At 51.9% G+C, this 60,948-nt stretch overlaps 1 protein-coding gene across 4 annotated transcripts; it reads left to right on the top strand.

The window, feature by feature from the left end:
- The first annotated feature begins 18,746 nt into the window (after positions 1 to 18,746).
- Positions 18,747 to 35,316, top strand: Rhbg (Rh family B glycoprotein). Of its 4 annotated transcripts, none has more exons than XM_027920796.2 (14): positions 18,747 to 18,821; positions 19,296 to 19,373; positions 19,455 to 19,605; positions 20,500 to 20,677; positions 20,843 to 21,409; positions 27,617 to 27,803; positions 28,211 to 28,361; positions 28,475 to 28,622; positions 31,837 to 32,003; positions 32,268 to 32,405; positions 32,526 to 32,659; positions 33,563 to 33,684; positions 34,631 to 34,704; positions 34,869 to 35,316. In XM_027920796.2, the coding sequence occupies exons 5-14, from the start codon at positions 21,031 to 21,033 to the stop codon at positions 34,935 to 34,937; spliced, it is 1,569 nt and encodes a 522-aa protein (XP_027776597.2). In that variant the 5' UTR covers positions 18,747 to 18,821; positions 19,296 to 19,373; positions 19,455 to 19,605; positions 20,500 to 20,677; positions 20,843 to 21,030; the 3' UTR covers positions 34,938 to 35,316. The 4 variants fall into 4 exon arrangements, with proteins under 4 accessions (XP_027776597.2, XP_027776596.2, XP_027776600.2 ...); XM_027920795.2 differs by having other exon boundaries at positions 20,497 to 20,677; XM_071618335.1 differs by lacking the exon at positions 19,296 to 19,373 and adding an exon at positions 18,931 to 19,117 and having other exon boundaries at positions 18,774 to 18,821; positions 20,497 to 20,677.
- Positions 35,317 to 60,948: the final 25,632 nt, after the last annotated feature.

The following is a 60,948-nucleotide window of genomic DNA, read 5'->3' as shown; positions in this document are numbered from 1 at the left end:
AGTTGTATCAAAAGAATAATCTAGGGGTTGGGGCTGTAGCTCAATGGTAGAGTGCTTACCTGGCACTAGGTTTGTTCCTCAGCACCACATAAAAATAAAGTAAAGGTTTAAAAAATAATAATCTAATTTGTACTTTATTATTATTATTATTATTATTATTATTATTATTATTATTATTATTATTATTTTGGCACTGGGGATTGAACCCAGGGATACTTAACTACTAAGCACATCCCTAACCCTTTCTATTTTTATTTTGTGACAGGGTCTTGATAAGTTGCTTAAGGCCTTACTGAGTTGCTGAGGCTGCCCTCAAATTTGAAATCCTCCTGCCTCAGCACCCAAGTTGCTGGGATTACAGGCAATGTGCCACCACACCCAGCTGATGGTTCTGTATTCTGATATATGGTATATGGGTTTTGGCACACAAGTATGCACTTACCAAAATTCATCAAATGGTACACTTAAAATTTGTGCATCTCATTAGATGTAATTTTTCTCTTAAATTATAAACAACTGTTGAACTCTAGTTAATGATGTGCATAAAGAAAGGCTTAGCCGTGAAGTATGCTGATTCTACAACTCTGAAATGCATCAAAAATTAAAAGTAGTGAATAGATTAGTGAATAGATGGACAGATGGACAGATGATTATGTGAGAAAACAAATAGAAAATGCTATTATAGAATTTAGGGAAGGGGCTGGGGATATAGGGTAGAGTGCTTGCCTTGCATGCACAAGGTTCTGGGTTCAATCCCCAGCCCCCCCCCCAAAAAAAGAAAGAAAGAAAGAAAGAATTTAGGGAATGGGCTCACAATCCCCATTATCAAAAAAACAAACAGTGGTTGGGGCTGGGGCTCAGTGGTGGAGCACTTGCCTGGCATGTATGAGGCACTGGGTTTGATCCTCATCACCACATAAAAATGAATAAGACAAAAGTATTGTATCTATCTACAACTAAAAAATAGTAAACAAACAAACAAACAAAAAATCCTATGTCTTCTCCCCAAAGAAAACCATTGTTTACCATTTCCTGTGTATTCTAGAAATCAATGTCTATATAGCTCAGCATGTAGAATAGATTTGAACTGAATATATTTTATATATTTTTTTTATTCTTTTTCTAATGTATTCAATGGTAGTATATTAGTTTCCTGTCACTGCTGTAATAAATTACTTCAAACCTAGTAGCACAACATAAATTTATCTTACAATTCTGTAGATTATAGATCAGAAATCAGAACAGAGGGCTGGGGTTGTGGCTCAGCGGAAGAGGGTTCACCTAGCATGTGCGAGGCCCTGGGTTTGATCCTCAGCACCACATAAAAATAAATAAAATAAAGGTATTGTGTTCATCTACAACCAAAAAAAATAAATATTAAAAAAAGAAGAAAGAAATTTGAATAGATGTCATTGGTCTAAAATCAAAGTGTCCCTTTTGGAGGTTTAGCGAGAACCTGTTTCCTGGTGGGTTCCAGTTTCCTGGGGTCCTCCTTCCTCCATCTTCAAAGCCAACAACATTGCATCTCTGTCCACTCTCTATTTTTCACCCCTTATCCATTCTCCTAAAGTCATATCTCCTCCTGGCCCGCCTGCCTCCCTCTCCCACTCTTGTGGTTGTTTTGGTAGTGGGAATTGAGCCCAGGGGCACTTTACCACTGAGACACATCTCCAGTCCATTTATTTTTTTATTTAGAGACAGGGGCTCACTGAATTACTTACTGCCTCGCTTTTGCTGAGGTTGGCCTTGAACTCTCAATCCTCCTGCCTCAGCCTTCTGAGCCACTGGGATCATAGGTGTGCATCACCCCGCTTGGCTAATGACTAATATTTTTAATACTGCGCTAAATATCCTTAATTTGTAGGAAGAGGTATTTGTGACTCTAAGCTAAACTCAGCAACATAACTGTTTATTTTGAAAACCAGCTAGAGGCATCACAGTACCTGATCTCAAAAAGCCCTACAGGTAGTACAATCCACAATAGCTAAGCTACAGATCCAGCCTAGATGTCCATCAACAGATGAATGAATAGAAAATTGTGGTACATATACACATGGAATATTACTCAGTCATAAAGAAGAATGACTTTATGACATTTGCCAGTAAATGGATGGATTTGAAGATTCTCACACTAAGTGAAATAAGCCAGTTTGAAAAACCCAAAGGTTTTTGTTTTTGCTGATATGTAAAAGCTAAGCCACAATAAAGGGGAAGAGTGAGAAGAGAAGTAGGTTAAGCAGATTAGACAAAGGGGAATGAAAGGAAGGGAGGAGTATAGGAATAGGAAAGACAGTAGAATATAGCTAACATAATTTTCCAATGTATACACTCACTTAGATAAAGTGAATCCCACTATCATGCCCATCCACAAGAGTGGGGTCCTAAGTAGAATAAGATATATTCCATGCTTGTAATTTTATCAAAATGGATTCTACTGGCATGTATAACTAAGAAGAATCAATAAAAAATAAATACGAACTAAAAAATAAAAAGTCCTACAAGGCTATAGTAACCCAAACAGCATAGTATTGGTATAAAAGCCAACACAGACCAAATGAACAGAATAGAGATCTGTCCATGCATCTATAGTCAACTGATCATTGACAAAGACCCCCAAATCAGATTTTGGAAAAAAGAATATTCTCTTCAATAAGCATTGTTAGTAAAACTAGATGTTCATGGAAAAATGAAAGCAGAGCCCTATCTCTTACCACACACAAAAATAAACTCAAAAAGTGAGACCTGAACTATGAAACTATAGAAGAAAACATGGGAAACACTTCAGGACCTCACTACAGACAATGATGTTTGAGGAAGATCCTGGAAGCACAAGTAATAAAGCAAAAACAGACAAATGGGATAACAGCAAACCAAGAAAGTTCTCCACAGCAATGAGTGATAAGACAACCCGCAAAAGGAGAGAAATAATCTCAATCTATGCAGCTGACAAGGTATTAATATCCAGAACACGGAGTGTAAAAAAATAACAACAACAACAAAATGATCCAATTAAACCAGGCAAATGATCTGATTGGACATTTCTCAAAAGAAAACATAAAAATGGCCAAAAAGTATATGAAGACACGCTCAACATCATCTGGGAAATGCAAGTCAAGACCACAATGTATTTTCTCTAAAAACAATAGCCATTCTGCCTGGGGTGAGAGAGCCACCAGGTAGAAGGGCCATTATGAAAAGGAGAAAAGAGCCCATGCTGGCAGGATGCAGAGACGGGAGGACACTGTGCAGGGGTCACGGGGACGGGAATCAGTGCAGCTGTTTTGGAAAACAGTACAAAGTTTCCTCCAAAAATTAAGAACAGAACTACCATATGATCCAGTTATCTCACTACTGGTTGTATATCCCAAGGGAATGAAATAGTTGAATCAGAAAGATACTGGCACTCCATGGTTATTGCAGTGCTCTTCCTGTGAGGTCCTTGCTTAGCATCTGGACGGCCATCTTTAAGTGACAGTCGCCATCTTAAGAAAAAGTTTAGCGTCACCCCCCAAGGGCCTGTCTGAGAGAGGCTCACCACCCTCACACCAACCCCACCCTTACCTGCCCACACTAGGACCCACCCGGCTCCAATCCCTGAGCCTCCTCCATAAAAGCCTGGAACCCCAAGCCTGTGTTGCCCCTGTCTCCTGGAGAGAGGTGGCCTTTATTTGTCAGCACTGACAAACTCTCGCGTGTCTCTCCTCCTGGTCTCCAGCTCTCATTTCTTGCTCGCCCATCTCCCAGTTCCTCACTTTCCTTTCAATTCCCAACAGCCAAAATCCAGAGTCCACTGAGGTGACTGATGATTTTTATAAAACGACAGAGACATTATTTGCTTTCATTCTCATTGTGCATTTGGTAGAGTTTCCAGGCTACATGGCATATGATATCACAAGGGATTGGAAGCAGATGAGAAAATCCAGTATTTTCTAATAAACCAGACATTAAAAAGATTTGTAAAATTGTGTTCTTACAAATTGCATTTAGTTTTTGATAATAGAGTTATTTTTATTAAAAATATTTTGCATTAACATGTCATGGGTTTATTATTATTATTATTATTATTTTAAATTTGTTTTAGTTGTAGATGGACACAATACCTTTATTTTATTTATTTTTATCTGGTGCTGAGGTTCGAACCCAGGGCCTCAGATGTACTAGGCAAGCGCTCTACCACTGAGCTACACCCCAGCCCTATTATTATTATTATTATTATATATTTATTTTTTAGTTATAGGTGGACACAATATCTTTATTTTTATGTGGTGCTGAGGATCAAACCCAGTGCCTCAGGCATGCTAGGTGAGTGCTCTACCTCTGAGCCAAAATCTCAGCTCCCATGGATTTATTATTTTAAAAATGTTTTATTTTATATTATTGCTTTAGATTAATATATAAATATATTATTTATAGTAATATAAATATGTTTATTATTTAAGTTCAATAGAAATAACAAAATGTAATAATATATAAACATAACAAAATAAAAATGTTAAATAAAGCATAATTCAATGATATAAAATTATTATATGTAATATAGAATAATTTTAAATATTTTTTAGTTGTCATTGGATCTTTATTTTATTTATTTATAGGTGGTGTTGAGAATCAAACTCAGTGCCCCACACATGCTAGGCAAGGGCTCCACCACTGAGCCACAGCCACAGCCCAGAATAATGTATTTTAATACTATGTATTATTCAATATGATTATATTAATATGCTTATTATTTATATTCAATATAAATTCATTTAATGTTCCAATCTCTAACAAGGCATGTGTTGATCAATATAATCCACATAGACAAGAGCTCTTTGGGATCTTCCATGATGTTTAAAATCGTGAAGAGACCAAAATCTCGAAGTGTTGGTGAGCGTAGTGAGAGGAGGGGAGAGATTGTGGGAGGAGGGAAGCCTTACTGATAGGGTGACATTTGGGCAGAGACCTGAAAGAAGACGAGGAATAAGTCAGATAAATTTCTGGGCGTAGAGCATCTCGGCCAAGGGAAGAACGGGTACAAAAGCCAGGAGGTAGAAAAGTGCTAGAATTCTGCAAGAAAAAGAGGTCAATAGGGTTGCAAAGATGTGAGTGTGAGAAGGAGAACGAGGTAAGATCAGCGAGGTGGAGAGGACGGGAGATCCTGTGTAGGGTATTCAGGAACTTTGGCTTTTACTGAGTGAAGTAGGAGGATACTGGAATGTTGGGAGATTAGAAGGAAGAGTGCTGTTATCAGAAAAAAAAAACTTTTTATTAATATGATTCTAGCTGCCATGCTGCGAATAGATTACACATAGGCAAAGAAGGAGGAAGAAACTAGTGGGCTGAGTTTTTTTGTTTTGCTTTTTTGTCCTGGGACTTGAACTCAGGGATGCTTTACCACTCAGCTGCATTTTATTGTTCATCTTGACACAGGGTCTCACTAAGTTTCTGAGGGTGGCCTCCAACTTGTGATCCTCCTGCCTCAGCCTCCCAAGTCACTGGGATTACAGGTGTGCACCACTGACTGTGGGGTGGCTATTTCATTCATCTAGGCAAAAGATGATGGTGGCTTGGAACATCTGGTAGCTTCAGAGTAGCACAAAATATTTGATTTATATTTAGAAGTTATAGCTCTGAAGATTCAGTGATGGATGGATATAATACATGAGAGAAGAAGAAGTGAATGAGGGGCTGGGGTTGTGGCTCAGCAGTGGAGCGCTTGCCTTGCACGTGCGAGGCACTGGGTTTGATCCTCAGCACTACAGAAAAATAAATAAATAAAATAAAGGTATTGTGTCCATCTACAACAAACTAAAGTTAAAAAAAAAAAAGAAGACAGAACACCTGGAATATTGGAGGTTTCACTTACTACTAAGTGGAGGGTCTTGTAGTAAATACCAGAAGATGGCCAGTAAAGATGCCACATACAGGACAAATCATATTGTCATATTCTGTGCATATATGTATATATAACAACAAGTCCCACCATTGTGACCACTGTGTGCAATTGTAGTGCACCTTAAAAAATGTGGGAAAAAAGATGTCAGATTTATTATGGCAGCTGTTACTGTGACTACCGTGTGGTTAAAGTTGTGATAATCCGTTGTTGTCTACTACAATAACGTGGTTTCTGTTCGGTCAGACAAGTGCACTTGATAGTATACCAGCCATCACATCTCCATCACTGAGTCCCAACAAACCCGCCATCCCCGGGTTTGACGGTGGTGCTAATCTCTGCAATTTTACCAGGACAAGTGCTGGTTTGGTAGATTAGGACTGCAGCCTCTTGGCCCTTCTACCACAATGGCTCTTTATACTCACTAAGTGTATATTTTCCAAGTAAGCCCTCAGCAGTGGGTGTAAAACCACAGGGTGGATCCGTGAGCCCAGGGGACCCACTGTGACACAGACTTGGGTTGGAATCGCACTTTCCTTACCACCTGGAATCCCTGTGCCCCACTGGACTCAGACAACCAGAGGCTATCTCACGTCCCATGGTATCATGTTCGCTCAGACTTGGCATGTGATAAATCTCAAAAGGTCTGGGCATCTCCTCCTTTCCAGTTATCCTAATAAATGAATAAAGGTCCCTTTGGGAAGGATCAAGGAAAACTTGTCAGAAATACTTGTGTGATGGCTAGGTGCAGTGGTGCGTGTCTATAATCTCTTGGGAGGCTGAGGCAAGAGGATGCCAAATTCAAGGCCAGCCTCAGCAATTTAGTAGGACTCTGTCTCTAAATGAAAGACAAAATGATTGGGGATGGAGTCGGATGCGTGGCACATGCCTGTAATCCCTGCAGCTCTGGAAGCTGAGGTAGGAGGATCACGAGTTGAAACTAGCCTCAGCGACTTAGCTTGCAAAACCCTGTCTCTAAATAAAATATATATTTAATAAAAAGGCTGAGGATGTTGCTCAGTGGTTAAGCACTCCGGATTCAATCCCTGGTTACCACCCCCCAAAAAAATAAAAAGAAAGAAAAATGCTTATGAAGGTATTGCAGGGTTTTTCCTCAGGGAACTTTGTCTTCCCGTAAATTGATGGACTTAATCTATAAAGTGACTTAGATATAGAGACAAGGTGAGGGATCATGATTTTCCATCCTAGAGACTTCTGCTTACAGTTTGTGATTTAAAAAATTTTTTTTAGTTGTTGATAGACCTTTATTTATTTATACTTGGTGCTGAGTATCGAAGCCAGTGCCTCACACATGCCAGGCAAGTGGTAACTGAGCCCCAGCCCCAGCCCAGTTTGTGATTTTTTTTTAAATCTACAAGTGACATCTTGATATATGAAGGCTGAAATACACGTTTATTGATCTTGTCCCTTTAAACTTTCTTACCTATGAGCCTTCATCACAGATCCCTGTACTAAGGCACCCTGTTTGTTATTCTGGCTTAGTTGTCCATTATGATAATTCTGTTTATTTTGCTTCTGATGATTAAGGGGCCTGCCTGGATTCTGACTTTCTGAAATTTCAGCATCCCAATTGACACTGAGAACCCCAGTTTCATGGAAGTATATCCTACTGTCGATCCTAGATTATGGATGACAGCAATCACTGAATTTCTCAGAAACACTGGTGTCCTCTTTACTAGTACATTTATTTATTTTTCTAATACATTTATTTATTTTTTTAAAGAGAGAGAGAATTTTTAATATTTATTTTTTAGTTATCAGCGGACACAGCATCTTTGTTTGTATGTGGTGCTGAGGATCGAACCCGGGCCGCACGCATGCCAGGCAAGCGCGCTACCGCTTGAGCCACATCCCCAGCCCCTTTACTAGTACATTTCTTATTGCATTAGCAAAGGCACACTGGGCCCTTAGGAGAACAGTCAGGTGGTAGATCCTCTGGGTCTCACATCATAAATCCATTCTAAAATCCACAAACCTTTTGTCTTTCAATATCATGTCAAGACAATTTGGGCATTTCTGCCTTACCACCTGAAGTCTATTATTGAGTCAAGCTTCAAAGATCCATCTTCTGGATTAGTACTAGTTCCAAATATCCTTGCCAGGACATCGAGCCCCAAAACATAGATGAGTACTTCCAATCAATAAAGTCTCCTCTAGCTGGGCAAGTTGGCACATACCTGTAATCCCAGTGGCTTGGGAGGCTCAGGTAGGAAGATTGCAAGTTCAAAGCCAGCCTTGGAAACTTAGAGAGGCACTAAGCAACTCAGTGAGACCCTGTCTCTAAACAAAATACAAAAAAGGGCTGGGGATGTGGCTCAGTGGGTAAGTACGCCTGAGTTCAATCGTTGGTACTAAATAAATAAATAGATAGATAAACAACAAATAATAAAGTCTCCTCTATCCATCCTCGTGTTCCACAGCTTCCTGCTATTCCAGATTCACTCCATGTGTTCTCCCAGCTCCAACTGGCTCATATTAGCCAGGGCATGCAATTCTCTTGATACATACCTATTTCTTCCTGTAGTGGGAACTGCTTATCTGTACTTGAATTTATGGAAGACTAACCCTGGAGAAAAAAGGGGTGGCAGGGTGGTATTTGATAAAGACAAGTAACATTTTCTTAGACATCTTTCTCATCTGAGATCTTTGCAGGGCCTCTATGCAAGGGCAGGCTGCTTTTCTCTAGCAAAGAAAGGGTTATTTTTGCTGACCTGGAGTGTTAAGAAGAAGGTAAAATTTCAAGATTGGGTTCATGCACAAAACATCCCATTCCGGGTCTTGCTCTTCCTGACAAGGTCTTAACGTTGATAAAGGAAAACTGTTGAACTGTTCATTCAGTTTCTTTTGCAGGTCTGCCATCCATTAATCAGATCCCATCTTTACTATTCAATGAGTCTTCTTTATTTTTTGGTACTAGGGATTGAACTCAGGCCCCCACTTTTTTTTTTTTTTTTTTTTTTTTTGATACAGGATCTCACTAAGTTGCTGAGGGTCTTGCTAAGTTGCTGAGACTGATCTTGAACTTGCGATCCTCTTGCCTCAGCCTCCAGAGTTGCTGGGATTATACTTATGCACCACGGTGCCTGGAGAGAAGCTTCTTAAACATTGCATTAGAGACTCTTTGGCTTTCACAGCATCCGTTGAGTTTACAGGTGGCTGACCTGATCTTATAATTTTTTTTTCAAGGCTTTCAAAGCAATTAACAAAAGTTAGTCAACCCCTGTTATTGCCTCCATATTATTTAAAGGTCATAGCTATTATATATCTCTATACTTCACCTTCACTGGAATTCCAATTCACCACAGGTGAGTTATTTGATGCTATCATATACCAAGAATTATTAAAATCCCCATTCCCCTTCTTTGGCATCAAACTAAAGAGTGAGTCAGGGGGCCACCAGGATTGTGGCTCAGTGGCAGAGCACTTGCCTAGCATGTGTGAGGTGCTGGGTTCAATTCCTGGCACCACATAAAAATAAACAAATACAATAAAGGCATTGTGTCCATCTGCAACTAAAAAAAATTAAGGAAAAAAAAAAAAGAGTGAGTTAGTTCCAAATCCCCTCCTGAGTCTACATTGTAGTTTGGAATTAATTGTTTTAGCCAGATTCTTCCAAAAGCAAAAACTGAATCAAAGGCTTACATATAGAGGTTTATTTAGGAACGTGATCCATAAAACATATATACAGAAGAAGGGTTGGTGGGGGGTGCAGGGAATAAGAAAAAGGTGATGTAAAGATAGGTCAGTGAGTCGACCACCATTATAGGTGACTGGTGCTCTGTCCCACAGAATTTTTTGGGGAACTAATATGAAATGCATCCCAGAATCATCAACCAAGAGGAATAAAAAGGGGAAATTTTATCTTTTGACTTCTGAGCCCCATCGGTCAAAAGTGGCCCCCGCATTGTTAACTCTCCTGTGCGTCCATGTTGCCTGTGCAGGAGTCTTTGAAGGTTCTTGCAAAGTCCCAGAGTAGGAAATAGTACATAATGCAGATTCTAAGGGGAGACACTGTCAGGTTATTCTGATCAGCCTGGTCAACTTAGTGAAATCCTGTCTCAAAATAAAGTTTAAAGAGGGTCAACGATATAGTGCAGTGGCAGAGTGCCCTGGAGTTCAACCTTAGAGGCTGAATAGACAACAGACTGGGTTGTGATGAGGCCTAACCCGAGTTACCTCCCCTTAGATAGAAGAGGATGGCAGGTGGTACTTGATAAAGACAGGTAACATTTTGGGACACCTTTCTCTGTGAGATCTTTGCAGGGTCTCCCTGCAAGGGGAGGATGTTTTCTTCCATCAAGGGACAGGGGTTTCTTCTGCTGACCTGGAAATGGGACCTAGCAATCTGCTTTTTAACAAGCCCTCGGGGTAATTCTAAAGAACACCAAAGTTGGACATGCATGGATCTAGGGGTCCAAGGAAGAAAAAAAAACAGTGCCTGTGGAACACCCTCATGACAATGTTTCCGAGGGACCTGCACAGACGGCTCAGGACAGGGAAGATGGCGGTGCGCTGAGGCAGACCCCTGGCGGTGGGTGCTCTTCCTGCCCTCCCCTCAGGGAGACTGTGATCTCATGGATTCCTGCTCCTTCTTATGAGAATAAGTCATCCCCAAGGCTGCAGATTTGCCACTTCTTTCTCTCCAGGCCCTGACTCCTTTTTCAGTTCTAGGACTTCTGGTTGCTCTGAGACTGAGAGAGAGGCCTAGAGCAAAGTTCTAAGAGAAGCCGGGGTCCCCCCTGCTCCCCCCCTGTCTCCTGGAACTGATTGCTGGAAATCCTGGTCCTCCCAGCCCTCTACCTCCAGCCAGATCCTCAGGGACCAAGTCTAAAATACTGCCCTCCCACGCCCTTTGCTTTGGATTTCTCTGACACAAAGGTTTGGTTTTCCCATCCCAATATTAGCTTTTTGTCACTGAATGAAACAGTTCCCCAAGGACGGGAGTGCACTGCTCAAGCGCACCCTGCCACTGCCCCCCCAACCCCCCCTACCCCATGAGACAAGCCAACTCTCCTCCTGGGCAGGTCCTTCCCTCCTTGCACTGAAACCCACATCTCGGTGATTGGATGAGGACCACGGGGTTATCCAGGTATCACAAGTGAGATCCTCCTAAACCAGACAGTTGGAATCCAAAGAACCAAGCAGTAAATTTTCTGACACAGTCAGTTGAGGGGTAAAGGACCACTAAACTGTCAAGCTGAACACCTACAAAAAGTCTGAAGATGGGTAGTTTTATTTGCTTTTTAAAAATGATGTTGCCAGGTGCGGTGGTGCATGCCTATAACCCCAGATGCTCGGAGGCTGAGGCAGGAGGATCGCTAGTTCAAAGCCAACCTCAGCAATTTAGTTCGGCCCTAACTCGGAGATCCTGTCTCTAATAAAATTTTGAAAAGGGCTAGCGATGTGGCTCTGTGGTTAAGTGTCCCTGGGTTCAATACCTGGTACCTAAATAAATAAATATATATAAAAATTAAAATGATGCATGACACCAGGTGTGGTGGTATACGCCCGTAATCCCAGCAGTTCGGGAGGCTGATGCAGGAGGATCACAAGTTCAAGTCCTGCACTCAGCAACTTAGCACAACCCTAACAACTTATTAAGCCCTGTCTAAAATTAAAAAATAAAAAGAACAGGGGATGCAGCTCAGTGGCAAAACCCCTCCGGGTTCAGTACCCCATACAAAAACAAACAGAAAGAGATGTGTGACACTATAATAAAGAGGTGAAACCATTGTGATCTCAGGTTTGACAGGTTTGTCCTGTTGGCAGGTTGGGCCATGAACACAGGTCCTGGGCTAAGAGGGTGGGCAAGTTCAGACTTTTATTTCGCAGAGGTTTCAAGACTCAGAACTATAAGGGCCCCAGAGTTCCACCAGATCATGGGTTTCCAACTTTGGGGTTCATCAGAATCACTCAGAGGTCTTGTTAAAAAGCAGACCGCTGGGCTCATTCCCAGAGTTTCAGACTCAACGGAACTGGGGCAGAACCCCAGATCTCACAAGCTCCCAAGTATGAGGGCTGCTGCCCCAACTCTGCCTACACACTGAAATTATCTGGAGCTTAAAAAACATCCTGGAACTGGGATTCCTCCCCAGCCTATGAAATCCAAATCTCTGGGGGTAGGTCTAAGCATTGGAATTTTTCCAGAGTTCTTTCCCCAGCTCAGGTGATTCAGATGTGCAGTCAGGGTTGAGGACATTGATTCACAGTCCACCAGGCCGGGCGGTTCGCCTGGGGGAGCGGGTGCTGCTATGTGGGGTCCGTGGGGATCGTCGGCTAAGCCTTTTCAACATTGCCCTGGTAGCGAGAGCAGGTTGCCCCTCGTCCCTCTGGGTCCATGACTCTCCCTGCCAGGGTTCACCCAGCGTCTGGCCTAGCCTCAGGAGGGCTAGCCCCCTCCAGGGAAGTGGGTTTGAGTGAAAAGGCTCTTCCTGGACCTGGCCCCAGGTCGGACTCCTCAGCCTTCCCGAGCTCTTCATGAGCACATTCCACGGTAGAGTCGGGGGTTGTACCCCTGCTTCCCAGCCAAGGGCCCCCTTCTCCAGCCCAGCCGCCAGGTTCCTGTAACCCCTTCCTGTGGTTTCCATCCCAACCCGCCTCTCTACTCTCATTGCCGTCTCACTTGTGATGCTGCAAACTGAACTCAGAGCTCTGGGTGTGTTCAGAGCTGAGAAGAAATGGAATTTGGAAAGCGACACTCAGAACCTGCAGGGGTGTCCAGGCACGCTCAAGGGGGTGAACATGCTTGTTCCCCAAGATATTCTGTGTCCTGCCTGTTCCCAGCCCATCTTCTCGTTTCCCCAGACAGGATCTTCTGGGATTTTTCATCTTCTGACATTTGCAAACAAGTTGGCGGAAGTTTGGTGCAAAGTCAGATCACCAGTTTCCACTGCAGACACGTTTTATTTTTTATTTATTTATTTTTTTAAATTTATTTTTATGTGGTGCTGAGGATCGAACCTAGGGCCTCACACGTGCTAGGCGAGCGCTCTACCACTGAGCCACAACCTCAGCTTCTTATTTTTTTTAAATATATATTTTTAGTTAATAATTGGACACAATATCTTTATTTTATTTTTATGTGGTGCTGAGGATGGAACCCAGGGCCTGCATATGCTAGGCGAGCGCTCTACCGCTGAGCCACAACCCCAGCCCCATTACTGACACATTTTCAAACAATACTATTTATAAAAATTTTAATGAGTTTCACATCAGCATTTTTTGGGGGAGGGGGTGGGGGCAGTTTTGGGGATTGAACCCTGTGGTGCTCTACCACTGATCTGCACCCCCAGCCCTACTTATTTATTTATTGGTACCAGGGATTGAACCCAGGGGCACTTAACCTCAGAGCCATATCCCCAGTCCTTTTATTTTTTATTTATTTATTTTTTATTGAGACAGGGTCCCACTAAGTTGCTGAGGCTGATTTTGAACTTGCAATCCTTCTGCCTCAGGCTCCTGAGCTGCTGGAGATTACAGTCCTGTGCCACTGCATTCAGCTGCCCTTTTTATTTTTGGAGACAGAGTCTGTCTAAGTTGCCCAGGCTGGCCTTGAACTTGTGCTCCTCCTGCCTCAGCCTCCCAAGCAGCTCTTTTCTCCTGTTCTTGATGGTTTTCCATTGCTGTGTAGTCAGGGCATAGAACAGTACCTGGCACATAGCTGGTGCTCAATAGATATTTGCTGCATATTTAAATGATTAATAAAGTAAGTATTTAGAGTGGGAAGGATAATATGATGAGTAAACTTACCTAAGAAAAGAAGATAAAGGCAAGACAGCTAGCCAGAGAGCACGGCACAGCCAAGGGTGCGAGACATACTTCTTTCCCCTCAGCCCCCGCCCCGCCCTGGCCTGGGCGGCTGTTGTTGGGCCTCAAGCTTAGGATGAAGGTGGTAGGAGAAAGACAGGAACAGTGACTTTGCTCACTGCCAGGCGGCCGTTGCCTCGGTGTGGCTGGGCCTGGAAGAGAAGACAGGAGGAAACGGAACCCAGTGGGAAGGGCAGGTGAGGCCCCCCAGCTCTGAACACGCCCAGAGCTCTGGGTGCAGTTAGCAGCACCCCAACTGAGATGGGCAATGAGAGCAGGGAGGCGGGTGGGGACCGAAACTGCAGGAGAGTGTTAAATCCCCGGATCTAGATGGGACTCTGCTCACACCCAGGGCTGCTTTGCCTGGGTGGAGCCAAGGTTGCACACCTCACCTCAGGAGCTGTGCACCTGCTGTCCCCTCTGCCTGGGATGCCCTCTCCCCTAAGTCATGCGATCCCCTCCCTCACTTCTTCCCGTCTCTCCTGAACCCTTTCCTTTCACACATCTAATAGCACCACGGTCACTCTGTCCTCTGGCCCAAGTTACTTCCTTCATCGTCTGTATCTATCCGTGTGACCTTGCGTATGGAGCTCAAAAGCTATGAAAGTGCAGTTGTGGCTCAGTGGTAGAGCACTTGCTTAGCATGTGTGAGGCACTGGGTTCGATCCTCAGCACCTCATGAAAATAAATAAATAAAATAAAAGTATTGTGTTCATCTACAACTAAAAATCTTATTTTAAAAAAAGCTATTAAAGGAAAAACTGAATGGTTATGGTTTTGCTGAGTGGCATTAAGATCTATAGCTCTCAGCCAGGCATGATAGCGCACGCCTGTAATTCCAGCAGTTTGGGAGGCTGAGGCAGGAGGATCTCAAGTTCAAAGCCAGCCTCAGCAAAAGCAAGGCATTAAGCAACTCAGGGAGACCCTGTCTCTAAATAAAATACAAAATAGAGCTGGGATGTGGCTCGGTAGTCAAGTGCCCTTGAGTTCAATCCCTGGTACCAAAAGACAAAAACAAACAACAACAACAAAAAGATGTATAGCTCTCATATTCACCTGCCTCTTGGTACCTAGGCAGGGCTGTAGAAGGAAGGCCCCAGAACAGCCAGCCCTGACCCTGGACGGGCGCTAGAGGAGGCTAAGTTCTCCATGTACCCTGGCTCCTTCTGATCCCTCTTTGGCAGCTGTGAGCTACTCAGAGGGACCAGTTCTTGGCAGATCTGAAGGAACAGCCAGGCATAGAGGTGCACGCCTGTAATCACAGCAATTCTGGAGGCTGAGGTAGGAGGATCACAAGTCGAAGGCCAGCCTGGGTACCTTAGCAAGTCCCTGCCTTAAAATAAAAAATAAAATAAGGGTCATAGGGAAACATGTATTTTTGGAATCAATCCCTAGTTACACATGCGTGTGTGTGCACACACACAAGCACACACACATACACTTGAAGAAATCATCTCACCCACATCATCCTGTTTCCTCCAGCCCTGCTGGACCAGGGTCCCTCACCAGATCCAGAAGAGAACTGTTGTGGGTTAGATATGAGGTGTCCCCTCATATAAGTTACGAGAGCCTTAACCTCTTCATACCGCTATTACCCTTAGGGATTAACTAGGTGTAACTGTAGGAGGCAAGTAGAGTATGGCTGCAGGAGCTGGGTGCTTAGGGGCATGGCTTTGGGGTGTACATTTGTCCTAGGAGAGTGGGGAGGTCTTCTTCTGCCTGGCTCCCCGTAGGCTGCAGTCACACCATGCATCTAGAAGCAAGATCTTTGTCCCCTGCTGCTCCTCCTGCTTTTCCTCTGAAGGAGGCCCAGTTAGGCATCTGAGAGCTAATTGAACATGCTCCTTTTCATGTTCAAAACTAAGGACAGTGGTGCACGCCTCTAATACCAGAGGCTGAGGAGGCTGAGGCAGGAGGATCGAAAGTTCAAGGCTGGCCTCAGCATCTTAGCAAGGCTGTAAGCAACTTACCAGGATCCTGTCTCAGAATGGAAAATCAAAAAGGCTTGGGGCTGAGGATGTGGCTCAAGCGGTAGCGCGCTCGCCTGGCATGTGTGCGACCCGGGTTCGATCCTCGGCACCACGTACAAACAAAGATGTCGTGTCTGCCGAAAACTAAAAAATAAATATTAAAATTCTCTCTCTCTCTAAAAAAAAATAAGTAAATAAGATGTCCTTTTAAAAAAAAAAAAAAAAAGGCTGGGGATGTGGTTCTGTAGTTAAGCGCCCCTGGATTCCATCCTAGTACCAAAAAAAGAAAAGAAAAAAAAAGGACTGAGGCCCCGTTGTCCTGTTGTCCTATGCCTCAGAAAGTTCTCACAGTTCTGAGGCCAGCAGCAGGAGGAACGGGAGGGGAGAAAAGGCACAGCCACACCGTTTGCCATTCACTCACATGTTTCCTATAACAGAGTGATCACCACGTCTTATGCTACGGGAAAGCGAGCACACAGCCTGTGTTTTGGGGCATTAACCTGCACACCAACGCCTAAGAGGTTAGTATTACTGTCTCCACATAACAGAAGAGAAAACCGAGGTTCTAACAATGGGTCCAAAATCTCCTGGGGCCAGAGTTGGAACTCTGACTGGCTCTGACTATGTCCTCTCATTCGGGGTTAGGCTCTTACTTTCCTGCCTTTCAAAACTGGTCAGGAACTAACTGCAGATTCCCAACAGGAAAGGCCACTTCTGAGCACTGAAACAGGGCTTCTGGGCCTTAGAAATTGAGTCTACAACTGTGCGTGTGTGTGTGTGTGTGTGTGTGTGTGTGTGTTCCTGGGTATTGAACATAGGAGCACTCTACCACTGAGCTACATCCCCAAGCTCCCATTCCTTCTTTAAAATTTTGAGACAGGGTCTCATTATGTTGCCCAGGCTGGCCTCAATCTTTTGATCCTCCTGCCTCAGCCTCCCAAGTTGCAGGAATTATACTTGTGCACCTCTGCTCCTGGTTTTGAGTCTACACCTTGTACATCCTGAAAACAGAGCATAGGCCTGGCATGGTCATACATGCTTGTAATCCCAGTGACTTGGGAGGCTGAGGCAGGAGGATCCCAAGTTCAAGTCCAGCCTTAGCAACTTAGTAAGACCCTGTCCCCCACCCCCACCCCCCAAAAAAAAGGACTGGGGACATGGCTCAGTGGTAGGGCATGCCTGAGTTCAACCCCCAGTACTAAAACAAAACAAAACACAGCATGGTTGTATTCTGTTTGGTGGGAACATTACCCTAGCACTTAGCACCACACCTGGCCCATAACAAGAATTCAAATGGAATGCGCTAAATGAATAAATAGAACGGAAAAAAATGGGTTTGCAATGACTGCCTTCTTACAAACTTTTCTCCCCAAGGTACTGTCATTTTTATTTTACAGATGAAGGAAAACTTTTTCTTTTTTGAACTGAGGATTTAACACAGGGGTGTTCTACCTCTGAGCTACATCCCCTGTCCTTTTAATTTTTTTTTTTTTAAGACAGTCTCATTAAGTTGCTGTGGTGTCGCTAAGTTGCCGAGGCTAACCCTTGAACTTGCCATCCTCCTGCCTCAGCCCCCTGAGTTGCTGATCACAGGTGTGCATCACTGCGCCCGGACAGGTGAAGGAAGATTTAACAAACATAAGTAATCTCATCCTGAGAAACTTTTATGTGGAGGCTAATACGAAGACCCTCTGGAGAGAAAAGGCCATGTTTAATTGTTATGGTGCCATGCATGTAAATGCAACCGCATTTTTCACAGTGCTACAGCGGCAGTTGTTTGGAGAGGAGATGGAAGTCAGGGGTTTGTTCATCCCAAAAAAGTGGCGAGCATTCTAAGCATAGTCTTTGTTCTATTTTCATATCAGAGTGTGCAGGTAAAAAGGAATCCCCTCGTCTCCTTTAGCCGTGAAATTAGGCTGGGCATTAACACAGTATCTCTTCCCCTGGAAGGCCTTCCGACACTCCCGTCCAGGGTTAGGAACTCCCCCTACTATCCCCACGGGCCTGGCTATGCCATTCCAACCCTCTGCAGTCTGATCTGCTGACTTATTTTACCCCCTGCAGATGGAGCCCCGACCCAGGCAGAAGCTACATCTTGTTTAGTTGAATCCCCGATGCCTGGCACAGTGTCCGGCACACAGTAGGTGCTCAATATAGATTTGTCAAATGAAGGAAAGCTCTGCCTTTTCCGGGATCTTCTCTGTTTCAGAGTTGTGTCCCTGGGGCTTTAGCTGATGGTCCTTCCCGAATGTGCCCATCCTAGGTCCCCAGCCCCTGCTGCCCATCCTCCTCCAGCCAATGACAGAAGAATGCATCAGGACTGTCCTGCTCCCTCCATCCGTTCCTTTCCTCAGAGTCACCATGTGTCCCAGAGTGTGTAGGAGCGGGCAACCCATTTGCTCACCCTGCTTAGCCAATGATCACCACATCTGTTGGATGTTTGCAAACATGCAAACATTTCAACCAGCAATGGACACTCATTATTTGGAATCCCAACAGGAAATAGTACTGCCCCGGCAGATAAGGAAACCACGACTCAAAGAGGGCTCAGTAACTTGCCCAAGTTCATGCAGTAAAGATACGATGAAGGAAGGGAGGGACGCAAGAAGGAAGGAAGGAAGGACCGCATCAACGAAGCAATGGCAAATACTTTAGTGACTCAGGTGCAATTTCTGCTTTCTCTCCCGTAAACATTGGGGATGGGTCAATGAAACTAAAGGAGCCAAGTGCCTTTGGGGATTCCTGAGCTAAGAAAGCTGGGAACAGGAAAGAGGTGACCCTGGTAGAAGCAGCTCTGAGCCACCTCGAGTTACTCAGTAACCTCAGCTTCTTGGTCCCAGGGGCAGCCTGGCTGGGCCGGGCAGCACACGCTAGTTCCCTTTGGCTACCCTTCAGGTGCTGGGCTGGTCACAGGTGACCAGAGATAGAAGGTCAAAGATTGGGTAGACCACAGACCAGTAAGGATGGGAGCTGGCGGTGCAGTATCCCCTCTGAGGCCTGGGATAGAGGGAGGAGTGAAGGGAGGAGCCCCTCACCGTGACGTCAGAGCTACCAAGATCATAGAAGGCAGGAAGGGAGGACCAAGGGTCTGGCATAAGCTGGCGATCCAAAAGGAAAATGTGGACTGAACCTCTCCACGGCATTTAGTGGTAGGTGATCCAGGGTAGACCTCCCAGGCAGCAGCCTGGCAGGGGAGTCCTTGGGGGTAGGGGGAGAATGGACACCCTCATAACTGTTTTTTGCTCTTTGCTGGAATAGGGCTAATACTAGCTGGCACCCATGGATTGCTAAAATAGCAAAATCAAGCTGGGCATGGCTGGGCACTGTGGACATGCCCATAATCCCAGTGATCAGGAGACTGAAGCAGGAGGATGGCAAGTTTGAGGCCAGCTTCAGCGACTTAACGACACATTGTCTCAAAAAGGGCTGAGGATGCAGTTCAGGGGTAGGGTGTTCCTGGGTTCAATCTCCAGTTTGGGGGTGGAGGGACAAAGGGAGATAGCAGGTGTGACAGAAATGGAGAAAGCTAGAATCAGAAAGGTAGCACCCAGGTGCTGGGAGGGCCCAGTCCATTTCTCCCTGTTCTCTGGTTCTTCGGGTTTTCAAGACTCCTCCCCTCTTAGGTCCTGTCTAGAACCTGCTGGGACAGCCCAGAGCAAGCTGGCTTCCAAATGGGGCTCAGGACGTCTCTGGGGCAGAAGGTTAGGCCTGGGAGGAGCCCCCGAATGCTGAATCATGCTCCAAAGGCTGATGACCAGACACCCTCCCCACCCATTCTCTAGGGGGGCCGGAAAACAGCCTTCCTGCTGACCAAGGAGAGATAGAAAGTCTCTGGGGAGGGGCCACCAAGGACCAGACAGACTATTGAGCCCCTGGAAGCCAAGCTACCGAGGCTGACCCCTGCTTCCTCATGTGCCCTGGTTGGGCACTTAGGTGAGGAACACCGGAAATCAAGAATCCATTTGTCGGGCTGGGGCTGTGGCTCAGCGGTAGAGCGCTCATTTAGCATGTGCAAGGCCCTGGGTTCGATTCTCAGCACCACATAAAAATAAGTAAACAAATAAAAATATTGTGTCCAACTACAACTAAAAAGTAAATATTAAAGAAAAAAGAATCCAATTGTCCTCCAAAATCCAAGCAAGACTGGAGGCTTAAGTCCCTGAGGGGAGGAGGGGAGGGGGAGAGGTAAACTGGGGGAAGGGGCAAAGGAGAGAAAAGGAAGAGGGTCCAGAACTCCGCTGTGTCACTATCCCTGCTCAAGGACATTCCTGAGAAGGGGCAGACCTCTCATGGACTGTAGGTGCCAGGGCCTCTCACCTACTTAGAGCCCTTCAGTAGCTCAGCACCCACTGGCTGGAAGTCATGTGCTTTAGCCGGGCTTTTGAGGCCTCAGCTCCTGAACACACTTCTGTCTCTGCTGCTCTCACTTCTTGGAAATGTCCCCTCGTCCTTCTTCCCTTGCCCAGTTCCTAAGATTGTCCTTCCAGACTGCCTTCCAACATCACCTCTGCGGCCAGCAATGCTCCATCTCCTTTCTTCTATTATCCCACCCCTGTGGGCTCTGAGCCCCTCCTCCTAGACCCCCACAGCCTTTGCACTTCTCTGGGTCACACACCAGGAGAATCAAAGTTCAAGGCCAGCCTGGGCAATTTAGCAAGATCCTGTCTCAAGATAAAAATTAAAAAGGGGTCTTGGTGTAGCTCAATGGTAGGGCACCCCTGTGTAACACACCCACACACACACCTTTCTAAGAGTCTATGTCAGGGCTGGACAGTGGCTCCTAGGGGAAGGAGCCCTCTGGTTCATTTCCATCGCCTGTCACAGCAGCTCTCAGTAAACGTCTGCCACCTCCCTGTGGACCCCTGGGATGCAAATCTTGCTTGTGTAAAGAGAGACTCAACTCCTAACAGAGAAGACCCTCCTTCCAGCTAGCCTCCCTCTCTCCAGCTGCAGAGGCAGCCAGGAACTGTCACATCACGCTGGGCAGGGCCAGGAGCAGGTTTCGGTGTGCGAACCCCACCCTCAGCCTGCTGCACTGGGTGATGTTCAGATTGGGGGTGGGGAGGCAGGGGAGGCTTGGCACAGGATAAGGGACTCCATTGCCCAGCCTGGTAAATAGTCCTGCCTGGAGAGCCTTTAATCTCCATTATCGATCTTCGTCTTTTTTCAGTAAAGATTGACCACTACCAGGTCAGCACAGCTGTGCCCTAGCAGGACAGAACTCGGGGCGCCTTTACAAGGTCACTTCCAAGGACGTGTCCTGGCCGGAAGAACGGCAGAATCAACTGGACCAAGAGAGAGAGGATCTGGGGGTCCGAACACCGACCTCAAGCGGTGGGCCCAGACCCCTGCTGCAGGATGCTCTGGCTCCGGGCTCCGACCTGGAGCCGCGGAGGTCGGGCCTCCCGGGGGCGTGGCCTCCCGGGGGCGTGGCCTCCCGGGGGTGGGGCTTCTGCCCGGCGAAACCTGCCGGGCTCCTCCCGGCGGAGTCAGCCCCGAGCCGCGCGCTGCGAGTCCCGCCGGAGCTGGCGACTTCACAGCCTCTGTCCCATGGCCGGATCTCCCCGCCGCGCCGCGAGCCGGCGACTGCAGCTGCCCCTGCTGTGCCTCCTCTTCCAGGCTGTCACCATCATCCTCTTTGCCATCTTTGTCCGCTACAACCACGAAACCGACGCTGCCCGCTGGCACTGGGGCAACCTCAGTTACGCGAACAATGAATTTTACTTTCGTTACCCAAGTGAGTGCGGGTGAGGGCGTGGAGGGGACCTGAAGACCCTTCACGCTCCTGGGTGTCTTGGGAGGGAGCTCTTGGGTGCTCAGATCTGTCCCTAGGTGGGCAACCCTCTCGCTGAGATGAAGGGGCCCCGAATTGGAAATAACCCTTTCTCTAGTGCCTGCCAGGTTCCGGGTACTGTGCTGAGGATGGCACATGCCTTCCCATTTAGGCTATGAGACAAAGGTGAGGTTCAGAGAGGTTAAGTGGTTGATTCAGAGACACACAGGAAGAAGTAGGGGAGTTGGGATTTGAATCCAGATCTAAAGCCCCACTTTTAGCCATTCTCTTGCCCCACTTCCCATTTGACCTAACTGGGCTTTCCTAGGCTGTTCCAGAGAATTGGCCTGTTCTAGGGGCTTTGCCCTCACTACAGGAAAGAGAATTTAGCTGGGCAAGAGGTGTGGGGGGTGGGTGGGAGGGGGGGTGTTGTGGTAGTAATGGCAGGTATTTTTAATTATATATATATATATATATAAATTTTCATTTGTAGATGGACACAATACCTTTCTTTTATTTATTTGTTTTTATGTGGTGCTGAGAATTGAACCCAGTGCCTCGCACATGCTAGGTGAGCGCTCTATCACTGAGCCACAGCCACAGCCCCATGGCAGGTATTTTGTATGAAACCTTCACACCTGGAAGCATCCAAGAGTGGTTGGAATTCAGGCGTCTCTCCCCAGGACCCCAAAATTGGCCCTTCTAAGCCAGAGAGAAAATGACATAAGCAGCTACCAGCTAACCACAGAGCAGTAACCCCAAACATCCAATGAAGGCATGGGAGGGGCATTACCCATCACCCATCTTGTGAGTGACAGAGCTGGAACTAGGCTTAGGCATCCTAAGCTCCTTGTACCAAAGGCCACTTGCCTACTGACAAGGTTCAGAGGGGGAGGTTAACCCCCCTCATCACCACGTAGATGGGGACGGAGCCTGTCCCTTAATGTTGAGTACCCTGCCTTGTAACTCAGGGCCTCAGCCACTTGGAACCAAGACCTGCCAGACTCCATCACAAATGCTTGAGCAGTTCTTTGAGACTCAGTTTTCCCCATCTGAGCAACAGGAAGAAGGATACCTCAGAGTGAAGGTTCTAAACTCCAACAAGGCCCAGGGTGTGACAGTCTCCTATAAAAACATCCAGGCTGTCATTACCCTACTTTCTATATGCAGTGCTGGTGGCAGGCTGTCCCCACCTCACCCTGACCCAGTCCCAGTCAAATGAAGTTCACGATGCTGAGGATAGACAGGTTCAGGTGGAGACTTGGACTTGGGCATGACGCACCAGACCCCCAGCCACCCTAGGCAGAAGGGGCTACGGTTCCTCACTCCCCACATTTTGTCCCCAGCCTCGACTGGAAAAGATGAGCCATGGAAGCTGGGATCAAAAGCAGGGACCCGGCTGGGCATGGTGGCACCTGTAATCCCAGCAATTTGGGAGAATGAGGCAGGAGGATGGCAAGTTCAAGGCCAGGCTGCAGAACTTAGTGAGATCCTGTCTCAGAATAAAATAAAAAGGCTGGGGGTTTCCAGAGGTAGAGCACCCCGGTTCAATCCTCAATACTGGGGCGGGGGGGGGTGACAGGTCTGAGGGGCTGTCTGCCATGGGCCCACCACTTGCTTCTCCTGTAGATGTCACACAAGGCCTGGAAGCCCTGCCTGTTCCCAAGTTCTGCCTGGAATCCATCCTTTTCCCCCCGGCTGCTGCAGGGCTGGGCTCTTCTACGACACACGGCTGCAGAGCAGCCCGTGGGATTCCTACCTCTTTTTCTGCCCCAGGTTTCCATTCTGGTGGACTTTGACCTTGCAGTGGGGGAAGGTCAGGCTGGAGGGAGGTGTGAAGTCCCTAGAGCCTGGGGCTTTGAAGAGCCGGTTCTCAGCTGTCCCAATGTCCATGGGAAAGGGTCAGGGTCAGGGGGAGGTGTAACCACTGCTTTGATGAAAGGAAGTCCTGAGCTGCTGATGAGCTCCAGGACTGCCAATGTCAAGGGCATGTCCACTCCCAGGGGTCTCTTTGTATCTGTAACCTGGGCCCTCAGAGCCTATCTGGTCAACCCCTCTCAGATGTGGGGAGAGAGCCAGAGAGGTCCTGGGACCTGCCTGAGATCACACAGCAAGCTACAAAAGGAGCCAGTCTAGCACCAGTTCTCTGGATCCTCATCCACAGCCTTTCCCCAACCCTGCAGGCCTTTCAATCCACAGGACTAAGGATGGAAAATAAGAAAGGAGTCCAGGGCCGCACAGGCCACAGAAGGAACAGGAGAAAGAAAGTGATATGGGGGCTGGGCTGGGGCTCAGCGTAGAGCGCTCACCTAGCACATGTGAGGCCCTGGGTTCCATCCTCAGCACCACATAAAAATAAATAAATAAAGGTATTGTGTCCACTACAACTAAAAAAATGAATATTAAAGAAAACAATATGGATGATCTGTTTTATAATTTTATTATTTTTTAATTTTAGCCAGTACAACTTTAGACACACCCGAGATCCTACCTATGGGAAGAGGGATTTAGGATAGGTGGGAGCAAGCAGGGCACTGGGACACATGTCTATAATCCCAGCTGCGGGAGGCCGAGGCAAAAGAATTGCAAGTTCAAGGCCAGCCCAGGAAATTTAGCAAGACCTTCAGCAACTTGGGAAGACCCTGTGTCAAAATAAAAAATAAAAAGGGCTGGGGACGTGGCTCAGAGGTGGAGCACCACTGGGTTCCAAAAGTACCCCCTCCCAAAAAAAAAGAGGGGGGGAATAGGGTAATGTGACCAGGACCAGAGTGCCTTGTGACCTCTTCTGGGAGAATACAGCTCCTTGATCTCCTGAGGGTAGGTGTGGTGGAGTGGAAATGGTAGAAGTTGGCCTCCTGGGTCCTCCCTCCCTGCTCCCCACCCCCTTGTATATACCTTTTTAAATTCACACTTTATAGATGATGTAACAGAGGCTTAAGAGAGGCTAAGTGTTTTGTCCAAAGTCACAGGTCAGGGGGTGGCCAGTGGGTGGGGAGGCTGGAATTTAAGTCTGACTTTGTCAGATGCTTAAGGCCCAGCTTTAACTGTCACCTTGCCCCATCTTTGTGATAGAAGTCACCTAGCTGGGTTGGGGAGAGGCAGTAAGGGAAGGGTGGAGAGCAATCAGAGCTCTGGAGGCCTCTTACCTTCTCTAACCAAAGATTGCTTGGGGCTGGGCACATACCTATAATCCCTGCAACTTGAGAGACTGAGGCAGGAGGATCACAGGTTCAAGGCCAGTCTCAGCAACTTACTGAGGCCTTGAGCAATTTAGCAAGACTCGGTCTCAAATAAAAAATAAAGGAGGCTGGGGATGTGGCTCAGTGGTTGAGTGCCCTTGGGTTCAATCCCTGGTGCAAAAAAAAAAAAAATTGCTTGGGTTAGGGAGGGGTAGGCTGCACCCCACCTCACACAGAAAGGAATGTTGGGAGGCCTTATCTGTCCTCCTGCCTTCAACCGGAATAGCCCTTCACCCACCAGAGCTCAAGGAGAAGCTGTGTCTGGAACAGCCCCCAGGGAGGGCGTTCCTTGATGTTTAGACTACAGTTGAAAGACCAAGGATCGAGTTATGATTCCAAACAAGCCTGAGTAAGGAGTTCTAAACATCGTCACCATTCAAGACAAGTTCTGGAGTGGTTTCTTGTATGAATGTGCTGGAGCCCCGCCCCCCATTATCTTGTCCTTGGGAACAAGAACAGACATGGCCTCTTCTATACTATTTGTACAAGGAGAAAAGAAATCAGGCTGCGAGGCTTAGGAAAACTAGGCTGGAGGCTGAGGTCTACGTGTGGCTTCCTTCTGTTGGGTTGTGAGTTCTGGGTGACCTCAGGGGGGCTGGAGAAGCAGTGCAGGGTTGGGGACGTAGTGAGGCCAGGAGGTCTCCAGCCCCTCACTCCCTTGGCTACTGGCATTGGCAGCCAAGCTGCAGACCTCCAGTTCCAGCTCAGGCTCAACCCCCTGTTTACAAAACTATTTCTTATGCAACATTAAATATAGCACTTTTTTTAAAAAAAGCATAAAAACCAGGTGTGGTGGATACACCTCCCCAGCTCCCGGGAAGCTGAGGCAGGAGGATCACAAGTACCAGGCCAGCCTGGACAACTTAGCAGGACCCTGTCTCAAAATAAAATTTAAAAAGGGCTGAAGATGTAGCTCAGTGGCAGAGCCCTTGCTTAGCATGCACAAGCGCCTGGGTTCTGTCCTAGTACTGCAAAAGAAAAAAATTAAAAAGCATAAAAGTCAGCTTCTCTCAAAGTTATTGATTGCATTACAAAATTCTATAACAATTTTCCAGCTTGTGGATACCTCTTCAGATTAAATAACCAAAAAAATTTTTCCCATTATAATCTAATTTTTCTATAAGAGATTTGGGGTCACTTACAACCAAAATGTGTATAAGATGAATATGCCTGATCTAAGATGTTTTGAACTTTATTATATGTAGGAGGCGAAAGTATCTTGGGATGTGACTCAAGTCTAAAGAAATTCCTTTGTTTCATATATACCTTTATACACATAGCCTGAAGGTAATTTCATACAGTATATTTGTACAGTAAATTTAGTGTACCTGTATTTTTTTTTAAACCAGGGATTGAACCTAGGGGTGCTTAGCTGCTGAGTGACATCCCCACCCCTTTTTATTTTTTATTTTGAGACAGGGCCTCACTAGGTTGCTGAAGCTGGCTTTGAACTTTTGCTCTTCCTGCCTCAGCCTCCTGAACTGCTGGGAGGTGCCACCAAGCCCAGCGTGTGGCAGCATTTTGACTGTGACCCATCGGATGAGGTCATTGTGGAATTTTCCTAAAGAATATTTAAAGCAAATGCAATGACAGCATTTATGATGCTCTTTCTTTAGTTTTATTATTATTATTATTATTATTATTATTATTATTATTATTATTATTAAAGCCAAAAGTATAGCTTGACATCTCCACCGACACAGACCCAAGATAAAGAGAATAGGACCAGATGAGGTGACGAAATGTCTAAGTTGCTTCAAACCCTATTTAGAAGTTGATGTGGGGAAGAGGTAAGAGAACAAATTAATACTAATTACTTAATGATTATTTGTAGTTCTCTTATTTTTGATATCACTGTGTATTATTTTTATTAGCTTAGCTTTTTATGCCGGGAGATACAGAATAGAAAGTGAACAGAAGAGGCCCCCGATCTTCCTGTCAGAAAACCCACTAGTACTCTGAAAGTTCAAGTCATTCATCTATAAAGTTAAAATATTCAGACTATACAAAGAAACAACCAAAAAAGTAAATCTGGAGAACACCTGTAAGCTCAGCCTCTTGGGAGGCTGAGGCAGAAGGATTGCAAAGTGAGGCCAGCCTGCCTCAAACTAAAAAAATAAAAAGGGCTGGAGATGGGGCTGGGGCTGGGGCTCAGTGGTAGAGCACTTGCCTAGCACGTGTGAGGCACTGGGTTCGATTCTCAGCACCACATAAAAATAAATAAGTAGAATAAGGGTATTGTGAAAAAACTCTTTAATAAAAAGGGGCTGGAGATGTAGCTCAGTGGTAGAGCCCCCCCTGGGTTCAATCCCTAGTCAAAAAAAAGTAAGCTCCTCCCTCCTCCTGTCTCCATATCAGACAGCTCCAGGGGATTCTTTCTGTTGAAGTTGTACGTTACAAGCAGCCTTGCCCCTCCCTCAATTCCTTTTCTCTGAAGTAATCTATGTTAACAATTTAAAGCTAGTCACCAAATTATTTTTAGTTGTAGCTTCTAAAGGAATAGGGATGGTGGTTGGAAATTAAGAAGGACTTACCAATAGAGTTGAAAAGAAACCAAAGGGGAAGAGAATTTAGAGCCCTGGAGGGGCCAGGGCTGCTGCAGGAAAGAGCGGGGTGCACACTGGACTTTCAACTAGTTAGCTATAAAATGAGTAGGGGCAGAGAATGAGAAAATTCTTACAGCAGAAGGTTCTAGTCCCTTGCTCTGACATGGGGGCATCAAGGATGGTCTGGGTCCCACTGCTCCAAGCTGGCCGGCTCTGGGCAGGTGGCTCAGGGCTGGGTGGCCCTGCCACGCCTGGGGAGTTTTATAGGCGTGACTCTGCTTCAAGGCGGCCTTGTCTGGCAGGAGCCAGGGGCAGTGGCAGGGTGGCCCATGGGTTTATGGGGGTGCCCCGGGCGCCGCGGTGCTCACCGCCCCTGGCCTTCGCAGGCTTCCAGGACGTGCACGCCATGGTGTTCGTGGGCTTCGGCTTCCTCATGGTCTTCCTGCAGCGCTACGGGTTCAGCAGCGTGGGCTTCACCTTCCTCCTGGCCGCCCTGGCCCTGCAGTGGTCCACCCTGGTGCAGGGCTTCCTGCACTCCTTGCGCGGCGGCCATATCCTTGTCGGCGTGGAGAGGTGGGCAGCGGTGCAGAGAGCGGCGCTCTGGGGTCCCCTGGGCGGCTCCTGCCCCAGAGACACAGTTAAGCCCTTGTCCTGGGAGGCTGGTCCCTGGCCCTGTTTCTGACCCATCCGTTGGTTTCCCCAGGTGTCCTGCCTGGTGTCCTTCCATCCCTGACCCACGACCAGCCCAGCTCACATTTGGGGGCCGCTGTGACCCAAGCGCTCCTAGGGGCAGCGATGGCCTCGCAGAAAGGGGCGGGTTGAGAGGCGCCCTTGGCTGGGTTCTGGTTCTTGGTGGGCTTCGTGGGCCAGTCTACAAGAAGGAGCGAGGCCGTCCCTTGGACCCAGGGGAGAGGTGCCTCCCGCTGGCCCTCCCGGCCGGTGTCCGAAGCCCCTCTCCCGCCCTCTCCCCCGCGCACCAGCATGATCAACGCCGACTTCTGCGCGGCCTCGGTGCTCATCTCCTTCGGGGCCATTCTGGGCAAGACGGGGCCTGCGCAGCTGCTGCTCATGACCCTGCTGGAGGTGGCGCTGTTCGGGATCAACGAGTTCGTGCTCCTCAACCTCCTGGGGGTGAGAGTCTGCAGGAATGGGTGAGGGTGTTGGGGTGGCCAGTGCCAGGCTCTGAGCTGGGCGAGCTGCCGGGCAGGGCGGGCTGCCTCTCCACCTGCGCTCCTTCTCCCCAGGTGAGGGATGCGGGCGGCTCCATGACTATCCACACCTTTGGAGCCTACTTCGGGCTGTTCCTGTCCAGGGTCCTCTACAGGCGCCAGCTAGAGAAGAGCAAGCACCGCCAGGGCTCCATCTACCATTCGGACCTCTTTGCCATGATTGGTGAGGCCTCCTGTGACTGATGCCATTCAGGGGCTGGTTCCAGATCCCCCTGATCTGGGATGGAGGAGACCAGCTCCAGGCGAAGTCTTAGGGTGCTGCCTACGGTCTTTGGCTTTCTAGATGGGAACTCTTCCCACTTGGAATCTGCTCTTTTCATTGCAGTACTGGGGATTGAACCCAGGGCTGCTCTACCACTGAGCCACATCCCCAGCCCTTTTTATGTTTTGAGACAGGGTTTCTCTAAGTTGCTGGCCTTGAACTTGTGATCCTCCTGCCTCAACCTGCAAAGTCACTGGGATTACAGGCATGCACCAGTGCCTGTTCTTTGTCTTTATGTGTGTGTGTGTGCATGCGCTCCTGGAATAGAACCCCAGGAGTGCCTAACCACTGAGTCACACCCCCAGCCCTTCTTATTTTTTTATTTTGAGCAGAATTTCACTTAGTTCCTTAGGCCTTCACTACGTTGTGAGGCTGGCCTCCAACTTGCAATCCTCCTGCCTCAGCCTCAAAAGTTGCTGGGATTACAGACATGTACCACCATGTCCAACCGCTCATCATTCTTAATGGTTTTATGACATTCTTAGAACTGAGACCTGGGGTACCTACCTGGCTCAGATCCATCCCAAGGACCCCCTTTTTTGTCTTTTTTTTTTTCAGTACTAGAGATTGAACCCAGAGATTGAGCTGCACCCCCAGTCCCATTTATTTATTTATCTATATTGGGGATTGAACCAAGGCATGCTTTACCACTGAGTTACATCCCTAGTCTTTTTAATTTTTATTTTAAGACAGGATCTCACTAAGTTGCTGAGGCTGGTTTGGAATTGGGATCCTCCATCCTCAGCCTCTGAGTTGCTGGGATTACAATCGTATACCACCATGCCCAGTTTTCCAGGGGCCTTTCTAAATCCACCTCCGTCTTGCTTCAGATCTTCAAGGGCCCCCACAACCACACATTAGAAACAAGACCCTCATTCTGGCATACAGCCCCCCAGTCTGCTCACTCACCCTCCCCTGTATTGGCTCCAGCTGAGCTGCATTTGAGGGGGTCTGGTTTCCTGCAGGTCTCCACCTCTGCCTGCCCCTGCTGCTGTCTTCCACCCACGAGGGCTTTCCCCCCTAGCATCCCTGCAAGCCCCTGCACTGTCAGGCAGGGTAGGAGGAATCTTTGCTTCCCCCAGCGAGCAGTAGGGCTGGTCTGGGGGCCCTGTGCCTCTGAGGACATCCATGTTATTTTTCATAGAAGGCATTGAACAGGGCCTGCAGTGCCTATTTTTACATTTAAAAAGAGACTGGACTGCCGGGCAAGATGGCACCTGTAATCCCAGCAGCTCAGGGGGCTGAGACCAGAGGATTGTCAGTTCAAAGCCAGCCTCAGCAATCCATGAGCTACTGAGGGATGTGGCACAGTGGTTAAGTGCCCTTGGATTCAACCCCTGATACAAAAAAAGAAAAAGAAAAAAAAAAAAAAAAAAAGACTTGTTTTGAGAGACACATGCCTATGATCCCAGTAATTTAGGAAACAGGTAGGAGGATTACAAGTTCAAGGCTAGCCTGGACAAATTAGCAAGACCCTGTCTCAAAAAAAAAAGACAGGGGCCAGGGTGCTAAGGATGTAGTTCAGTGGTAAAGCACGCCTGGGTTCAATCCCTAGTACTGAAAACAAAGTATTTGTATTTTGTATTTCTTGCCCCCCTCTGGGTTTGTTGTGAAATAGACAGCTGCAATCTCCTTGACCTTTGAGACCCAGATAAGCTTGGCCTCAAGTCCAAAGGCTACCCCAGGATTCCCAGGCATTCTCAGACCTCTGCCTCCTGGCTCCTGGCTGTTAGCGTCTAGGTCATTGAGGCAGGACCCTGGTCCCTGCCTCCACTGTCCCCCAGTCTCCATTAGAGACAGCCCATGTGAGTGTGGTCCATTTTACCCCAGTCTGTGGGGCTGCAGGGAGCAGTTCCACCCAGCAGGCTCCTCAAGACTAAGGGACAGTCCTGAAGCCGCTTACCTGGCTGGCCCACCCTGCAGGGGCCTCCGCCATCTCCCGCACCTTGTCCCTTGGCTCTTCCCCCCTCTCCCTACAGGATGGTCCATGAACCTCACACATGATTCTGACCCCAAAGGCCCAGGACATGCATTACTGAGCAGACAGGCCATGCCGAGTCCACCTTCTCTAGGAGGTGGCTGAGGTTCTAAAACAAATTGTTTTCCTGATATCAGGCACCCAGAATAATGCCTCATGTGCAGTAACCTTTGTCTTTATTCTCCTCTGTTTTTTTTTTTTTTTTGTACCAAAGATGCTTAACACAACTGAGCACACCCCCCAGCCCTTTTTAATATTTTATTTAGAGACAAGGCTTCTCTGAGTTGCTTAGGGCCTTGCTAAGTTGCTAAGGTTGTCTTTGAACTCATGATCCTCCTCCCTCAGCCGGGAGAGTTGCTGGGATTACAGGCGTGTGCCACCATGCCTAGCTCCTCTCCTTTTCTGATACTTTAAAAAATAAAATAAAACGGGCTGGGTATGTGGCTCAGTGGTAAAGTGCTTGGCTAGCATGTGTGAGGCCATGAGTTCAATCCCCAGCACCATCAAAAACATAAATAAATAAAATAAAACAAAACACTCAGATAGGCACACCTGTAATCCCAGCTACTCAGGAACCTGTGAGGCAGAAGAATCACAAGTTCAAGGCCAGCCTGGGCAATTTAAAGAAACCCTGTCTCGAAATAAAATAAAATTTTAAAAAAAGAGGGCTGGGAATGTAGCTCAGTGGGAGAGTGCCCCTGGGTTCAAGCCTCACTATCAACAAGGCAAAACACACACACACACACAAAAAAAAAAAAAAAAAAAAACACAAAAACTCAATGTTCTGTGGCTTGCAATCACGTAGTTCCCAGTACCCTTCAATAGATACCATTTTTTGAGTTTTGTTTTTTTTTTTTTTAAGGGTTGGGGGTGCAGGTGGTACTGCGGATTGCACTAGGCACAAGCTTTACCAATGTACTGCACGTCAGCCCTTGTCAAGCACTTAGTACCTGCTAGGCCATGGCCTGTGTTTATCTGCACCATGTCCTGGAATCCTCACTTTATGCGGAGGTATTATCAGCCCCACCTGCAGAGGAAACAGGCTGCAGAGTAGGTGTCTTGTCTGCAGTTACCGTCTCTCACCATGAGGGGAAGCCCTTCGTTTTCTCTCACTCTGCCTGGCTGCCCATCATTTAGGAACCATCTTCTTGTGGATCTTCTGGCCTAGCTTCAACTCTGCACCCACTGCGCTGGGGGACACGCAGCATCGGACAGCCCTCAACACGTACTACTCCCTAACGGCCAGCACCCTCAGCACTTTTGCTTTGTCTGCCCTCATCAGTGGGGACGGGCGGCTGGACATGGTATGGGGAGAAGGCCTTGAGGGACAACCTACCAGGGGGAAGAGAGACTCTGCAGGGAAGTCTCCATGGAAACAAGCATAGGGGGGCTGTATCCACCCTGGTGGTGGTGGGGGGTCAGAATAGGAGACTATGAAAGCAGGAGAGTTAGAGGTTAGATGGCAGAGGGACTTCCGGAGCAGTAGATGTCTTGTGGAGGGGTTGTGTTGAGTGTGGGTGGATAATTTGAAAGGGTCTCCAATGACCTGTCCCTCCCTGTTCCCTTAGGTCCACGTTCAGAATGCAGCACTGGCCGGAGGGGTTGTGGTGGGGACGTCTGGCGAAATGATGCTGACCCCCTTTGGGGCTCTAGCAGCTGGTTTCTTGGCAGGGACTGTCTCCACGCTGGGGTACAAGTTCTTAACGGTACAGCTGCCTCTCTGGCCTGGGCAGAGCATGGTGTCACTTTCCTCCCACCTCCCCAGCAGGCCCAGAGTGGAGGTGGGAGGGGACAGGAGTCTGATTATTTATTCTGTCCTCCCTCAGCCCGTCCTTGAATCCAAACTCAAAATCCAAGACACATGTGGTGTCCACAACCTCCATGGAATGCCGGGGATCCTGGGGGCCCTTCTGGGGGTCCTTGTGGCTGGACTAGCCACCCATGATGCTTATGGAGATGGGTGAGTTTCCCCCAATCCACAGCTGACATTATCCCTCTGGAATGCCCTCTGTCACTCTGTTCCTCTGTGTCTATTTTCACCCATCCATCTTCTGTCTACCCACCCATCCACCCACTCATCCACCCACCCATCCACCCATCTATCCACTCACCTATCCAGCCATCCACCTACCCCTCCATCCATCCATCCACCTACCCACCCACTATCCACTCACCCACCCACCCATCCACCCATTTATCCACTCACCCATCCAGCCATCCACCTACCCCTCCATCCACCCATCCATCCATCCACCTACCCACCCATCCATCCACCCATCTATCCACCTACCCATCTGTCCACCCATCCATCCACTTACCCATCTGTCCACCCATCCATCCATCCACCTACCCACCCATCCACCCACTCACTCACCCATCCACCCACCTTCCCACCAACTATCCATCCATCCATTCATCCATCCACCTACCCACCCATCCACCCACCCACCCATCCACTCACATTATGGGAGCCAAGGAAACTGGAGTGAAAAAAACCAATCCAGGCACTGTCCTGGTCAAATGCAACAGGAGGTCATTAAACAAATGATTTCAAGAGTATGGAGTGTTATTAAAGGGTCAGTAAGACATAATGACCCTTGGGATCTGTTTTTGCACATCGGGACTAAGAGGAGAGGTGGGCAAAAATGACCTTGAACTGAGCCTTGAAAGGTGTGTGTCTGTTCCATGTGAGGGGTGGAGTTGCAGGCTGTGGCCTGGTTAAGCCAAGGTCTGAGGTGAGCCTGCCTAAGGGGCTTCCCGGAAGCCCTCTGGCTGCTCGGCTGTCCACCGATGGGACCTGCCCTTATTCTTGCTGCATCCTTGTCCCTCACCCCTGCTTCTTCAAAACCTGGTCTCCCTGCAGCCTGGAGAGCGTGTTCCCACTCATAGCTGAGGGCCAGCGCACTGCCAGATCTCAGGCCATATATCAGCTCTTTGGCCTGTTGGTCACACTGGTGTTGGCCATTGTGGGCGGGAGCCTTGGAGGTGAGTGGTCTTGGATGGCGGTGGGGGGGACACTGGTAGGAGCTCCAAGGACTCAAGAACAGGAGAGGGAGTCTCTGGAGGAAGGGCCCCTGAGTCCCTTGTCCCTGGCATTTAATTCATTTGCTCACAGATACTTACTGAGTGTCCAACTTATGCCAGAGGTCAGGTGGAGGGGTCAGGGTAACCTCCTTAGAGCGGGGGATTACAAATGGCTCTTGCTCCCTCCTGGTGTCAGGGAGGCTGGGGAGCTGGGTGCCACTGAGTTTCCCTCTTGTCCTGCTGGCTCCCTTGTGCTGCTCCCTGGGGCCACTAGAGGGCAGCCCAGCCTCAGGCTGAGGCCCAGCAGGGGCAGGCTCATCTATCCCCAGGCAGAGACCTGGAGGGAAGAGGCCGGCTCACCATTAGAATGGAGGTTTCACAAAAACCTTTGGCTAGAGGTACACCGCCCTTGGTCCCAGGTCAGGCAGTCCTTCCCGATGTCTGACCTTAAAAATAATTCCTCATTCAGGAATTATTTCTTTCCTGCTCTCACCCCAAGATTTTCATTCTCTAGGTTCAGTTCATTCATGTAAGAACTGATTTACAGCATACTCCTTTTCTTCTCTTATGTGGGAGGCCACCGAAAACGCAGTGGCTCATGACAGAATAATAATTTGGTCAGCCCCTTACCAACTGCAAACTTGAGCATATGGCTGAATTTCCCTGAGCCTTGGTCACGTTGTCTGAAATGCAGGGATAAGATCCACCGCACAGGGCTGTGGTGGTTTCTCAGGAAGCTCATGGCACATCAGTAGGTGCTCAAAAACTGCAGCTGTGGTTTTCCTGTGCCAGGTGCCAAGTTGACCTCATGCCTCCAGCCCCCTTGTGCCCTTGGGGCGCTGAATGGCAACCTCTCCTGGGGGCTGGGGTTAGAGAAGACTCACGTGTCCTTCCCTCCCACCACCAGGGCTCCTGCTGAGACTGCCCTGCCTGGATGCCCCCCCAGACTCTGAGTGCTATGAGGACCAGATCTACTGGGAGGTGAGGCAGTCACAGCCCTGGACCCCAGGCCTTCATGCCCTTTGACCTCCTGTGCTCCCCACTGCCCCTTGCTCCTTTGTCTGCCTCTCTCCACTGGCCAACAGCCCTGAGCTGTGGCCTGCAGCTCCCTGGAGCTCTCCCTTGGTCCCCTTCCTGCCTTCCAGGTGCCTGGGGAGTATGAGAATGAAGCCCAGGGACCCCTGAGTGTGGAGGAGCCAGACACTCGGGCCTAACCAGCTGCCAGCCCTTGAGAGGATATTCTCTTTTTAGAAGATGATGGCGGGGACTGGGGCTGTAGCTAGTGGTAAAGAACATGCTTAGCATGTGCCACACCCTGGGTTCAGTCCCCAGCATCCCCTGTCTACACACACACACACACCCCAGAAGATGTCCTTTAGAAGGTCTGGAGGGGGTGGAGGGACAGGAGGGAACTGGGTGGGGGAAGCCTGGCCAGATGACCCACCCCACTGCCCTACCAGCCCGCACATGGGTTAGAAGAAGCCAAAGTGAGAACAAGTGCCTGCCAATCCTTTGGGCCAGTGTCACTCAGTTCCAGTGAAACCTAGGACAGGCTCAGTGCCCTGGGGTAATAAACACCACCCTCACCAAGGATTTTGACTCCTTTTATTGGTGTCCTAGGAACATGGGAAGTTCCTCTTCCCTCTAACTCACAGCGCTAGAACCCAGAAGAAAGGAAAAGATCCTAGTGGTGAAAAAATCCTTCCTCCCTGGGTCCATTGATCTCTTTCTAGGAGGTCACGTCTTAAGAGACAGAGCCTTGGCCTGGGCTTGTGTCTCCAGGGACAGGGAGAGCCTGTGTCTGTTCCAGCACAGCTCAGCTGTCACTCTGACCCTCAACTGGGGTGGCCTCTGAGCAGAGCAGGACCAGGGGGCCCTCATGGGAACGCATTGCCTTCCCCTTAAGCTGTGTGACACCAACCCTCAGAAACTGCAGGCAGCCATCACTAGGTGCCACCTTATGCTTCTGTCCTGAAACTGAGGAGTGAGGACAGGAAGGGCCTTGGGTCCTATGGGTCTGTGGCACTGGACAAGAAAGGTGGGCCAGGGCCTCCTGTAGCCTGAAGTTATTCGACCACCAGGGGGCGCTCCAGATCCAGCAGAGGAAGAAGCCGTCTTCCTGGCTACCATTCTGTGGTTCTCTACCAAGAATTCATACCTTTTTTGAGCTCCCACCCTCTCCCCATTACATGTCAGGCAGAGGCCGGGGGTTTCAGGACTCTCACCCTATAGAGAATCCATCCTTCCAGTACGCTGACATCCCCTTCCCAACACTGAACGGGGGGACCTTGCCTCCTTTGCCCCAGCCTCCCCTGACCCCTGATGGCTGGGGTAGGTGTGTCGGGGGTGAAGATCCCTGGGCTGAGGCAGGAGACTGACTCCTGAGATTGCAAAAAGGTCTTCTGTCACTGCCAGCCCCTGCTGGGAGAGAAGGAGCGAGTTTGGGAGAGCTGAGACCTCATCTCCCATTCCACCCTGTCTCAGCTCCCAGCTCCGCATGGGTAGAGGCCCAGCACGTTCACCCATCTTGGCCGCAAAGCTCCAACAGAGATCTGAAAGAGGACTTCCCGGGGCAATTTAAGTATAGGATAGCCCCCGCCCTTGCCCAGCCTCTTCTGGGTAGGGAAAGAGATGGATTTTATTTATTCTTGACATCAACATTTTATAGCCTTACCTTGTCCCTTAACTGATGGTTCCATTATTTCTAATATCTGGGGCTGTAGATAGACATAATACCTTTGTTTTATTTTTTGAATATTTTTGTTAGTTGTGGATGGATGTTTATGTATTGATAGGTGGTGCTGAGAATCTGACCCGGTGCCCCACCATGCTAGGGAGCAGTCGACCCCTGAGCCACCACCCCAGCCCTGAATGGTTCCTTCTTGGTTTCAGGCACCTCCAACTGAGGTGAACCACCCATCTTGATCCAGGAAGTCTTCCTGGAGAAGGGACCACCGAGCCCTCTAAGAGAGCAGTTGCCAAACCAATTTTTAAGGGACAAATGGCTACGAGTCCCAGGATGGCCTGCCAAGAGGTCTGAGAAAGGAGGGAAGGCGTGAGGGCTGTTCCTTGAGAGGTGGCCCTATATGTTCTGTAGCCAGATAGTTTCAAGCTCCATCACTCCCTTGAAGTCCCCCATGGTTCCAGCAATGACACTGAGTGCCACCATACTATGCTCCTATTTTCACTTTATTTCCTCCTTTCCTTCCCCCACATGTGGGGACACATGGTAGGTAGCTTGTTCCATTTCATCCACCTGAGCCATTATTGGAGGTCTGGGCCAGGGGGTCATCATCCCATTACTGATTCAGCCAGGGAATTCGGAGGGCAAGAAGACAGGTGTCCTTAGAGCCCCTTGATATACAAGAGCTAGCCCCCACCCCCAGCTCTTGCCTGTAGCTCTGGCTTCAGCCCTATTGGTCCCCCACACGGTGGCCCATCCATTCAGGCTGGGTCAACAGGGTGACAATGAGCAGGTCAAGGGGATGCAGGGGCCAAGGGGGCTCCTTCTTCACCCATTCAGGACAATGAGGCTCTGCCCCTTGAGGACAGCCCCTCTGATCACCACCATTATTAGTTTCAATGCAGGACAATGGGACACTTGCCCGCTCATGAACTCTGTCCAGCCCCAGTGCCTGAGCTCTGGGGATAATGATGGACGAGGACACTCCGGGGCCAGGGAGTGCTGGGCTGTGCTGGGGTCAGGATGAGAGCCATTGCAGAACAGCTCTCTGGAAGCAGCCACTGTTCTGGCCTGGAGCAAGCGTATATGGGCTGACCACAGGGTTGCCAGTCCAACGACATCTGGGTAGGAGGCCCAGGGACTTCAGGGTGCTTCTGTGCTTGTGCAACCAGAGCCTCCTGGACGGGGCGTCGGGAGCTGCCCCCTGACCTCTGGAGGACCCGGCGCTGCGCTCCGAACCCGCGCAGCCTGGGAAAGGCCGGGATCCCCCGGATTGGGATTCACATCACGGCGCGCGGCAGCCCCAGCTCCGGCAGAATTAGACACGGCGTGGGTGTCCCAAGTGCCGGGCGGTGGCCGTCGGGGCAGCCGCGTCCCCCCGCCTCACCCCGATATCGCTCTCCGCCGTCGGGATCCCCCGCCCTCCCGGCCCCGCGCCCCGGCCCCTTTGTCTGGCCGCCCGCCGCTCCCCGCCGTCCACCGCGCGCCCCGGCCGGGCACCCTCGCCGCCGCCGGGAACAAAGCCGGCCAATGTCTCCGCGCGGGCGGGCGGGAGGGCGAGCTGGCTATGCAAATGCCCAACGGCCTGTGAGAACGCTCTCCGCCGCCTCCCGGCCTCCACCCTGAAAGAGGCCGGCGGCCCGGCCCGGGTGGGGGAGGCGGTCACTGCATTAGGGATGAGCTGTCGCCCGAGCGCCCGCCCGGGACAGAGCACCATTGTCTGTGTCCCCGCCGTCTGATGGCCAGTGGAGTCTGCCAGCTCACGGAGGATGGCGAGGGTCACCGGAACAGGCACTGGGCCCAGGAGAAGTGGTCACCTGTGCCCTTCCTACCTACCCCTCATTCCAGCCCCCTTTGACTTAGGGGTCAGATGGCTGTGGGCTCCCGTTTGCGGCTGTCCTGTCCCCAGCCTGTGGCCTGCCCAAGTTAGTTCCCTTGGCAGAGTCTGTGTGCCCTGGGCTTAGACTTGGCCGGTGGTGGATGATCTTCCCACTCTGTCCTACCTGGTAGCCACTCCCCTCCCAACCCCCACCCATCTTTTTTTCTTGCCCACATCGTATTGACCCCATGGACTGGCACAAGTGTCTCTGAGGCCAGTTGTCTTCCAGAGTCCTGAGAAAAAGTCATGGTGCTCTGAAAGCAGAGCAAGTTACTAGGCAGAGATGCCCTCAAGGGGTCCTCTGTGTCTTGCAAGCCCCAAGCCAGGTCCAGGACTTTGTCCTTGGCTCCCTGGGTCATCCACTACCTGTTAAGGAGCCCCACTTTAAGTGGGAGAAAAGCCAGCCACAGGGGGACTGAAATGAACTTCTCCGGTGATATGAAGGTGGGAGTTGCCACATAAAGGTTCTTCCCACAAGTGAAAGAGGGTGGTGTCCCTCCACCAGAGCCCAGGTGTCCATCTAACAGAGGGCAGTGCTCTAGCACTGGAGGATACCTGTGGACAGTGAGGAAAGGAGCTCTATGTTAAGAGCAGAGCCCAATCTGACTGTGAACTTGGCCCTTGTACCTGAACATCTACAAGCTGAGCTCCAGGATAGGAGCTTTGGAGTCAGCAAGAATGTAGGACAGGCTGGGTGTGGTGGTGCCCTCCCGGAATTCCAGCGGCCTGGGAGGCTGAGGCAGGAGGATCGTGAGTTCAAACCAGCCTCAGTAACTTAGCAAGGCCCTAAGCAACTCATCGAGACCCTGTCTCAAAATATTAAAAAAGGCTGGAGATGTGGCTCAGAGGTTAAGTGCTCCTGGGTTTCAATCACTGGTACCAAAAAAAAAAAAAAAAAAAAAAAAAAAAAAAATGCAGGATAGACAGAAACCTACTTTTATAAACTTCCACCAGGATTCATGAGATTGGGGGTGTGGCTCAGCAGCAGAGCCCTTACCTGGCAACTACAAGGCCCTGGGCTCCATCCTCGGGACTGCACCACCACCACCAAGAAGCCTCCTGAATAAGGGTGCATGCTACTTTTGTGAGGAGCCATTTTGGAGATTTGGGGGCCTTTGAAGCAGTGATGTAAAATCAATCAGGGCCAAATAAGAACTGTCCCAGGAAGTCCAGGGTTTCAGTCACAGGAGAGGCTGCATGAGGGGAGGAAGGAGAGGTTCTGGTAGGGCAGGTGGTCTTTGGGTAGGTGGGGCTCAGTCTCAGGGGCCTGTTCCTTTTTTTCTTTTAATGTTTATTTTCTAGTTATAGGCAGACACAATATCTTTTATTTTTTTATTTTTATGCGGTGCTGAGGATCGAACCCAGGGCCTCACGCATGCCAGAGGAGCGCTCTACCTCTTAGCTACCACCCCAGCCCAAGGGGCCTGTTCCTTTTCTCACACACACACACACACACACCCACACAGGGGACTGAACCCAAGGGTGCTCTACCACTGAGCCACATCCCCAGCTCTTTTTATTGTTATTTTTTATCAAAAGACAGGGTCTCACTAAGTTGCTCAGCTCGTGCTGAACTTGTGATGCTGCTGCCCCAGCCTCCGAAGCAACTGGGATTGAAGGTGTGCACTGCCCAGCCGGCTGGGCCCTGTGCTTGTGCTTCGGCCAGCCTTCCACACAAGATGGAGCTCTTCCCCTCCACTTCTGTCTTCTCCACCTGTGGGGACCCAGGTGCCGTGTCCCTGTCAGCCCCATCCTGAGGTGGAGGCGGCCTCTGGGCCAACCTTTGGGAGACCATGAGATGGAAGGGAAGTTGAAGACACAGGACCAGGGCTGGGAACCGGGCACTTCAGGTGCCAAAGAAGCAGGCAGCCACTCCTGTCCAGCCTCTGGATCATGGGGAACCCTCAAGGCATTCTGGCCTGGGGCCGCCTGGCTTCATGGAGACTTCTGCAGAGACCCCAAGGCCACTCTGAATGAAGCTGAGCCAGCGGCCTCTGCGGGCTTTCCTGAGCCCCAGCATACACTCCTCCCCCCGGCCCTCCCCCTCCGAGGCATTTCCAGAATCAGCCTTGGGAACCCTGGGAAGAGGGTTGACCAGGCCCTGCCCCGAAGGCGGCTCTCTCCCTTGGGTCTGAAGTTCCGGGGCTCGTCTTGGGGACTGGAGGCCGGCCCCAGGCAGGCTCCGCTTGGCTCCGGGCTGAGGGAGGAAGTGGGCTTTGTGCTGGGCACCCTCTGGGTTCCTGGGCTTCATTTTCCCACCCTTCTCCTCTTGGCAGGAGAGCGCTCAGCTGGAGAAGCCCCCCACCCGCCCAGTGTCCCCTCCTTCCCCGTCCAGCACCATCCATCTCCGTCTCCCCAGAGCAAGGAATGTGACTCCAGGACACTGTGGGGCTTGTTCCCAATCCCCTTCTAGGTCATTTCATTCAGGCTGTCACAGACTCGCCTCCACCTCCCAGGCCGCCGTCTGGTTCTGGCTCTAAAGGCAGAGACGGGAGCCCCCTCCTCCCCCCAATTCCTCACGCTTCATTTTGTCCCAACACTGCACGGTGGGGGGCCAAGGAACCCTGGTGTGGGAGCCCATGGGGGCGGGGGTCCCCTTTCTCCCATCTCTCCAGCCACCTGGGCCAGCCCCTGCTGCTGTGCGGACCCAGCGCCATCCGCAGCGTCCTCGTCATTACCCAGGCCGCAGACCATCCATCCCCTCGCCCGCCCTTCCTGTCCATGCCCCGCAAGCCTCGATTATTGGTGGAATTAGCACCGGGCTTCTTGTTGGCAGTTGCTAATTAAGACCATTAATAAACGCAATTATTAATGCTGCACCAGGCGGCAGCCGCCAGCATCTATCACCGGCACCCTTGGCAAGGTGCTGGGCCCAGGATGGCTCCTGCCTGCCTCCATCTTGGAGGGGTGCATTCACCTCCTGCTCCCTTTGCTGCAGGCCCTGCCAGGTGGGGTCGGTGGATGCAGAGGTTTGGAGAGTGTTTGGCTGAGCTTTCCAGAGAAACGGAGGGAGTCCTATACTCCAGAAAGGCCCCAAACCGGAACCAGGGAGGCCAGGTGTGTGTGAGAGGGACCGCATCTGCTGCCAGTACCTTTCTTCCCCAGAATGGAAGGTGGATGGGGACGCAGTGTACAGAGGCTCTGGGGAAACCTGGTGCCATGGCTCACGCCTGTAATCCCCGTGATTCAGGAGGCTGAGGCAGGAGGACTGCGAGTTCTAGGTCAGCCTGGGCAACTGAGACCCTGACTCAGAATAAAAAATAGAAAGGGCTGGGGATGTGGCTCAGTGGTGGAGCACCCCTGGGTTCAGTCCCTGTACCGGAGAAAAGAATAAAAAGACTCCCAGGAGAGCCGTATGGACCCTCAGGTGTCCCTTCTGCTCCCAGTGACCACAGCCCTCGGTGCCCGCCTGGCCTGTTCTGTTCCATCAGGTAATACTTGAATTTTCCTAGTGGCTTTTCTTACCCCACGGGCTAGGGGGTCATCTAGGTGACACAATGAGTCATTCTCTGTCAAGGGCTTGGAGATGCATCTGACTGAAACAGCCACTCAGCTCCCACTACTTGTCATGTGGGAAGGAGAATCTCCTCCCTCCCTCTCTCTCTCTCTCTCTCTCTCTCTCTCTCTCTCTCTCTCTCACCAGGGATTGAACCCAGGGCGCTTAATCACTGAGCAAATTTGGATATTTTATTTAGAGACAGGGTCTCATTAAGTTGCTGAGGCTGCCTTTGAACTTGCGATCCTCCTGCCTCAGCCTCCCCCCAGCTGCTGGGATCACAGGTGAGTGCCACCTCTTCCAACTGGAAGGAGACTGTCATAAATGAGCCGTAGGGCTGGGATGTAGCTCAGTGGCAAAGCGTCTGCCTTGCATTCGCAAAGCCCTGGGTTCGACCCCCAGTTCCAAAAAAGACAAAAAAAAGAACCCCACCATAAATGAGCCGTAGACATCTCTCCCAGGGAGCTGTCTCTGCGCTCCACCGACTGGATCAGGCCCATCTCCTCCGTACGTCTCTCTCCCATTTATGTGACATATATTGGATGAAGTTGTGCACTTATCTGCTCACCCCAGTAGACTGTGTGCTCCAGGACAGTGGCCGTGTGTCCCTTACTTCAAACAGCAGAAACCCAGACTAGCTTTGTCGTCGTGTCTTTCCTGCCTGTCTTCGGGTGACCCCATCTTCGGATCCCTTCCTTGCTCCATCCTCTCCTCCCTGACCTCTGGCCTCAGGCTACCAAAGCAGGATGGGTGGCAAGCGCCCTCTGACCCAGCTGGCCTCACCCAGAAGGGCAAGAGAATCCTGGCAGGTTTGAGCCTCGGGGTCCTTTCAAGGAGCTGGACGCTCACCTGAGCTTCCCCTCAGGTCCCCCCAGGTCTGGCCTGGCCTCTGCCCCTCTCACAGGGTGATCGGGGCAACCCAGGAGAGCCTGGGAAGGGACCCCCACCTGCTCTCCCTCTTCTGTTCCGTCCTCTCCCCTCCCCACCGCGTCAACTTCTTGACTTTTCCTGCAGCATTTGAAGGGAGAGTCCCCCAAGACTTTAGTCTTCCCCAACTCAGGGAAAGAGGAAAGTGGGGGGGGGAAGTCCTGGAAACAAACCCTCTGCAGCAACCTTAAAGTAGGAGAGATCAGTTGGAAGGCCTTTAATCCCTTAATCCCTCTCAGATGGGCCTTGAGACGCTAATGATTTTCCTAATTATTCCCTCCCATTTTCCCATCGCTCTATAAGGACTTTCGAGAGGAGCAAAATTCTGAGGGAGCCGGTGTGGGATGAATGGCAGGGTTACCTCCCCCCAAAAAAGGGCCCAGAGTCCAGGCGAGGAGAGGTGGGGGAAGGGCCAGGAGTGCCCAGCTGGGGGCTTGGACTTCCCCACCACCGACACCCGGGTGCAAGGCGCGAAGGGGCCTGGGACAATGGGGCGGTTGGGGGCTGCCTGAGAGGGCCAGGTGTGGGGCTGGGGTCCCCTCCGTGTGAATGGCCCATTATCCCGCCTAGAGGATGGGAGTTGAGGGTCTCTTTGTGTCCCCCCCCCCACCAAAAGGCCCCTCCGGGTGATAATCACCCTGGGAGGGAAGAGGAGAGGGTGATGAGGGCCTTTAAAGGGGGCCAGGCCTCCCCAGAGAACAGTTGCCCATTCAGGCCTCTGTCCTTCCCTAGGACCCAGGGGGCCATCCATGGGAAGTAGGGGTGAGGGGTGGCCAGCAAACATGGCGAAGCCCAGGCACGCAGGCCCCTCCCCTCCAGCGTGGCCTGTGGGACTGAGTTCAGAGGTGGCCTTCTCCAGGAAATCACCCCCAGACCACACTCCCTACCCCACTAACCTCTGGCACCCCGAACCTTGTCTCACCTCTCCAGAGGTGGAGTTCCTCGGGGACCAGAGCCCCCTGACAACACCTTGACCCTTGACCCCGCAGCCTTGCCGGGATAAGTGTGTTAACCCCACTTCCCAGGTGAGGAACTGGGAGGTAAGCGATTTCTGGAGGGGGACTCACCAGTTAGGTGCAGAGCTGAGATTGGAGGCTGATTTCCCAGACACCAGGCCAGGTTTTTTTTGGGTCTTATTTTGTTTGGGTACTGGATTGGATCCAGGGGCACTTGGCCACTGAGCTACATCCTCTTTTCCTTTTTATTTTATTTTCAAGTTTTTTTGAGACAGGGTCTCACTAAGTTGCACGGGCTGGCCTTGAACCTGGCAATCCTCCTGCCTCAGCCTCCTGAGAGCTGGGATTACAGGACTGTGCCACGGTGTAGTCAGGTGTAAGAAGGAGTGTACATGCCGTCATTGCCCTGTCCACAATACTCACCTCCTAAATGGCCACCCGGTTGGCTTGCTGGCCTCCTCAGGCCTTGGCTTAAGTCACACTCTCCAACCAAGGAGCTGTGGTGTGTGATTTGCTTCAAAATGACCAGGTGGGGGGAGAGGTGGGAGTTGGGATGAAACAAGATGGGCAGTTGTTGGAGCTAGATGACTGAGGGGTGGGGCTTCGTTATACTATTCTGTTTACTTTGTAACTATTTAAAAATTTCCACACACACAAAAGTTGAACAAAGTCCAGCCTTCCCTAAGCACCTCATTTTGAATGGTCGTTCACCACCCCCGGGCCCTGAACTCTTTTTCCCCAGATCGCTCACCGCCATCTGACCTCCTGTGTGTGGAACTTATTTGTCCTGATCCTTGTCAATCTTCCATATAGGTCAGAGGGTGTGAGGTCAGAGGTCATGGGGACTATTTGTGCAGACGGATGCCCCAGCAGGCGGGGCAGTGCCTGGCACCTCAAAGGCACTCGGTGGGGATTAGCACAGGTCTTGGCGGCTGAGGGCTCTTGGAGGAGCTGACTGGGAGCAGGGAAGGGGCGGCCTTGTGTTCCTGGCCTCCGGGGGCCTTCAGCACCTGGAGCCACAGCCGGAGGGTTCTTCCCAGCACAGCCCCCAGCCTGGGCTAAGCCCCTAAATGTCCCATTATACACCATTCACTTCTCACTTTGTCGGGGCCCATCCACAGCCACTGGGTCCCTTTGTCAGGAGGGCCTGGGAGCGCGAGGGGCTATTACCACCAGGCCTCATTATTCCAGCCGGAGCAATAATGAGGTGTCCCTTCCCTGGACTCGCACATTTTGCAGGCCCCTCCCATTTAATAACTATAATAATGATCACCATTGATGGGTCTTCGTGCTGCACCAAGCACTTTACATACATTACCTCATTTAATTCCCCCGGCGGATCTGGGAAAGAGCTACTGTTGGTGTCCCCATTTTCCAGACGAGAAAGCTAAGACTGGGCAAGCGCAGCTCCTTCTCTCCCAGCTCAGCTGTACAGGCAGGGTGAAGGTACAATGCAGCCATAACCCAGACGGGAGGCTCTAGCTTCAGAGAGGGCAAGTGGCCTGAGGAAGGGCACACAGCAGATTAGCAACCCAGCATCAGGATTCCCTCCGGTGGGGAGAGAGGTGCACATGACAGCTCCTCAGCTCTCCAGGCAAGGGTCACACAACCTCCTAGCTGTAGTAGGGAGTGATCATCTCTGTCCCTGCCTCACAAGGAAGGTGCTGGCTCAGGGCGCTTTGGTGACTCGCCCATGTACACAGAGCTAGTGAGAATCCAGACACTCTGCCTACAGTGCGACTGGACGAGGAGGCGGCAGGGGGAGAGAAGCTGATCCTGAAAGGCTCTGGAAGGACCATAGGACACAGTGACCAGGCCCAGCTGGACAGGGTGATGTGGGGCATAGAGAAAAGAAGGGAACTGGCCAGCCACTGTGGCTCACGCCTGTCATCCCAGGGCTTGGGAGGCTGAGGCAGGAGGATCTCAAGTTCAAAGCCAGCCTCAGCAACTTAGTGAGGCCCTAAGCAACTCAGTGAGGCCCTGTCTCCAGATGAAATATTTTTAAAAAGGGCTGGGGATGTGGCTCCATGGTAGAGCATCCTGGGTTCGATCTGCAATACGGGAAAGAAAGAAATCCAGTAAAAACCACAACAGTGGGCTACAGAGCGCGGGCCTCCCTCCGCCTGGGCTTCTCCAGCCCCGTTCCCATCCCAGAGACACACACGTTCCTGTTTTCTCCTGGTTCCTCCCAGAACTACTCTGTCTTAGGGCTTTTGTTTATAAAAATAAACACCCACCCCTCACCAGGCCGTTTCCTTCCTCAACTCATGGCCAGCTCGCTCTCAGCCACCAGACAAATGCGCTGGCCCTCGGCTCTCGGGGGAGCCCACGGGAGAGAAGGGTCATGTGAACGAGAAGTCAGCCGGTGAGCAGAAGGGTGGCTCCCACATGGGCAGCAGCATGTGCAAGCGCACAGAGGTGTGACACCAGTGTGTCACAGAGGTTCACAGAGGACTCTCTCCCTCTCTCTCTCTCTCTCTCTCCCTCTCTCTCTCCCTCTCTCTCTCTCTCTCTCCCTCTCTCTCTTTCTCTCTCGTATTGGAGGTTGAACCCAGGAGCACTCTATCCTGAGCTACATCCCTGACCCTTTTCATTTTTTATTGTGAGACAGGGTCTTTCTAAGTTGCTGAGGCTGGCCTCAAAACTGTGATCCTCCTGCCTTAGCCTCCCAAATCCCTGGGATTACAGGAGTGTGCCACCATGCCCTGTCACAGTGGGAGGTTTTGCATAAGAGGCAAAGAGGAGGCTTCAGAAACTGGGTGACTTCCAGAGCCAGAGGTCTTTGGCTGGCAACCTGCATGCCCTTGACCTCGAGCCTGAGGTCTCTGACTCTAGGAAGGGTTCCCTATCTGCCCTTCCTAGGGAGAAGAAAGGGTTTAAGGGGGCCATCCCTGATCTGCAGGACCCCTGGTGTCCACTTAGCTGGTGGCTCGGTGGGCTCTGGGTGCAGGCATTGCCCTCCTCAGTCTTCACTGTGTGGTTGTGAGGGTTAAATAAGTTGCTAAAGGGTTAATACAAAGTTTGGCACATTTTAAATTAATGACAGTTACAATTATTCCAAGGACAATCTTTTCTCCCTCTAACTTCTCTGTCTCAGTGTTTCCCTGTCTCTGGGGACCTATGCAACCCTCTGCAACATTCCTGGCTCCCAGAATTCTTTTCCAGGCCACTGATAACCCCATTAGGCCAGGAGGGGTGGCTCATGCCTGTAATCCCAGTGATTTGGGAGGCTGAGGCAGGAGGATGGCAAGTTGGAGGCCAGCCTCAGCAATTTAGCAAGACCCTGTCTCAAAATAAAAAATAAAGAGGGCTGGAGATACAGCTCAGAGTTCGGGCACCCCTGGGTTCAATGCCCAGTACCACAAACAAACAAAACCAATAAAACCTCTACTGGTTGCAACCTTCAACCTTCACCTTGGATTCTCTGGGAGGGGATTAGGAGCAGAACTGCGGGAGCACATGGGCACGGGAGCTGGGGTGTTCAAGGGAAGAAAGAGGCTCCCCTCCCGGCTCCTGGACCCCGCCTCTTCTCACCCACCTCCCTTAAAAAAACCCGGCCCACTCATTACGGAGCCCAGCAGCCAGCCCCTGGCTAAAGCCCTGGTAAAGGCAGCAATTAGATCATTAGCACCAGCCCTTACCCACCTGCTCAGAGGCAGCAAATGTGTTTTAATTATAATCCCTTAATCTCCCTCAGATGGTGGGGCTGGCTCTAGGGCTTTTGCCCTGCACAACCCCTTTCCCTCCCCTCCTCCCCCAATTAAGGGGTCCTCTCTTAGCCCCTTTCCCAGCTAAAGGTCTCTGCCCGGAGGAGTGAGAGCCTGTGCTCTGTCCCTGGCCACGGAGTGGCCCCAAGTGGCCGTGTTGGTCCACCTGGAAATTTCTCTGCAGGTGAATTGCAGTCCCACGGGTCCTGTCCCTCCTGGCCTGGGAACAACTGCTGGGATGCTTGAAGGTCCCTTAAAGGTCCCCCTTGGGCTCCTCTTGTCCTGGGAGTCCTCGGGAGGCGGGTCCCCAGGCCCTGTCACAAGGACTTCTGTCTCCCCATCAGCCACCCACCCTGCCTGGCTCAACTGTCTCCTTGGCGTCTCCTGGAAGCCGCCAGGTTCTGTGGCAGGTGGCGCTGAGGCCTGGCCCTGATGGGATGCCTCCTGGTGGCAGCCCTGGGTCAACCTCCAGTTGACATTATCGGATCCCATTGTCACCCTCCAGCCCCTCGCGCCCGGCCAGGGCCCTGGAACCCCAGACACACCGAGGCAACGTCAGGCCTGCCTCTGTCCCTGAGCTGCCAGCCGCTGGGCACAGGCCGGGGAGGGACGGGATGACCCAGCATGTGGCCCTGTCTAAAGCTGAGCCTGGATGAAACTCTGTCCTGGGAAAGTTCTGTCACTAATTGACTTGCAAATGTCTTGTTTGTCCCCAGATTCATAATTAGTGCTAAGGATTTCTAGGGCCCCATCTTGGAGGGGCTCTTTTTGGGGGGCAGCCTGTTCCTCTCCCCTCTCCGAGGTCGGCAGGGCCGGGGGTGGGCAGAGCTGGGCACCGATGCCCAGCTGCTGCCCAGCGTTCCCACGGCTCCGGTGCCAGAGTGTGAATGGCGAGGTGCGGGGGCCGCGGGGGCCGCGGGGGCCGGGGCTCCCCGCCATCCTGCAGCCGGGACCACGGCCAAGGCCCCAAGGCTCCAGGAAATGGCAGAGCTGGGGAGGGGGTTATGGCAGCGGGCGGGGGCTGGCTGGCACCCCCAGGAAGGAGGATCCAGCCGGTGCTGGGGGCTGGCATGGGCCGAGCCTCCGGAGCGATGAATGAACCAACAAGGGGCCTCTCTTCCCCACAGCTCCCCACAAAGGCCTTGGCTGAGCCTCTGGGTGTGGGGGGCTGGGGGCACCGGAGGAAGAGGGAAGGCTGTTTTCAAAGACCCCCCCACCCCTCGCCTCTGTGCTCCTAGGAAGGGCCCGGATTCAGGCCCAAGTAGGGCTTGGGTCTCCTGACTGGGAAGGCAGCTTTCCCAGACTCTGAATCCTACGTCCCCGTGGATTATCTGTGACCTCCTTCCCACCCTGGTGTCCCCCTCTTGGTTTCTGCTCAACAAGCTGCCTCCGTAGCCTCACCCCCAGTCTCCTGAGGATTCTCAGCCCGCTGTAGGCCTGAGACCCAGCCACCATCAACAGCCCCCCTCTGGGGCTCCTCCAACCCTGCCTGATGCCCTTCACCTCCCAATAGAACAAGAAAGACTCTTCCGGGGGCCAGACATGGTGGACCCTGCCCTTAATCTCAGGAGGCTGAGGCAGGAGGATCGCAAGTTTGAGGCCAGTCTGCGCAATTTTGCGAGAATCTGTCTCAAAATAAAAAAAATTAAAAAGGACTGGGGATGTGGCTTAGGAGTAAAGTACCCCTGGGTTCATCCCTAGTACCAAAAAAAAGAGACTGTTCCCACCAGGTTCAGAGGCCCACAGCTGTAATCCCAGCAAACTGGGAGGCTGAGGCTGCAGGATCACAAGGTCAAGGCCAGCCTGGGCCACTCAGGGAGACCCTGTCTCAAAACAAAAAGGACCAAGGCTGTGGCTCAGTGTGAAGCACCTCTGGTTTCAATCCCCGGCACTAAAACAAAACACAACCAAAAAAATAAAATAAAGGGAGGACTCTTGCAGCCTCTGCTTGGCAGGAAGGAGAAGGAGAGGAGGAGTCTCCGCTGTGACTGAGTCACACCGGGCAGGACACCGCCTCTTCCTGTCTTCAAAACCCCCCCCCCCCCCAGGGTCTTCACCAGAACCCAAAGTCCCTGTAAGGAAGGCACTCTTGAGGCCCTGGGACGATGCTCGGTTGAGGTTCTTTTCCTTCCTTCTTCCCCAGCCTCCCTTTCCTGTGCCTGGGACGTCGATCAGTCTCACCTGGCCCTCTCCCTACTTCATCTCCAGTTGCTTTCCCAGAGCTGGTCTTTTTTTCTTTGGTCAGTCCTTCCTGCAGTCTAACTTTCTGTTGCAGGTGGCCCACCCCCAGACCCGGCCCCATCCCAGGCGGCCCTACAGCTGGAGCCCTGAGGGAAGGGGAGGAGGTGAGGCTCTATGGTAACCCTGAGAGGAGAATGCCCTCTCTCTTCATCTGCATACAGACGGGCTCATTTGCATACAGACAGGCCTCATCTGCATATACTCAGTGGGACTCAGGCACATTCCGAAGTGTCCCGCCTGGTTCCTCCCACCCCAGTCCTGGCATCCCCGGCCCGCCCCTCCTGCCCCTGTCTGGTCTGGGTCTTTCTGTTTGCAGAGCCTGTCGCTTCTCCACCTGCTGTTGTCCCCTTTCCTCCCTGTGCTCACAGGAGCCCCTCTGCCCACGCCCCCTGGTGCCCCAGGCCCTTTGTCCAGGAGCCTGACTCCCACGCAGGAGGCCACTCATGGTGGCAGAGGTTTGCCACCCCCTGCCCGGCACCCCACCCCCAACACCCAGAGGGTACATGGGCCAAGAAGGTGGATCCCCAGCTCTGGGCTCCACAGCAAGCCCAGGAAGTGGAGGGAAGCTTCTCCTGCTGACCCTCCCCAAGCCGGGTCCCCCTCCTCCTCCACTCACCCCACTTCCCCAGGGACCGACCCCCAGGGGCCACCGTGAGCCTCGGCAAGAATCCCCCAGGCCCTGCCGTCAGACGAGGGCTGGGGACCCCGGGAGCATCATCCTGGCCCGGGGAGCCTGGGCCCAGCCCCTGAAGGAGCCCAAGTTTTGAAGAAATGAACAGCCCCCTCCCAGCGGCCACCCGGCCCCATCTGCCCCACCAGCCCCTGTCCTTATGGGGGAGCCCGGGGCTTCTGGGATGTGAATTGGGGGAGTCTGAGATTCTTCTCCTCACACCCTCCACCACGCTGAGGACCTCCCCCTGCTGACCCTCCCCTCCGTGACCCAGTGAGGGGCTGGCTGGACCAGGCAGCTCTCGGTGGCTTCCCGGAACAGGGCCCAGGTGCCCAGCAGCGTGTCCTGAATCTCAGCTGACACAGCTTGCCCGTGGCGGGGTCCTGGCCTGGAGAAGTGGCAGCCTGTGTGGTGGGGTCCACCTGGAAACGGGGGATGTGCACATGGCTTGGGTGTGTGGACGATTTGGGGGAGAACTTAGGACCAGTGGTACTTCTTGGGAGGAGACCTGCTTTCTCTTTTGTCTTCGTTTGTGGGCACTGGGGATTGAACCCAGGGGTGCTTCACCACCATGTTACATCCCCAGCCCTTTTTATTTTTTAATTTTGAGACAGGGTCTCCCTTTATTGCTTAGGGCCTTGCTAAATTGCTGAGGCTGGCCTCGACTTGGCAATCCTCCTGCCTCAGCCTCTTGTGCTGTTCCACCCTGCCTAGCTGACACTTTCCACTGAGTACCGTTAGGATCGTGCCACGGGTATTATCATAGAATTTTTTTTAAAAAAATATTATTTATTTAGAAAAATTCCAGCACTCAAACTGTCATTCCATGAGGGAGTACGGTTAGATCAGAGGAACATTCCCAATTTCTTGCTGTCTCCCGCGGCCCTCTCAGCTCTTGTTATTGCAGAGAAGTCCTGCCTGCTGTCTAACCTGAATTCTTCTTGCCATTCATATTGGTTCCTTCTGTTTCTGCTGAGCATAGACAGAGAGGAAGCGGGAGCAGGTGGCACCATGGGAGAGGGGCGCTGCCGGTCTGTGCACTGCTCAGACCCAGGGGGCATTTCTGAGGAAGGACCCTTTCATGGAGGACACGGGCTGCCCAGTGACCTGCCCCACAGAACCCCCCCCATGCTCTCGGTCCTTCAGATGTCCCTCGGTGCCCCTTTGGCTGGGAACGCCAGCCCATTGCTCGGAGATGGAAGGGGCCAGATCCTGGGTGGAGCTCTCAGGGTCTGGGGCGGTTAGGAGGGGCGTGGGGACCGCGTTGTCAGCCACCCCCCATCCCATTCCCCAGGGGGGATCGCCACCTTCTGTCGCAAAGTTCCTTCTATGGCTGGGTCCCTGTTAGAGGAAGCCCAGCGTCACCCCCTCTTCTTCAGTCCCTCCCCTTCCAACCCGCCCAGGCACATCCACGGTCACTGTCAGTCAAAACTCAGGAGTCTTTATTAGACAGGAGACGGGACTTCACCCCAGAGGGCGTGGGAAGCCCAGCTGAGATGAGCCGGGATAAACGGGGTGGGCCTGCACCGGCAGCCGGTGGACAGGGAGCAACGGGCCCAGCGAAGGCTCCTTCCAGAAGGTTCCAGGTGGGATGGCTGCCCAGGCTGGAGGGTGGGTGCTCCCCATTTCCCTTCTGCCTTGGTCGATCTCACTCTGCTGCGCTGAGCCTTCGGCCGGGATGGAAGGCTTCTCAGAGGGAACCCAGCCGCCGGGGCAAGTGGGTTCTTAGAGATCTGAAAAGAAAAATCATCAAATTTTTCTTGGGCTGGGGCTCAGGGGTGGAGCGCTTGCCTGGCATGTGTGAGGCCCTGGGTTCCATCCTCAGCCCCACATACAAACAAATAAAATCAAGGTCCATCAACAACTAAAAAATGTAAAAAAAAAAAAAGATAAATACATAAATAAATAATGAAGAATTGAGGCGAGGGCAAAGGGAAACTTGAACGCGTGGCCTTGACAGGGTGCCCCTCCATCGGGAAAGGAGGAGGACGAGGGCCACCCGACAGTGGCTGGAGCCCAGGCGTCTGCTCCAGGTCTCCCCGCAGGGCAGTGGGGTAGAGAATGCCTGGGTGGAAGCTCAGATTCCAACCGTTCCAAACATCAGGCAGGGACCCCAGGGCGCTTTCTCGGGGAAGGAAGGCAGGGGGCTTGCTTCCCTTGAGCTCCAGGGCCACTTGGGAGGACTCTGGTGACTTCTCCAGTCCCGTCCTCAACCTGCAGGGACTGCTGAGCATCCGAAAATCCGCCCGGCTCCGCCTGCCCTGGCCCTCTCCTCTTTCCCTCTTTTCCGTGGACTGTGCTCAGAACAGGATTCAGCAGGAAGCCAGCAGGAGGGCAGGGGACCCAGCCCAGCCCAATGTGCCAGTCCTGTGACTCAGGGACAATGACATCCTTCCTGAAGATCCGATTCCTCCTCTGGAAAGGGAGACTCGGACTGCACCATTTTCAGGGAAGGTTAATTGAGATAATCGCTGAGACAGACCGAGTGGGTGCAGAGTCAAGGTCAACCCCCTCCTTCCTGGAGTCGGGGAAGGGGCCCCAGGAACGACAGAGAATCCGTCGTGGGCACAGTGCTTCCTGTGAGCCAGCAGTTTGGGGAGCCCCTAAAGTTCACCTCACCCGACCTTCGTGTTGGGGCCTGAACCTGGGGCCACACAGGACAGGCAAGGGCTCTCCCACCCACCACAGCCTTGGCTGAGAACCTTGAAATCTGAGAAGGGAGCCTGTGGAGCCAGCACCTCCAGAGGCTGAGGCAGGAGGATCCCAAGTTCAAGGCCAGCCTCAGCAATTTAGCAAGGCTCTAAGCAACTTAGCAAGACCCTGTCTCTAAATAGAAAATAAAAAGGGCTGGGGATGAGGCTCAGTGGTAAAGTGCCCTGAGTTCAATCATCGTTGGTACCAAAACACACACACACGATGGGACCTCACTACACCCTTGCGTTGCCCAACTCCACTCAGGTCAGTGCTCCCCTCTGGCCACTGGGACACCCCCCATCTTTTCTCCCTTCCTTTCCAAGGGCCTCACCAAATTGTCCAGGCTGGCCAAAACTTGGGATCGTCCCTCCTTGGCGTCCTGAGTGGCGAGACCACGGCCTGCGCAGCAGGGTACCCGGTTCGCTCCTGGCTTTTCCAGACTCACCTCCCTCCCCCGTGCTCCCGGCCCTGGCTGCTCCTCCTCCCTCTGCTCCCACTTCTGCCCGGTCCCTAACTGGACCTTGACCACATGGAGGCTTGGGGACAGAAGCCGGCCTGGCTCATCGTACTGGAGACACTTATTGGGGAAAAGGTAAAGACCGTCTCCCTGACCCTGGGGTCCTCGAGGAGGGCGGGAGGAGTCCCTGACCCCTCTGGCTGACTCCAGGACCCAGCTGGGCCGCGGTTCCCCAGAGTCCCCAGCCACGGGGCAAAGCACCCTCTCAGGCTCTTGCTTCCGTTCCTGGCTCTGGACCCTCAGCCCATTAGGGAGCCCCACGCCCCCAGGCTGCCTAGATTTGGGGGGACAGCAGGGCTTTCCTGTCAGAGTGTGGATGTGGCCGGGGACGGGGGGCTGAGCCCACCCTGAGTGAAACAGGCAGGAGTCCCTGGGAACAGCCTGTCACCCCTCCCAGCCCCAGACAGAGCCAGGAGGATCTCCTAGCAACTACTGCAGAAGGGCTGGGCCGGGGGCGGTGGCTGGGAGAGTGGGGCGGGGAGCAAGGACATCATAAATTACCCGGCCCCTCCCTGGCGCCCACCCTTCCTCGGTGGGCATGGCCTCCTTTCTCTCCCCACCTCTCCTCATTCAGGACTCCCCTCTGCAAAGCTAGCCCCTGCTCGGTGCCCCTTGTCCATGTCCCTCGAGGTCAAGGTGACCGCTCTCTGCTTTGGGTTGGCTCCAGAAGGAGGGCACTCTCGCCATCCGGGACCCCTCGGGTCCTTCTAGGGGTCTCCCCAGGGAGGGGAGTGGAGAGAGTCTCCCGAGGGGCCTCCCACTGGAAAGCCTGGGAGACTATCCCTGTCCAATGGTCCTGGCTCCTGCCTCTTTTTGGGGTCCTGAGGGGGATCACAGAGGGGGAATTTCAAAACCTTTCAGGGTACTGACTCCTCTCCAGAGAAGATTTGAGCAAGGGGCCCCCAGGGATTTGAGGAGGCATTCTGACCTCTTACCAAACCAGCTTCCTCGAGGTCCTTTTGCCAGTAGTTGGGGTCCAGAAATATCCATAAAGTGACTAAAGCTAGATGGCAGTTCCTTTCTTACCTCTCAACCATGTTAAGCCAAGGGTCCAAGAACTGGTGTTAAAGCACTATAGATCTGGATTAGACACTAGGAAGAACTTCCCAAGATAGGAATCTGTAGGTGGAATTTTCTGGTTGGAGAGAAGAAAAATCTATCCTAGAGCCAGAACCTCTTGACATCTATCCCATTGACCCTTTCTCAGCACATTGAATAACACACAGGGAGTGTTTAGCATAGAACCTGACACAGAATGAACCTCCACTTTGGCCTTAAAAAAAATCCTATCTTAAGTAAGGTATGATGGCCTACACCTCTAATCCCAGCAACTGGGGAGGCTGAGGCAGAAGGATGGCAAGTTTGAGGCCAGCCTTAGCAACTTAGACCCTGCCCCAAAATAAAAAATAAAAAGGGCTGGGGATATAGCTCAGAGGCAAAGTGCCCCTGGGTGCAATCCCCAGTTCCAAAAAAACAGCACATACAAAAAGTCGTGCATGAAAACGAACTTTTACTGGCTGAACATCAGAGAACAGGGACAAATCTCTGGAGAGCCATCTCCAGCCTCCAGGAGCCCCATGGGAAACCCCAGAGACGAGGTGGCACCCTGAGTGCAAGATGGCCGCCGACTGTCATGGCAACAGCAGAAGGCGTCTGGTTGGCTGTGGGGGCGGTGCTGGGCAGCCAGCTGGTGCCAGATGGACAAGCCCAGCAGAAGGCAGCCCCAGCCGGGTGAAGCTCATGCCCCATGCCCAGGGCGCTCCCTCCATATACCAGCCTCAACCTGATCCTTTGCTCCAGGCCCAAAGGCCCCACTTCTGTCTGCGGGGGATGATGCCAAAACCACTCCGTCTCCGACTCTGGCTCCTACAACTAGGAGGGGCCGCTTACAAAGACCCTCCTGCCCCATCTCTCTGGCCCCTGGGCCCGGGGTCTAAATAGATCCAAAGTTAGCTCCCTCCTGGCCATGCTGAGGACGCATAGAATTGGGGACTTGAGAGGGTCCCAGGTGGCGGGGCTTGGAGGTACCATTCTGAGTGCATTGATAGAGCGGAGACTCCACAATGGCTGGCTGGTGGTCCCTCTGGAGAACATGGAGTCTGGGGCTGCAGAGGAGGGGCGGGTGGGTTATGGGCAGTCTGGGGCCATGGCTCCACCTACCTGTGTCCATCTCCCAGTATCCCTGGATGGAGTTCACACATGGCCAGCAGCATGTTTTTCCTAAGAAGGATGAAAGAAGCTGTGGGAACGGGGTTCACCACCTTATTGTTAAAAGTGAGCCCCTCTTGAATCAGTCTCAGCTGCTCAAGCCCCAGCCCTCGCAATCTACAACCCATGCCCCCAAACCAGGGAAGCATTCCTGATTGCCCCCACTTTCTTCCAATGGCCTCTATAACTGTGTCCCTCAGCATTTAGTAATTAACACCCGGCATCTACACATAGTCCCATAAAATGCTCCCATCCCCACCATCCCATTTGATCATGATGGAAGTTCAGGTTCAAATGCATTAGTTGACTTGCCTAAGGTCACCTGGTTAGGAGGTAAGGGAAGCCAGAATTTGTGTTCTGACCGGCCTGTCCCACTCCAGAGACAAACCAAAAGCTCGGGGTGCAGGGGGGGTGCTGGGCATGCAGCTCATGGTAGAGCACTTGTGTATCTTGTGTGAGATCCGGGACTCAATCCCTAGCACCACAAAAATAAAATAAAATAAAACAGTTCCAAACCTCCTCCTTCTGTCGTCCTCCCTGCAGACAGAGCCTCTGTCTAACAGTCTGTGAGCGGCGACAGGCTGCGGTTGCGTCTGCCATCTTCTACGGCTCCAAGTGCCCTGAATCCAAACAGGTTTTGAAGGGTCAGGATCCTTCAAAAAGGCCTTGGCAGTTGGGGAGAAGGTCTCTCCACACTGCGGACTATCAGGAAGGGACCCGGGGACAGGGCCAGCGCAGGACTGACTTCCCCTGGGGAAGACAAGAACGTACTGGAAGCTGAAGTGACCTTGGGCCTCATGTTAGGCTCTGGTCAATTCCTGTTTGTCCACCATCTCGGCACAGCTCTCCCTGGAGGGAGCACCCTGGGAGGGGCTGGAAGGGGACCCTGATGTCCCCCTGCCAGGAAGAGTAGGAGGCTAGATGGGGTCAGGTCCAAAAGTGTCCCAAGAGGGCACCTACACATCATGGAGGAAGGCTGGAGGTGGGGAGCTCTGGCAGGACTGGGAGGGGCAGCTGGGGGAAATGGGGAGTGGCTCTCCACAGCCTCCGGGTGAGGTCCGGGGCCTCAGCTGCTCCCTTCCTGCTCAGACCTGGTTTAAGCCCGAGGCCACCCCTCAGCCCCCCTTCCCCCAGCCCCATTCCACAGCAGCCCCTGAGCGGCCCCTGGGAACTAAGCCTTTGCACCTGACAGGGCCACTTCCATGTCCAGTCACACAGAGGTCTTTGTGCAAAGGTTGGACTGGGGCTGGGTGGCAGCTGGCACCCTCCTACATTCCACCCTGTGGCCAGCAGCAGCCTCGTCTCTGCCCAGCTGTCCCTTCATCTCCTGTCCCCTTTCTCTTTGAGAGTCCCCTCCCAGCCTTGGCCCTGGACACCTCTTCTGGCTCCTTACTTCCTCCAGGAAGTTCCCGGGACGGGTCTCCCTTCTGCGCGTCTGCGCTCAGCCTCCTGTTCTTGCAGCTCTTGACCTCTGGAGCCACTTTTGTCTTCTAAGCAAGAGAGCGTGGAGCAGGCCCGCAATCCCAGGGACCCCGGAGGCTGAGGCAGGAGGATCGTAAATTTGAGGCCAGCCTGGGCAGCTTAGCAAGACCCTGTCTCAAAATAAAAAACAAAAAGGGTTGGGGGATGTCGCTCCTGGGTTCAATCTCCTGTGTAAATAAATAGATAAATAAAGTCAGAGAGGTCAGGCAGAGGCACAAGGTCAGGGCCAGCACCCCTGCCCTCTCCAGGCCCACCTCCTGCCCTGACCTGAACCTGCTCCTGATGATGGAAATCCCCAACTTAGTGTTTCTCCACGTTTCTCCCCAAAGAGCTCCCATAAGCCTAGCTGTCCTCCCCCTCCACCACCTGTGTGTGTGTGTCTATCTGTCTGTCTGTCTGTCTGTGAGAGAAAGAAAGAGAAGGAAGACGGGGGAGGAGCAGGGAGCTGGGTGCTGTGGCCCATGCCTGTAACCCCAGAGGCTCAGGAGGCTGAGGCAGGAGGATCTTGAGTTCAACGCCAGCCTCAGCAACTTATCGAGGCCCTGAGCAACTCAGTGAGACCCTGTCGCTAAATAAAATATAAAAAAATAGCTGCAGATGTGGCTCAGTGCCTAAGGCACCTGAGTTCAATCCCTGATATCAAAAAAAAAAAAGGGAGGAGAGAGAAATTCTGAAAGTGGGAAGGAAAGATACAGCCCTTTCTCAGGTGGCTCCAAGGCCTTTTGTAGGTTTTTTCACTTCTCTGGAACCAGCTAAGAGTTAAGTATCTGATGGGTGCTGCGCTCAGTGGGCAGCTAGATGTGGGAGTCCCCTTCCCTGCTCCAAAGTCGCTCCCTCTGCCCAGGATGCCCGGTGCTATCCTCTGGCTTCTCCAGCACGTGGTTAACCCTAGCCTCCCTGGTGTAGCACACAAGGCTCCTGACAATGGAACTTCTGCTCCCATGTCGACGTCCCTCGGGCACAGACTGCCTTCCAGGGACAGGCTAATCCCCAACACGCCGGCTCCTTCCTCCCCTCCAGCCTTCACATGTGCAGCCTACTGTCCACCACCCACCTCCTCAGACTCCTCGGGGTGACAAACTGCTGCATGCCTCTGTGTCCCTGTGGCACCCTCGGGAAGCCTTCCCTAGCTCTCCAGAGGTGGCCAGAGGCTCCCTCCTCCACGCCTCCACGGCACTAGGTGGGTCTTCAGGACAACTGGCCTGTGTCCCCAACAGACGGCTAGTTCCTCAGAGCAGCTTTGTAGTCTACCTTCCCCTTCACACAGCACTCAGCACACAGTAGGCCCTCAATAAATACCTGAGTGCACGAGCTGATGTGGAGCTGATAAAGGAGGAAGCGATGGGTTTTGGTGGGGTCAGGGTTGAACTGGGGCAAGTCCAGGAAAGTGCTCAGGATTTGGACCTGAGGGGCCTGGGAGTTGAGCAATGTTGCAGGACTCGGGCCTGATGCTAATGGGTGGCCCCTGGGAGCGGCCCTTCTGAGTGTTGGGGGAGGGAGCACCTGCATGCCCCTAGAGGAGATAAGCACACAGGAATTTCCCAGGGCTCCCTGCAGCCAAGGTCGGGGCAGGTGGCCTTTCCAGTCTGACCTGGGAGCTAATGGTGAGAGCCCCAGGCAGTAGTTAGGAGAGTTCTGGACAGGTCAAGGTTAGGCACCTGGGTGATGGGGGGGACCTTCAGAGGATGGTTGAAAGGCAAGAGTGAGTTAAGAGGAAGAAGGAAGAGCACAGGGTGCTGGTGGCAGAAGCTTGGGGAGCCCTTCTGGGTGGGGAACTGGTGGATCTAGATGAAGGGACCGGGATGTCACAGAACTGAAGGCCACGGGGAAGACGGGAGGGAATCAGCATGGAACTCTCTGTAGAGATAGGGAGGTCCCACCCTGAGGGAGAGCCCTGGGCCTGTGGGGCAGCTGTGGGGCCTTGGAGAGGGCACACCTTCCCCAGGTATGAAGACTGGACTACTGGTCTGGGAGAGAAGGTGGACAGTGGCTCTCCAAGGCCAAGACCCCGCCCGCCCACACCTCACTGTCCCTGTCCCTGCTGGTGCCCCCAGCTCTGATGCCTCGCACAAGCCTCCAGAGCTCTGGGATTTCCCCCGTGAGCGGAGGCGTCCCTGCCACCTGCTTCAGTGGCCAACCTCACGTCTGTCCAGGGAGCCGCCCTCTCTCTTCTCTCCCTGTCCTCTCTTCCCGAGCTCCACTGGTAAGAACATTCAACCACATTCTTGGTCAGCCAAGAAGTCCTTCCGAGGGTCCCGGTCTCCCTGGTGTCCACCGGCCAGGGCTGGCTCTCAGCCCACACCTGTCAGAGGCGGCCATTTTACGGGCACCAGCTACCTAAGATGGCGGCCCCCTGCCTCCCTCTGCTTCCGTTCCCACAGCCTTGCCTCCTACCCCGGCCTCTTTCTTTCTGAAGCCTGAACCCAACAAGGTGGGGGGCCAGGCTGGGGAGCCAAGGCCGGAGGAAGCAAGACAAAAAAGGACAGAAAAGCGGTCCCTCTGGCTTCCCTCTTTGGCACTGGAGCCCAGCGCAGAGAGGGAGGGCAGGGAAGAAAGAAAGTAGTGTGAGTTTTTATTTCTGTCCTCTTCCTGCCACCTCCCGGCCCCTCCCCCCACACTTTGATGAAAACAAAACCTCTCCCCTTTTCTCTCTTCTCCAGCCCCCCCCCCTTTTTTCCCCTGGCTTCTACCATGAGCCTCCTGGAATGCAAATGAACTGTATTATGCAAATGTATGCAAATCAGGCTTAACGAGCGGAAGGAGGGGGCAGAATGCCTAATGAGTAATGGCGGAGGGTGCAGATGGAGGGTGTCAGGAATGGCCCCCTCATCTTCCTCCATTCCCACAGCCCGGGGGGTTTGCGGGGAGCAGCAGGGTATTCCTCGCTCCTGGGAAAGAGGAGAAGGTCGCGGCTCTGTGGCTTCAGCTGAGAAGGCCCAGGGTGGTCCTGGCTAGAGGTGAAGGGCAGAGGAGTTTGGGGAGAGAGGGGGTTAAGCACAGGGATGGGTGCCCCCTTGCACCACCTTGCCCAGACCCTGAGTGCAACAGCCTCCCCGCCTCTATGGCCTACTGATGCCAGAAACTTCAGCTCCGAGGGCTAAAAAGAGGGTGATGCTTATGCATGCCATGGCTTGTGCATCAGAGAGGAGGGTTCCCAAGGGAAGATTCCCAGCCAGACCCAGGTTCTTCCTGGAGGTGGGGGTGAAATCTGTCTCTCTTTGTGCTTGGGGGGGGGATGGGGAGTCGGGGGTTGCCATGGCAACATAGCATAGAACACCCACCTCCCCAACATCCAGCCCCAGAGGACTTAGGAGTTGGGGGGTGGATAATGGATTGACACCCCCTGATGCCCCCGCCACCTGGCACTGCCAGCCGGAGATGGCGGCATCAAATCTGAGAGAATGGCCCCTTTGTTTCTAGGCTCACGGTGTTGGGGGAGCAGGCATGGGCACACAGAAGGGCCTTTCCCAGGCCCCGTTCCAGTTTGCATGACTCCTGCTGGCCTCTGGAGACTCCTTGTGGTCATCCACTGGCCCCTGTGCCCTGGCAGATGGTGGCCTCTTGCCTTTTCTCTCATGGCTTGCCAGCTACTGCAAGGTATGCCTTCCTGTGTCCTGCTCCCCGAGGCCTGCCCTCCAGGTCTCCTCAGACAGGGACGGCAGGCCACCTCGTCCTGGCTCCTGCAAATACCTCACAAGCCCGAGCATGGATCCTGTCCTAGTGTGGGAGCAACCTGTGAACTCCCCCTACCAGCATTAGTCCTGC

This window comes from Marmota flaviventris, chromosome 10 (genome assembly GCF_047511675.1).
Source record: "Marmota flaviventris isolate mMarFla1 chromosome 10, mMarFla1.hap1, whole genome shotgun sequence".
Lineage (NCBI taxonomy): Eukaryota > Metazoa > Chordata > Mammalia > Rodentia > Sciuridae > Marmota > Marmota flaviventris.
Note: the sequence above shows the minus strand (reverse complement) of the source record. Positions and strands in the feature narration are given on the sequence as shown.

Bases quoted from the DNA above. Each gene is read 5' to 3' on its own strand.
- Rhbg (XM_027920796.2), top strand. From the start codon at position 21,031: ATGCTCTGGCTCCGGGCTCCGACCTGGAGCCGCGGAGGTCGGGCCTCC. The intron at 33,685-34,630 runs GTGAGTGGTCTT...TCCCACCACCAG, and splicing joins TGTGGGCGGGAGCCTTGGAG to GGCTCCTGCTGAGACTGCCC. The intron at 34,705-34,868 runs GTGAGGCAGTCA...CCTGCCTTCCAG, and splicing joins AGGACCAGATCTACTGGGAG to GTGCCTGGGGAGTATGAGAA.